The sequence below is a fragment of the Humulus lupulus genome, chromosome 2 (genome assembly GCF_963169125.1).
Source record: "Humulus lupulus chromosome 2, drHumLupu1.1, whole genome shotgun sequence".
Lineage (NCBI taxonomy): Eukaryota > Viridiplantae > Streptophyta > Magnoliopsida > Rosales > Cannabaceae > Humulus > Humulus lupulus.
This window is the reverse complement of record NC_084794.1, coordinates 234,355,612-234,427,700: the sequence shown is the minus strand read 5'-3', so window position 1 is coordinate 234,427,700 and position 72,089 is coordinate 234,355,612.

The window sequence follows — 72,089 nt, the reverse complement described above, 5'->3', positions numbered from 1 at the left end:
ATGTTACTTGTTAGTTCTTGTTGAGAATCTAAATCCAAAACACCAAATAATTAAGGTGGGAGTAAGCTTAAGTACACATTTTATATTCCCGCAAAGTGAAGTTGCCAAGTCTTATGACTTATCCTCTACATTTGATAGTCTTAAAGTTCATTTTAGAGTCCAATATCGGCTCCCTCGCCTTCAAGGGCAGACATCAAATAATTGGGTATTTTTTGTATGTCGTGTATCCAAAAAAATGTGAAGCATAGCAACAAGTTAAATTGTAAAATATAAAATTAAAAATGGTAGCAACAAACCATACTAAGGAAAATTTATTCTATTTAGCAACAACAATGAATTAGCTTTAGATTTTCTCTCCGCCTATACTTTTTAATTACCTACAGAAACATTCAGATCTAAAATCTCACTACATAACCACTGTCTAAATATCTACTTTAAACTCCAAATAAACACCATTACATCTGACCCATAACTACAATTTTTCAACACAGCAATAAATGGGCATTGAAGAATAATTGTGATTATGTGAATGATGATAAGAGAGATGACATCGCAGAAATGATAAGTGACGCACAATTTGAATCAGATTTTGATCTAGTGAAATTTCAATCTATGTTAGAGAATGCTTAGAAACCCATTTACCCTAGTTGTAATATGTTCACCAAACTGTCAACACTTTTGAGGTTGTATAATATAAAAGCTAAACATGGGTTGAGTGATAAGAGCTTTACGGATATAATTTCCTTTCTAGGAGAGTTATTACCTGAAAATAATGAAATGCCATTGTCGTTTTATGAGGCAAAGAAGACTACCACAAGAAGGTTAATATCCCATCGTATGTTTTTGGATACAACACGATTGCTATGCTTTTCAAGGATGATGTGACACAATTTTGCAACATGGACAAGATTGGGCAAACTCCAATGATATTTTATTTGAGGTATATATTCATGTCTTTTATAATTTAAAGTTTAAATTATATGCATGCCTTTTATAGTTAAATATGATTAATTTCTAGGTTGTTGGATGATATACTACATACCAATGGTGTAGTGCACCAAATTTTTTTTTTAGATTATTTAAATTTTTGTGATTTATTTGATCTAAATGTTAAGTGTGATGAATTGTTTTATTTAAGTGTTGTTATTTTATTTGGTTGATTATTTGTTTTATTTGATTGTTTATTATTTTATTTAATTGTTAGAATTGTTTGGTTAATTAATTTAATAAGTGAATAATTGTATAACATGTTATTTTACTATTAGTGTCACATTTTAATTAAGTGTGACAATTGAGGTGATTATGTGAGCTATGGTGGAATGCACTAAGGTGCATGATAGATAGTAATGCACCCTAGTGATTTAGTGTGTGCTAGTGCATGGTAGCATGGTGCACATGTGTAGATTTTCTACACATTTTATATTTCCTTATTTTAGATTTTATTTGAGTTAATTTATTTATTTATAAAAAAAAAGAAAAGAAAGGGAAGAAGAGTGTTTGGGCGTGTGACCTAGTGGGAAATGAATGATTTCTTTTAAGTAATAAAAATAAAAAATTGAAGACAATAGTTATTTTGGGGATAGGCATGATCATTTTTATTCCTTTATATCTATTTAAATAAAGAGAAATTAAGAGAAAATAAATGGAAAAAGGAAACTTACCTTATTGTGTTGGGGAGGCTTTATGAGAGGATTATGATAAAGGGGAAATGAAAGAGGAGAAGAGCCATTTGCTCTTGTGTGGCTGCCGTGACCTAGAGAGAGAGAGAGAGAGAGTGGCGTGTAGAGAGAGAGAGAGAGAGAGGAAGAAAGAAAGAAAGAAAGAAGGAAGGAGAAGGTGAAGAGGAACCCCTCTTAGAGTATGTCCTCTTGTTTTTCTTATTTGTATAATCTCTTTTATTGATAATATGTTATTGACTTGCGTTATTGTTGTGTGTTTGGGTTCTTTCTTCTCCTCATGGTGGTTTTCCAATAAAAACCCTAGGCTTGAACAAGGGTGTGGAGTTTGGGTATTGATCTTATTGTGTTCTTGATTTTACAATCAAGAGAGGTAATGGTCTTTTCTTAGCCTTTATATTGTTTTTGGTGGGTTGTCTATGAGGTTTTGATGATGATGCTAATGGTTGATTTTTGGTAGGATTGGTGTATATGATTTGTATATTGTGAGAGTATGATTTGTGTTAAAAGGGTTGTGATGTTGATTTTGCTATGCATAAAAAAAATTGTGATAATCTATGAATGCATGCATGGAGATTTCGGCCTAGGCATACCTAAGTATGTTCTTGATATTTTTGTGATGTTGAGTGAATTTCAATATAGTAGATCCATGTTTTAGGACCTATGTGATATGGGTAAGATAATAATTGGCAATCTTGATATTTTGATCCATGAAATTTTGATAGATGCATGTTATATTGTGAATAATTAAATTATAAGATGCATGAAAATCATGATAGAAACATGTTAGGTTAATATAAGGTATATGTGAATATGGTGCTTATGAGTTATTATATGTTATTGTCATTGTTAGTGTTTTGTTGGTTTTCAATGGAATAGAAAAAAAAATGGTTTTAAAAGAATTCATGTGAATATGTTAGTGATATTAGAATCATGCATATTATAAGAGTATGATGAGATTTTAAACATGTATGATTTTATGTAATTTTTGGGACAAAAGTTGAGTTTTATGAGGAATTAAGCTTGCTGTTTTTTTGTAAATAATTGCGTAAAAGTTGATAAAAAGATGAGTTGCATGCATAAGTAATGTTCTTGATGTTATGTTAATTTTTATGAAATTAAAAAAGGGGATTTTAAGTCTCATGTTATGATATTTTACTCAATTAATTACCTACAGAATTTTTATTAATTTTTTTTAGAAAATATGAGCTTTTAAATTGAATATGGTGATTTTAATGATAAAAATAGTTGCTGGAATTTTTGTAATAAAATATTGAAGTAAGTTTCACTAAAATGAATTTGGTGAGTTTTTGAAATAAATTATTTTTCCTAAGTTATGGTAATATTGAAAAATGATATTTTTAATGGTATGAATGCATATTTTGATAAGTAATGAGTTTTCATTTATTTTGATTGAGAAAAATATTTGGACTCTATTTATTTGTGATTTTTGAATAAAATAAATGGTGGCTGAAAGTTTGTTTTAAAAAGGTTAAAAATTGTTATTAAATTGTCACATATGGATTTTTGCTACTTAAAAACTAAGTCTTAAATAAATTAAATCAAAATGTATTTTTCCACACTTAAAATATATTTTCTCACCTCATTTAAGTAACGCAATGATAAATTTTTTTTCTTTCTAAAGGGACATATTAAAAATAGGCATTTTAATTAAATCCAAGCTTTTTGGTTAATTCTTGTTAATTAGAAATTAATGGATGAAATTGTCACATATTTTATTTTTGAGCTAAAATAAAATAATTTTATAAAATAAAATAAAGTTTTGAGAAGTTTAATCAACTTAGAAATTTATAAGAAAAATAAAGCATGTAATATGTCTATTGATTTTCAAACAATAAAAGCAAGAAATGTAGAATTATCGTTTTTGAAAACGTCTTTATTACGCAATGTTCCAACGTATGCATGTTACATGCAAATCAACTTTTACGTCCAAAATCATGATTATTATTCAACTATGTGATTTTTATAAAACAATCATGTTAGTAAAATGGGTAGAACGAGCATTATTCTTTTTGGCGATAATTGCATGTTTAGTGTAACTGTTATCATGAGTGCATGGCCCATGCACACATGAGTTGTATGGAAGGGCAAAATAGTAATTTTATGAACCTAAGGAATGTTATTTTGATTATGCTATAGGCTCGTTGAAAGATTGTGAAATTCTTAGCTTGGACCTGAGGTAAGGAAGTTAGATAGATTCTATGATTTTATGCTATGAATGGTAAGGTTGTTATATGAATGAACTGTTATGAAATTATGAATGCCATAATGTGATGATATGTTGAATATGATATGTGTATGGATGTTAGATACATCAAACAGAATACGATGTTAGATACATCAAACAGATTTCGATGTCAGATACATCGAACGAGTTACTAAGGACATTGAGACGTGACTCCTGGGGCGGACGCGCCGAGGTTATTCAAGGACCAGTGATCTCCTGTTTACCTCATAGGGTGACATGGACAACTAGCGTTCCATGCTCATCATGTATGCTGTATGTTTGTGATATGATGATATGTCACATTTATGTTATGATATGATGATATGTTACGTTATGTTAAGATATGATGATATGTTACGTTACGTTATGATATGATGATATGTATGATTATGTTATGATATGATGATATGTACGATTATGTTATGATATGATGATGTTACGATTACGTTATGACGTACCATGATGTATTAGATGAATGTTAGTGTTTGGTTTTGTTGTTTTCTTACTTGCTTATTTGTTTGTACTTCCTTACTGGGCTTTTAGCTCACCCCCCTTACTTTCCTTCCAGGTAGCAAATAGGATTTCTCTATGGCACGCGTGGTGACGTGAGGAGTTCTTTCACCATGGGGTGTATGGCGTGGGGTAATCCTATGGACGATAAAACGATCAACGTAGAACGCCATTTAAATTATGTTTTGTTTTTAAGAGACTTTCCTAAATTATCAGCGGGACTCTGTTATTTAAATTATTTGGTTTTCTTTGAACTTTGCATAAAAACCTATGTTTTATTTTAAACTTGTGGCGCCAACTTGCATGGTTTTAAACAAGTCCCCCTGAGACTTTGATAATGAATGTTATTCTTTTATAAACTATGTTATGCGAATGTTTTGTAAGTATTAGTCTAGGGCGTTCTTTACAAATGGGTTGGATCATTTGTACGCATTTCAGCATCTAGGTGAAGTTAGTGTAGGTCATGAGAATAAAGCATGCCCAACACGTAAAGATCGATTCATTCAAATGGGCAAAAAACAGTTCCTTATTTATTCCTGGAATAACAAGTAAGTTTATATTGAGTTTTGAAATGTTAAGTTCATATAGTCATCTTCTAAATATTTGATTGTTTGTTTTCTAGTGAACATTGGATGTTACTGCTATTTCAACCTAACTCACATTCAGTGGCATTCTTGGATCCCATTAACCATCAATTACGCATTGAGATTAAAATTATAGTTAGGTTGTAAGTTTATATAAGTTTCATTCCTTAAAGTATATTATCTTTTTAATAGTACTTGTTTGCTAATTAAAATATTTTTATTATGTATAGTGCTTTCACGCTATATGATACGGAAAAAGGAAAAAGAGTTGTAAGTCTAAACTATTATAGTCCAAAAGTAAGTAACATTCAACTTTATAAAACATAAGATTTAAAATATAAGTATACTAACAAGTATATGTAATATACTTTTACATTTTTCTATGTTAACAGTGCCGACAACAACCAAAAACCACAGAGTGCGGTATCTACTGCATGAAGTATGGTAGGGATCTCATTTCACAACAAAGAACCAGAGCATATCTATCGAATAATGTAACAATTAAATGTGTTTATCTTTTAACTATAATAAAGTTATATTTTAATTTCATATATATTTGACATGTAACTTATAATTTAAATTATTTGCAGTTCAATTCAGATTTACCATATACTGATGCTGAACTTAATGAGGTTCAAGAAGAGTGGGCAAAATATATTCTACTGCATCTCGCTAAATGATGGGATGCATGCTTAGTACCTATGTGAGGGGATTTAGTCATTTTTTGAACTGTGTATTTCTTTGATGGGAGTATACTCATTTGGTACCCTATGTTTTTGCAAAGTATCATTTTGGTACCCTCTGTATTCAATAATGCTCATATGGTACCCTGTATTTTAAAATCGTACATATTTGGTACCCTAAACTCAGATTTGATAGATAAAATTTTGTCAATTTAATCAAACTGCTGTCAATTATGTAAGTTACAAATTTAAATTTAATTACATAATTACGTATAACTAATGACAGTTTGATCATATTGACAAAAATTTATCTATCAAATCTGAGTTTAGGGTACCAAATATGTACGATTTTAAAATACAGGGTACCATATGAGCATTATTGAAAACAGAGGGTACCAAAATGATACTTTGCAAAAACACAGGGAACCAAATGAGTATTTTCCCTTCTTTTATTAGAAATTGTTAGAACTACTCAAATACAGAATCAATCTAACAAATTATAGGTTGAGTTAATTTAGCTTTTCGAGGTGCATACTGTGCAAAATATTCATTTTATGACAAACTTTTTTGGAACTATGTATTTCTTTTATTTAGAAAGTGTTAGAACTAATTAAATATAAAGTTAATGTTACCAATGTTAATTTAATTGAATTTTTGATGCACATTCTTTTACTGCAATTGTTGCGTTGATTTTGAAACCAGGGGGCAATGACAACATATTTGCAATGTCCTCTGGTGTGGAAACTTTGCGACAGTTTAAAACTGTCACCATAAACAGCCAATCACGACACCTAACAACTGTTGGCGTTGCCAGCAACGGTGACACCTATTAATTGTCGGCGTTGCCAAAAATGGCGACACCTAATAACTATCGGTGTTGCCAGCAACGACAACACCTAATAATTGTTGGCATAGCCAACAATGGCGGCACCTAATAACTGTCAGCGTAACCAGCAACGACGACACCTAATAACTGTCTACGTAGCCAGCAACGACAACACCTAATAACTGTTGGCATAGCCAGCAATGATGACACATAATAACTATCTGCGTAGGTACCTTATGCCGGCATAGGAAAATACGACAGTTAGTCGACTGTCGTCGTTTCTCAATAGCGACAATTAAAAATTGTCATGAAATCCCATTTTCGTAGTAGTGAGAGCACTAACTACATTCTTGTCGATTAACCTTCTAGTAAAATGTTCGAACAGATAACAGTAGCAAAGGTAGAGAGTACAATGCTTCTAGGATGGCTATTGGCACTAACATTGTTGATGCAGTTAGTTTGATAGAGGATTGTGTAGGTAGGAAAACTATGGTGATGGTGGAGGGTGGATAGTCTACCATTTTGAAACCATCAGACATATGGAATTCAAAATGAATGTGGATCAAAATTTTATTGCGTGTAATCTTGGATCAAGTATACATATTACATTATATGTACAAGGGAATTTAATTCATGCAGGAGCTTTTATATTAATTAAGACTATGAGGAAGGTCTATCTTTTGTCTTTGACAGGAAAATCTATCTGGATTGGTACGTGTAGTTGACACATGGATATAGGGGAGTTGTATACTATACAAATTTTATAGGACTAGGGCATGATGAAAGAAAAAACTTTTAATAATCTCCATTAAAATATGGAAGTTCATCATTTGATGGTCATTTGAGACTTGACCTAAATCTTGAAGTGAGTATTTGCAGTCTTACGACTTTTGACTTACTGGGTACAGTCTACAAAAGAAAACATGGACCTAATTCCTGATATCTTGGAGTCATATGAATATGGGTAGCTGGGAACACACTTCATAGATACGGAATCCACTCCTTCCTTGATTGGAAGTAGGTTACTTTTTCATTTTAGTATTGATAGTGACACTTGAACATAGAGCACTCAATTTCTATTGAGAATAGAAAATTCACATGTATATGGCTTATAAAATATTCATTGGAGTATCAATGGCACTAATTGATAAAGATGTAATTAGAGAGGTTAATGGACGATGACCTCGCTCTAATTACGAATAATTAGTGGAGTGTTATAACACATGCAATGACTATATCAATGGACAACTATATGAGTTACAACTTCTAATAATATAAGACTATATGTTTTAAGAGTGAAACTATGAATTTTTAGTGGACAAATCTCATAGTTAATAAATAAATTTATTGAGTCAAGAGTTAGCAAGATAATTGATTTAATCGTGCTTATCAATTTGTCCCTGATCTAGATTGATAACACAAGCAAAGTATTTGATGAATTAAGGAACGGGTAAATAACCATTTGGTACCCTGTGTTTTGTCGAAATACAAACTCGGTTCCCTATGTTTTCAATAAAACTCATCTGGAACATTGTAATTTGAAATCGTACATATTTGGTACCCTAGACTCAAATTTGATTAATAAAATTTACTCAATATGACAAAACTGCCCTCAGTTATTTGAATTAAATTTGAATTTGAAACCCGTATAATTGAGGGAAGTTTGGTCATATTGATAAAATTTTATCGATTATATTTGAGTTCATGGTACCAAATATGTAGGATTTCAAATTACAGGGTACCAGATTAACATTATTGAAAACATAGGGTACTGAGTCTATATTTTGATAAAACACTAGGTACCAAATGAGTATTTACCCTTAAGGAAATAATAAGAGTATTATTTGAGAATAAAAGAAATAAAGTATATTTTTTAATTAAAGAAATAAAAAATTGCTTCTTATTAATGTTTATGAAATAATAAAATAGGGAAATTAAATATAGTGATATTTTATTATAATTAATTTTGTGAAAATTAATTAAATTTATTTTGTAAAAATTAATTATACAATATTTATTTGATAAATAGAGTGGTATAATTAAAAGCCTACATTGGAATCATGTTGGGTGCCTACCTTACACCAAAGTAGTCCAATGGATTGTGATGGGCGGCCAAGCCCAGTCCAAAAGAGAGCTAGGTTTAGATTTTCTCTTTACTTCCAAACTTTATATAAATAAGACCTTATGTGAGGAGGCTCAGACTAATATTTTTTCTTGTTAGAAAAATTGAAAGAAAATGTTTCTTTTCTCTCTGTATACCTTACACCTAAAGCAAGAGAAAAAACAAGCTTTGTGTGTTGATTTCTACAACACCCAATAGCATATGCACTCTCATGAGTTGAGATACCAAAGTATGTATTAAAGAATTCATCATTGACAAAGTATATCACACATCCTCTTTGTATTGTGCAAGACATAGCCTAGAAGAAAAGTGGTTAGAAAGCAAACCTTCAAGAACAAGGAGGTATAGGCCTAGATCTACGCTACAAGAGGCATAGAGTTGCTTATATGTTTTATGTAATTTTTAATAGATCCACTTACGTAAAAAATGTCTCATTCTAGTTATAGTTTGCTAGAATGAAATCTTTCACATGTAAATATATATTGATTATTAATATTTCTACATGAGATGTATATATTCCACTGCACTCACTTACATGTAATAAAAAACCAACAGGGACCTCCAAAGCCAATGCATGGCAAAACCCTCTCATAACAAGGCCAAAGGGCATAAAAAACCCCATGGATAAAGTGACAAACCTTTGAGCCCTAGGAAGAATGAAATTCAATTCAAAAGATCCAAAGGACCTTGCTTTGTGTGTGGCAAGAATGGTCACTTTACAAGGGATTGTAAGTTAAAAAAGAACAACAATAATGAGCCAAAAGTGAATTCAACCGAAGAAGACTTAATAGCTGCACTTTGTGAGGTCAATGCCATCAATGGGAAAATTTAAGGGTGGTGGTATGATACTTGTATTGCCATCCATGTCATTTATGATAGGTCTCTTTAAGATCTTTAAGAACTCAAGTTATGGACATGAAATTCAAATAGGCAATGAGAATAAGTCCACGGTTGAAGGCAATGATACATAGTGATTTATGTGAACTAAATGACTTGTTGACTGAGGAGGAAGTAGATATTTTATTACTTTCATAGATGATTTCTCTAGGTTCACATATGTGTATTTTCTTAAGAACAAAGATGAAGCATTTAATGTGTTTAAAACATATAAAATGAAAGTTGAAAATCAATTAGAAAGGATAATAAAAGTACTTAGAAGTGATAGGGGTGGTGAATATTTTTCAAATGATTTCAACTTGTTTTGCGAAGAGCATGGAATAATATATAAATGTACTGCCCCATATACTCCACAACAAAATGGTATAGTGAAAAAGAAAAATAAAACATTTCTTGAAATGATTAATGATATGCTACTACATTCAAAATTAAATTTTAATTTGTGGGGTGAAGCCTTGTTATCCAAAAGTCATATTTTGAATCGTATTCTCATGAAGAAAAATAATATATCTCTATATGAGTTATGAAAAGGAAGAAACTAAACATTGGTTATCTTAAAGTGTGGGGGTGTCATGCTTATTACAAGAGCATGGACCTAAAAAAATCAAGTTGGGTCCAAGATCTATAAGATATGCATTTGTAGGTTATGACTTGAATAACAAAGCTTATAGATTGTTAGACTTGGGGTCTAATGTTATAATTAAATCAAGAGAGGTTGAGTTCTTTCAGAACATGTTATATGATGACAACAAATCAAAAGATCCTATTCAAATTAGAGAGCCTCAAGAGGAGACTCCTAAAATGGTTTGTGAGCAACCTTTATTGCCTAAAGGAAGCCAAAGGCTTGAAGATTTAGGATCAAGTGAAAATTGCTCTCAAGTAGAGACAATATATCTTGTAGAAGGAAATAATGAGGAAGTTACATGGAAATATCTGATAGTACTTCAATTAGAAGATGACCAAAAAACTTTCAAAGAAGTTATATCCTCAAGCGACTCTGATTTTTGGAAGGAGTTAATAAATGAAGAAAGGGATTCAATTATGTCTAATAATATTTGGGAATTGGTTGACCTTCCACAATTGGGTGCAAATGGGTATTTAGAAGAAAATACCACACCGATGGCATCATACAAACCTTTAAGGCTAGATTAGAAGAAAAGGGATTCAAACAAAATGAGGGAATATATTACTTTGACACATATGCAACGGTAGCAAGGACCACTTTTATTAGATTGTTATTTTCCTTATCATCTATATGTAACCTTTATGTTCACCAAATGGATGTTAAAACGACATTCCTAAATGGAGATCTCGAGGAGGAGGTCTATATGGAACAACCAGAGGGTTTTGTTATTCATGAAAATGAATAAAGTGTGTAGACTTGTCAAATGATTATATGGTATGAAAAAATCTTCAAAACAATTTCATGAGAAGTTTGATAAAGTCATTGTTTCAAATAAGTTTAGACACAACATGCGGACAAGTTCTTATACTCTAAGACTTGTGATGACAATGTCATACTAGTGTGTCTTTATGTAGATGATAAGTTGGTTTTGAGTAACATGAGAGGAATCATAGTATCAAAGAGGTTTCTATATTCTAATGAAAAACCTTGGAGAGGTCGATACCGTTCTAGGTGTCAAAGTTAGAAGAAATAGTGGGGGTTTTGTATTGAGTCAAACTCATGTCGAGAAAGTGCTTGAAAAATTTAGTCATCTCAAAATCAAAGAGGCAAATACACCATTTGATTCAAACATGAAGCTTGAAATGAATGAAGGAAGAGCGGTAGCTCAACTAGAATATGCAAGTACAATAAGGAACCTAATGTATGGTGGTGATTGTACTAGAGCGTACATTGCATATGCAGTTAGTAAACTTAGTATGTTTACAAGCAATCCAAGTATAAAAGAATATAGCCGTAAGTGTACCTTAAGTTCACGAAAAAATATAGCCTTCACTATACAAATTTTCCTATGTACTTGAAGGAGATGTCGATGCTAGTTGGATATTAGGAGTGGGAGACAATCTCTTCACCACCGGTTGGATGTTTACTCTTGGAGGAGGTGCTATTTCTTGGGGTTCCAAGAAACAAACTTGTATGTCTTAATCAACCATGGAAGCGAAGTTTATAGCTCTAGCGGCAACCGAAAAAGAGACTGAGTGGCTTAGGGATCTCATGTTGGACATCCTTTTTATCGTAGATATGGTATCGACGATCTCGATACATTGTGATAGTCCAGCTACTCTTGCTAGAGCATATAATAGTATGTACAATGGGAAGTGTAGACATATAAGTAAAGATGGAATCATATCAATCCCATTTGTTAAGACAAGTGAGAACTTAATGGATCCATTTACAAAATCTTTAATGAGAAGGTTAGTAAGTTCCACTTCAAAATGGATGGGACTAAAACTCCTAGAATAAAAGATTCACCAATGATGACAACCCAACTCCAACCTTGTTAATATCATGAAAAATAGTTCAATGGGTAAGAACAAGTCATTGATAAGTGGTTGTTTTCAACACTAAAACTAATGTGAGTTCCATCCAAGATAATTAGTGTAGGTTGCTACCAAGTGAGGGTTAAACCAAGGGATTTTAATGAAGTTCAGTTGAGTGCCACAAGCATCTATAAAGGTAGCAAAGCCGCTATAAGAACTTCACCTATGTGAACTTAGAGGTGGTGCCGCCTTTCATGGGATTTGGGGTTTCTCCCTGGAAAGTTTGTGAAAGGAAGAGCACATGGCCATATAAGTGCTAAGTGAGAAATGTGGGAAAACAAATGACCAAGTGGAAGTGTGTGGGGTATCAATGATTTTATCATAAGGAATATTTGGTTCAAGATTTTAAGCAACCAATGATTTCGATAAGACTTTGCGATATTTTTACTAAGGTAAAGTTCAAGTCGAAAGACACTTTATTTTAGGCACTAATATTATTTTAAGATAGGAGAAGAACTTTGTATTTAACTAAGTGGGAGAATGTTTGGATTGTTTAAAATACAAAGTCAACTCTTCTTACACAAGCTAGCAGTAAAACACTAAATGGTTTCAGCGTAAGCCAAAATTCCACACTAATTAAAGACCCCAACTCGTGTCCAGAGCCCTTAGATGGTCACGCGAGACTATGTTTCACGTAGGTCTTCGTCTCCATGCAAGGCCATCCTCTCGCATATCACAGCCTCAAGGCCTTCATCTCGTGGAAACAGTCGACATCCTGGTTCCACGTAGGCGAGCTCACGAGATCCTTGCACCTGTGCGCGTCACGATTTAATCACGATTTTTGCACCTAGCTGGACTATTGCACCTAGAAACCTTGCACCCATGGGTGTTGTGAGGCACTTGTGCCTTTGTCCTCAGGGGATCGTTGCACCTAGACGCCTTGTGGGAGCCTAGTGCCTGTGTGCATCGTGAGGCCCTTGTGCATAGGCACCTCGCAGCATTGTTGCACCTCGGCGCCTCGCAGGAACTTTCCGCATGTACAGGCCACATGGCCCTTGCACCTGTGCGCCTTGCGGGACTGTTGCACCTGGGTGTCTCATGGGAACATTATGCTTGTGCACCTCGCCGCACCATTGCACCTATATGCCTTGTGGGAACCTTGTGCCTGTGCGCGTTGTGATCCCTTTTGTCCATGTACGCCTCGCAAGATCATTGCACCTAGACGCCTTGCGGGAACCTTGTGCCTGTGTGCCTCACGAGGCCTTTTGTGCTTGTGTGCCTCGAGGACCGTTGCATCTGGATGCCTTGAGGGAACCTTGCACTTGTGCGCATCGTGACGGCCTTGCATCTATGTGCCTCGCGTGACTGTTGTACCTAGGCACCTTGCGGGAACCTTGTCCCAGTGCACCTTGTTGGATCATTACACCTCGATGCGTCGCGAGAACCTTGCGCTTGTACGTGTAGTGAGGTCATTTGTGCATGTATGCCTTGCAAGACCATTGCACCTAAACGCATCACAGGATCCTTGTGCTTGTACGCCTCCCTAGGCCTTTTTTCCCTGCCTGCCTTGCGGGCCGTTGCACCTGGGCGCGTTGTGGGAACCTTGCACCTATACGCTTCGTGAGGCCTTGTGCCTATGAACCATGTGAGGCCCTTGCGCCTATGTACGCTGTGAGACCCTTACACCCATATGCAATTGGAGGCATGCCTCGATCGTGCATCCTAGATTCCCACGTCTCATGCGATGTCGATGCTTCACTCAAGTTGTAAATCGCACCTTGCACACCTCATGGGCATGTCTCGTATCTTATCTATTGCTTAGTATACCAGATCCTTCCCATTCATATCTGTCACTTGGACACTTGGTGTAAAGCACGATGCCTTTTTGTACTCAGAGATCATCCATACACTTCGTACACACAATGAGTACAAGTGGAAAAATTGTAACCATACTTGCCTAAGGAGAAGTTAGGAAGAGAAAAGAAGTACGATCAAGGTACCTCTAGATAGGTACTTACGAGTCAGTAAGGATGATGGCACGGACCTGACACATGTACCAGACAAGTAGTGGTGGTGAGGGATAGTAAAAAAATTGGGGACATTATCTACAGGCCTCTTATATGTTCTACAACCAACTACTCCCTCTCCAGCACCACTATATCCTTTAGCAAGCAAATGTACCCTTTTGTCCCCTTAGGACCACTGTGTATTAAGAGCCACTAGTGCACAACTATAAAATGGATCTCCTTTCAAAAAGGAAGGGGTTGGAAAGTTCTTGTAACACCAGACTATTCAAAGAGCAATATAAAAGTTTTCTTCCATTCTTGTTCTGCAATTTTTTCTCTAAGTTCATCTAAGTTTATAAGTATCTCACTAAATTCCTTGAGTTTTCCAACCTTAATTCATTGACGAGTTCTTACCATTTTAAGTTTGGTGTTGTTTGTGGGACAGACAAGTACAAGGCTATTATTCTTCCATTGTTTTCGAGAAAGACGGATGCCAAGGCGATCATGAATCCTACGAGAGTTATAGGACGTGGAGGTCCACATGGATGAAGACGAGCTAAGGGCCTCAATAAGAGACCCTCCGTCGCCTCAGAACGAAGTTGCACAAGAGGGACACCCAGCGCTTAGTGGGGAAAGAGAAGTGTAATCCTTACCCATCATTCCTTATGGGGATCCTCTAGCATCGTCAGTCGCCCATGCGGGTGGCCTAGGTACACATCCCTTTCCTCGACCACCAACAACACCACGTTCTGACCAACAAGACCTTGGACCGTCCACATGTAAGCCCGGCAAGAGTCCCTGTGTACACTCGGTGAGCTCAACCTCCCGAATTATGAGAACGAGATATGAGAGTTGCACAAGAAAAATCAAAGGCTAGAGACCACTCTGGAGAGCATACAAGAAATACTGAACGACCTGATGTAAGGGAAGCCAGATATGCCCCTTCCCAAGCGTAAGGTGAAAGAGCAGAGGAGATGGGAAACAACCGTCCCCATGGATGACATGAAGACCCGATATTACACTAGCAACACTCCCCGGTCAAAGCGTCACAAGGGTTCCACGCCGACGATGCAACCTCAGGAGCAAAACCACATGGACGATGCAAACCGGAGGAACAAATTTGAAGTTACATCTAAGGAAGCACCCCCCGAACAAAGTGAGAAGCTCAATAGAAGAAGGTCGGACATGAGGACAACACCTCCCATGGCTCCTCCAAGGGACATAGGTAAAGGGAAAGTCAACCCTATTGACCTTAGGGACTTCTTGAATAAAAGGAGACAAGAACTAGACACTGAAATGAAAAGCCTTTGGAGTAAGATAGTTACTGTGTTTGGGGGCACGTGGGTGATGACGAGTTTGACTATGAGTCACTCTTCACGAGAGAAATTCAGGTCGATCGACTCCATGCCAACTTCAAAGAGCTCACATGACCCCTTACGAGGGCACTACAGACCCTAAGTACCACCTAGACGCCTTCAAAAATTTGATTGAATTGAGATGGGTCAACAGTAGAGCAAGGTGCCATTGTTTCATCGTTATGCTAAAATGGGCTGCCTATAAATGGTTCAAGAGACTAAGGCTAAGAACCATCAGGTCATGGCAGTAATTTTCTAATGAGTTTCTCTAGCAGCACCATGCAGTTCACAACTATGTTATGTCCGGTACCAACCTTGCTATCATAAAGCAAGGAGAAAGTGCAAGCCTAAAAATATATCTATAGGTTCAATATGGAAGCAGCCAAGGTAGAGAGCCTAACTAGAGGAGAACTCAAGATGGCCACACGGCCAAGGTGTGTTCAAGAAGCAAGTTATGGGACAATATGCTCAAGAGAGAGGTCGTGGACCTAAACGAGTTCTATGAGAGAGCAAAAAAGTATATCTGAGTCGAAGATGGTCATGAGAACCTCAAAGCAGGAAGAAGTGAGCCCTTGTCCAAACCCTCTTGCAATGATGGCTCGAACGGTGCAAAGAAGAAAATAGCGTACGAAGGATTGAAAGATGACCAGCAGAGGAAGCACAAACGCGAAGGTGAACCAAGGCATACACCATATACCTTCTATACAGACTCGACGGATACCAGGGAACACATCTTCCTCACGAATGAAAATTAGGTCTCATTTAAGAGAGCTCCACCGATAAGGAAGGATTGATAAAAAAGGGATCCTAGGAAATATTGCCAATACCATAAGGATATAGGCCACACCACGACAGATTGTACCTATTTAAAAGTGGAAATTGAGGAGCTCATATGTTGGGGGCATCTAGGCAAGTATGTCAGAAGTGAACCCAAGACTAGGCCAGCCTCGCCACGAGCTAAAGAACGAGCCCGAAGCTATAAGGGGAAGTTAGGAAAATATTCAAAGGCCTGAGATTTGGAGGAGATTCGAGAAAAGATCGAGAGTGATACACCCAAAAGGCCAGGCGAAGCCCGCCTCCTTGCACGATGAGCTTAGAACAATGTTCCCCCAAAAAGATTTAAAGGGGAAAATGATTCGATAACTTTCACATAGGAAAACGCCCAAGGTGTGCACTTCCCTCATAATGATCCTCTTGTGCTGACCTTCCAGCTAGCCAAGATGAGAGTACATCGGGTCCTAGTGGACAATGGCAGTTCGGCAGATATCTTATATCAACCAACCTTAGAGAAGATTGGCCTAGGCATCAGGAATCTGAAACCATGCAACACCTCCCCATATGGAATCACTAGGGACTCAATACAACCTTTGGGAATGATCGAGTTAGCCATTATCGTGGGGGAGCAACCCAGGCAACCCACTGTTATGTCAAATTTTATTGTAGTCGGTTGTGCCTCAGCTTTCAATGCGGTATTAGGGAGACCTTCACTGAAAGAATTGAAAGAAATGACCTCCATTTATCACCTGTCCATTAAGTTCCCCACACTGAGAAGAGGAGTGACAAGCTTGAAAGGAGAGCAAAGAGAAGCCAGAGAGTGTTACAAAACCTCCCTTAGGACAGCTTCCAAACCACAGGAACCCATGGCAATGGTGATACACGGGGAACCAAAAACAAGAATTAGACCCCTAGGTCATCAAGAAGATTAGAACTTGAACCTATGAGGGGGAGATAGATGGACTACATCTAAAAATATAGAAGTTAGAAGAAACGATGCAAAAAATACTTGAAGTACTCAACTGCATAGTGCAAGAAAAGTTTGACGTACCTTTCATCATGTGCGCAGGGGAGAAACAGGGAAGGAAGGAAACAACCTTTTCCATATATGGTGGAAGGACCCAACTTTCAAGGAGAAAATCCCCATGTTCGGAGCACCATGGAGGTTCCTTGCCAAAGATTCGACCAAGAAATTGGGAGCGAACACATACAGCGAACACCTTCTCCTCCAAGAAGGCACTGATGGATGAGAGAGATGTGTCCCAACAAAAATAAGATGGATTAAAGGGAAAGAAGATCCCCGCAACTTCTTTCACGAACAAGAATAAAACACAAGCTCCACCTACCAACGACCTTCCGAGCTCATTAAATAGGAGGAGGAAGGAGCTAGACACAACAATGAAGGAACTTAGAAGAAGGACAGCGACTCCACAAGGAGGAAAGCTAGGTGGCAATGAGTTTGATGAAGATTCTCCAGTTTCGAGGGAAATCCAAGCAAAACCTTCCCATCCCACTTCAAAGAACCACGCATGACACCTTATGAAGGAGTCTTCCCAAAGGCTAGATGCTAATGTTTTGCAATCACACTAAGAGGAGCCGCCTACAAGTGGTTCAGAAACCTAGGCCTAGAGATAATTTCCTTAAAGAGGCAAATCACTGAGGGATTCCTTCAACAACACCGTGCCTTCCATGGCTACACTGTTGGGATTAGTGCCCTTTAAAAAATTTGTATTGAACAATGTTTTATGAAAAAAATAATTAAAATGAATTTTTTGCATATATTGATTTTTTTTATTATTAGAATAATATTATATAAATATAAAAAAAAATCACAAATTCATTATTGTGACTACAATCTTGTATTGGTACGGGAGGATTAAGAATATAGGGAATGAATTTAAATAGTTTGCAGTAAAACAACGTTATATGGAATTTTTGGATTAGATATTGTAAGAATGGTTCACTAGTATTATGAATACATGTAATCTACATCTGAATTACTGATGTAGTAAGACAGATTAATGGAGGTACTTTGTATAAAGTAGTTATACTTGAACGGGGCCCGAAATGTTATTAATACTTAATAATATCGCTTGCTTTCTAAGTATAAATTAAACATATCAATAAGATGATTATATAAAAATTGATCTTAATCCTGAAGTTATTATGAACTCTTGTTTATGTCATATATGTTCTTTGATTCACTCATCATGGTTTGTCAAAATTATGAGGTTGAATTCTTTTGTTTTGGGAAATTGTTGATGTAAATTGTTTGAGACATAATATAAATATATGGATTCTATACATTTCTGATAGAAATTGAATAATGGTTCTCTTAAGGGTTGGCTTTTTGAACTGAAAGGTTATTGAGCTCAAATTCATAAATGAATTTATGAATTATCCTTCACTAGTAAAGTTAATGGTACTTAAGGAAACAAGATATAATTAAAGAGGTTAAACGATAATTAATTCCTACTTTAATTATGAACCATTAATTGATGATCGAATTGTATAAAGTGATTAAATTGATGGACGTCTTTTATACTTAAAAGTACTAAATAAATTAATGTCTATAATTACAAGAGTTCTGTCTCGAATTTTTAGTGGAATAATATTGATAATAATAAATTAAGATTATTATATTAAAGAGTTTTAATTAATAATCTAAAATTATTGGAGCTTGAAATTATAGGTTCATAGGTCTCCAAGATGGCTCTATCCACACTATTTAAGGTAAGAGTTGAAAGTGGGAAAAATAAGGGAAATGACATATTTGGAAGAAATTTGTTCTTCAGGGTCAAACATGTAATTGAGATAAATTAATTAATTAATATATTAATTTTATAAATTAATATAATATTTGAAAATAATTTTTTTTAAAATAAAATGTGCATTTTCGAAAATGGCATTTAAATAATGTGAAAATATATTTCTAATAATTCAAATTGGATTTGAATTTGAAAGGATATTTGCTCTTTAATTAATCTGATAAGATAAGTTATCAAGTTTAGATATTTTTTAATAAATATTTATTCAAATGAATTTAATTAATTCTTTTATAAATCTATCAAATAGAAATTGTTTCAAGATATCCTTAAGTGAGAGAAATTCTAATTTTTTTACAGAGAGATAAAAATATGTCGTAATATTTTCCTATTCTTGAAAAACTGTCTTAGAACTAATATTCCAAGATCTCATGAGTTGAGTACATCTTGTGAATCATAAAATTTCTCACCATTACTCTAGGTGTCCCCACACGTCTTGAGGTGTAAGGATACATCTAGAAGATCTTGGTCTGAGTATTCATAAAGTTGCTTTGGATTGGATGTATGTTGGAGTTATTAACAAATAGCAAGGATTCTTGATTGTTCTACAACTCTTAAATCCTCATCTTTTTCTTTCTCATTGATTAATGTTTGCATATTAATAGATTCGATTATTTAAAGATTTTTTTAAATTAATTTTTTTGAAATCTCTGGGCCCACCACCCCGTGCTTTTCGCTGTGCAAATGGTAAACCATATACCAACATACATGACACCCACTACGAGCCTCACCTATGTAAAGCAAGGTAAAAAATGAAAGTTTGAGAAAGTACATTCAATGCTTCAACGCAGAGGTAGCTAAAGTGAGAAAGTTATCTGAGGACGAGCTAAAAATGGCCATCCCCACAGCGGTACATCCAAAGAGCAAAATGTGGCATAGTATGATCAAGAGAGAAATAGAGGACATAGGCAACTTCTATGAAAGGGCTTTAAAGTACGTCCAAGTTGAAGATGGCAATGACCACCTGAGGATAGGTAGACCAGAGCTTCGCTTCAAGCCACCCCCCCATGAACACCCATGAACACTCTAGGAAACTAGAGAACGCTACAACATACTGCTACGAAGACTCACCAGGCCTAGAAAGCTCACGATGTCAATGGTTGTGAGGGTGAACAGACCTACAATATAACACAAGTAATTCCCACCAATATACGCACCTAGGAGGGAATATCTAGTAAGGTTTTAGGTTTGGTATGATGAACCAAAGAGGTTACCCTAGTTAGCCTCCTAATGTAGTAGTAAAGAATTCCTATCTAGCTTAGTATGTGTTAAGCCAAAGAGGTCACCTTAGCTGACCTTATGACGAAATAGGTGCATGGTCTCCATACATGTCATGCACTTTACTCATCATCAATGTTGTTGGGTTTTATGCCCTTATAAAACAATGTCGGGCATGTAACATGATGTCATATTGTCAATAAAAGTAGTAGAAATCATTTAATTTGACAATTGTGTTGCTTGCTTGTTTTATTACTTGATTATTGAAATAATACATTCATTTATAAAACACCAAACATATGGATACTTACAATTATAGTGACTAGGTCACAGTGGATTATAGTTGTAATTATATGTTCAAAAAAATGAGTCCTAAGATTAGATCAATGCATTAAATTTTCATTGATTAGGAAATCTATGATATTGTCTACTTTCACATTCGGGCTGTGATGTCTTGTCCAAGGCATTGACCAAGTAGATAAGATCAGATGTATTTGGTTACATCCAAATAGGACTGATATTGATTATTGATTGATAAATAAGTATCGTTGTTATCGAATCTAATCAATGTCACAATGTTGACCATAGGTTAAGTTGATCTTAATTATGAGTGATAATGTTCGTTACCAACTTACCCTACAGTCTAGCCCATACTTACATCTTAGAGATTTAGTAGTGTAATTGAGTGAGAGTATTATTCATAGATATGAAATCTATAACTTCTATATGAAATATGAAAAGTTGATTTCCTTAATTTCTTTGTTCAAAAGGTTAAATGATTGAGATCTCATTTCTGTGATTAAGTTCACGGAAATATCATTTATAAGGAACTTAGTAAGAGTTAAGGATAAAATACTGATGAGGGGTAAAACAGTAATTTGCACCCATCTTGTTAGTAAGTCATCGATAGATGATTGACTGGCTATAATGGTTATAACAATGGATAACATATTTATGGTTTGGAAAATATGTTCTATGAATTCAAGAGTTCAATTCTGAGTCTATAGTGGAGTCATGAGGAATTAATAAGGTAGTGAAATTATTCGTAAATAAATTCACGGTAACTTATTGGAGCTTGATTTCATGGATCCATGGTCCCCACATCACCTTTGAGTAAATCATCTAGAATGTCTCAATTAATTGATTTAATTATCAATTAGGATTTTTAAAGTTGACTATGTCAATTTCAGAAAATTTACAGAGATATGAGATTTGGAGAATAAAAGAAAATCTTTGGGTAAATTTATTAATATTGATAAATTGGTGTCAATGTAAATAAATAATATTAGATCAAGTTTTAAATTATAATCAGTTAATTTGAAAAGGATTTAATTAATTAATTATAAATAAATAAATAATTTTTTTTGAATTTAGGCCCAATTGGGATTTAAATTCAAAACAAAGAGAATGGGTCCAAGTCCATTTGTAGGAGCCCAAGGCTTTTATCTTTTTGTTTATTATTTTAATTAATTTAAACTTAAGTAAAGCCCATTAAGTTGACTATATAAGGAATATGATATCTAGGATTTTCAATAAGTCACTCTCAGTTTATTCATTGGGTAAGTGAAAACCTAGACAGTCTAATCCTTTCTCGACCACTCATTCTTCTTCTTCTTTTCTAGATCTCTATCTCATGTGTTGAGAACTAGCCCACACTAGTTCTAGGTTGATCAAAGGCTTGGTGAGAAAGACTGTGTTGCTGATCTAGTTCAATCTCTTGATAATACTCCACTACAGAAAGGAATCAAGGGTTAGAGAGATTGAAGGAAGGAGTTGTTCCAGTTCCGTTGCGTAATGTAAGTTTTTACTTTACTCTATATCTGTATCAATTTCATAGGAGCATGTTCTAGGAATTTGCATGTTTGTTTGATAATATGTAAATCACATGAAAATAAACAAAGATCCTGTAATATGTATTTCCTACAATTGGTCTCAGAGCCATATGTTGCTAGTTTATTTTCATGAATGAACATGTATGAAATTGACTGATATGTTAGAGTGTTAATTGGATGGTACATGTTATTGGTGTATGTTTATGTTTTGTTATGTAAACTTAGCAAGAATTTGGATATTCTTTGCACGTTTTGGGATTTAAAAGCTGCACATATATTTTTTTAAAAAAAAAAAAATTGGACTGATTGGGCAGTATACGTGCCGGGCACGCATGAAAAAGCCGTTGGGACCCCGGGGCCATACACTGTCCGTACGGATTACGAATCCGTACGGCGGACCCGCAGGAGGTTTTTTTACAAAAAAAAAACAAAAATTAAATTTTTTTTAAATTGGATATTTTGTGCAGTTAAGTTTAAAATATTTAAAATTGAATATCTAATTATTTTAGATATTTTAACTTTTTGAAATACTTTGAATTGATTATCTGATAACAAAGATATTTTAAAATATTTTTTTATTTTGTTATAAATGAAATATTAAAATTAGTTATCTGATTATTCAAGATATTTTTATTGTTTAAAATATTTGGAATTGGTTATCAGATAATTCTATAGTAACATGCTAGGCCCCTCTAATTATTAACATATGAAGCATCATTATTAAGTTATTTTTCGCATTTGGGCTTTACATATAAGTATAATGATGACCCAATTTTTGTGTTTGAAAAATGTGGGAAAACTCAAATAAAACTTTCATAAAATATTAGGTTTTATTTGGGCCCAATTGAACATGTAAAGTTTAAATTCATCTCTTGTGGGTGGTTACACTTGTGAAGGCCCATTTGCTTTGCATTACTAGATTGAGCTTAATCAATTGAATAACAATTAATAAAACGAAGGTTCAAATTCATGTCTTTTTGGGCTTTGTGTGGAAGTTAGGGAGCCTTAGTAGTGGATTTGACATACTGAACCCAACTCTCCTCCATGCAAGCTTGAATTGTTAAGGCCCATTTACCTAAGTTGGACTTAATTGTATTTGTTGACACAGTTTTTCGCCACAAAGTCCAGGACTCTCTTTGAAGTGATGGTTGCCAAAGGCTCGGCCTCTACCCACTTCGTGAAATAATCAATTCCCACCACCGCGTAACGAACTCCTCCCTTTCCCATAGGTAAAGATCCTATTAAGTCAATTCCTCATACTGCAAATGGCCACGAGGATGAGATCATCGTCAGCTCGACTTAAGCAGCTCAAGCAATTGTGGCGAAGCGCTGACATTTGTCGCATTTCTGAACATGGGAGATGGAATCTTTTGTTAAAGTGGGCCAAAAATAACCGTGCCTTAATATTTTTAAGGCTAACTTTTGCCCCACCAACATGATCTCCACAAAAGCCTTCATGCACCTCTTGTAGAATGGTTTTAGCCTCCTCAGGCAGAACACACCGTAGAAGAGGTAGTGAATGACCACGTCGATATAATGTTCCATCCACTATCACATATCTCAGAGCTTGATAGAGTATCTTTCTCGTGTCCTTTCTTTCCTCAGGTAGCCTTCTAGTTGTAAGGTATTCCACTATGGGGGTCATCCAGGTAGGCCTTGTGTCAATCATCTCGACCTCTATCGCTTTTTCTGCCATGCTTGGACTCTCCAAGAATTCTACCAGTACTACGTTCAAAGTCCCAAATTTCTTGGTGGTGGCAAGCCTTGCCAAAGCGTCAGCATTAGTGTTCTGCTCACGAGGGATTTGTTTGACAGTACCGTACTCAAATTCTGATATCTCTCCCTTCACCTTAGCTAGATAAGCTGCCATCTTGGTACCACGCGCTTGATATTCCCTCAACACCAGATTACCCATGAGCTAGGAATCGCTATAACACTGGATGACCCTTGCTTTCAATTCCTTTGCCACTCTAAGCCCAGCTAACAAAGCCTCATACTCGACTTCATTGTTTGATGCTTCGAATCCAAATCTCAGCACTGTCTGGAATCGATGACCCTCTGGAGATATCAATATGATCCCAGCTCCAGATCCATTCTCGTTAGATGAGCTATCCACAAATATTCTCCGCAACTCCTGCAGTGGTTCCTTCAAAAGCTCCTCTTGAAATCCGGTGCATTCAGCCACAAAATCTACAAGGGCCTGGTTCTTGATCGAGGTTCGTGGTACGTACAATATCTCGAACTGGCTGAGTTTTACTGCCCATTTTAAAAGACGTCCCGACACTTCAGGCTTTTGCAATACCTGCCTTAGAGGTTGGTCAGTCATGACGTGGATTGAATGGGACTGGAAGTATGGTCTTAGCTTCCTGGAAGCTAATATTAGGCAGAATGCTATCTTTTCTATCAGTGGATACCGTGATTCAGCCCCGAGAAGTGTTTTGCTTATATAGTATACTGGTTTTTGAGCACGGTCTTCTTCCCGAACTAACACGGCGCTGGCTGCATTTTCTGTCATAGCCAAATAAAGGAACAGGGGCTCTCCAGATACAGGCTTAGACAATACTGGGGGCTCGGCCAAATTCGTCTTTAGGTTGAGGAATGCCTGCTCGCACTCCTCAGTCCATTCAAATTTCTTGTTTCCTCTAAGCAAGTTGTATAATGGCAAACACTTGTCAGTGGATTTTGAAATAAATCGGTTTAGCGCTGCCACCTTTCTAATCAGGCTCTGAACTTCTTTACGCGAGCTGGGCTAAGGCATATCCAATAATGACCTGATTTTATCTGGGTTTGCTCTATCCCCCTTGTATTGACTATGAATCCCAGAAACTATCCCGACGCCACTCAAAAAGTACATTTATGGGGATTCAGCCTCATCTTATATTCCTCAGGATTTCGAAACATTCATTTAGATTGGAAACATGGTTATCAATAGTCTTGGATTTGACTAGCATATCATCCACATACACTTCCATATTTTTCCTGATTTGACCAATGAACATTCTGTTGACTAACTGTTGGTAGGTAGCCCCGACGTTCTTCAGCCCGAAGCGCATAACTTTATAACAATACACATTTTTTGTAGTCATAAAGCTAGTATGCTCATGGTCCACAAGATTCATCATGATCTGGTTATATCCAGAGTACGCATCCATAAAGGACATGAGCTCGTGTCCCGCGGTGGCGTCTACAAAATAATCAATTCTTGGCAATGGGAAGCAATCCTTAGGACAAGCTTTATTTAGGTCAGAGAAATCGATGCAGGTCCGCCACTTTCCATTTGGCTTCTAGACTAGGACAGGATTCGCTATCCAGATCGGATATTTTTCTTCACGAATGAACCCACACATTAATAACCGAGCTACTTCTTCTTCCAATGCCTCAGCTCAGACTGTTCCCAAATGTGTCTGTTTTGGGATTTCGCAAGCACGCTTTTATCCAAGTTTAGGGTGTGCATGATCAAACTCGAGCTTATTCCCACCATGTATTCATGAGACCAGGCGAACACATCTAGATTCCCTTGTAAAAATTTAACCAGCTCCTTTTTCCTATAATCGCCAAGATTTTTCCCATTCTTAACGACTCTTGAGGCGTCTTTGGGATCTATATTTATCACCTCGAGCTCCTCAATAGCTTGGAGATCTTACCTGTCCTTGCCCATTCGTGGGTCGATATCATCACTTGGGGCGACCTGTCTACCCTATGTTTCTTGAGGTTCTTCCGTCCCGGAGGCAACTTCCACTTTCTGGGACTCCTCACCTCCGTCATTTATGGCCATTGCTTGCTGGCCGGGTTGTGTTTTTCCCTTCATGGAAATGTTGTAGCATTCCCTGTCAGTGAGCTGATCGCCTCTGACAGTGCATATTCCCGCAGATGAAGGGAATTTGATTGCTAGGTGGCGGATAGAGGTTATGGCTTGAAACGCCATCAACGCAGGTCGACCCAAAATCGCATTGTATGCGGCTGGAAAATCGATGACCACAAACTCAAGAAGCTTGGAGACAGTTCATGGACCTTCACCCAATGTTACCACTAATTCGATCATTTTGATAGCTGCCGACCCTTCACCAGAAATCCCATAAAGAATCATGGAAGTTTCCTTCAGGTTGGTTACAAACAATCCCATTTTTTCTAAGGTGGACTTAAAGAGTAGATTCAAAGAATTTCCATTATCTACTAATGTACTCCTATCTCTCCGGTTGGCGAGCTGAACGATTATTACCAGAGGATCATTATGTGGGAATTGGACATGGCTGGCATCTTCCTCCGTAAAACTGATTGGTTGTTTTTCTAGTCGTTGCTGCTTTGATAACCGTTGCTCTAGGACAAACTCTATTATGTTATGGGATTTCAGTTCGTTGATATACCTATTCTGTGCACCTCTGCTTGTGCCTGCCAGATGAGGTCCTCCTACAATGGTGGCTATATCTCCTCCTGTTATCGGAGGAGGATTTTCCTGATTCACCTGAGCTCCGGTTTGATTCACTGGAGCTTCCGGAGCTAACGGAGTGTTTCGTCTAGTTGGCTGACTGGAAGTTACTCAATTCCAAGCGTACTGAGCCAAAGGTCCTGCCTTGATGAGAGTCTCGATCTCATCCATCAGGTGTCTGCAGTCATCAGTATTATGATCGATATCATTGTGAAATCAACAGAATTTTGAAGGATCTCTCTTCGTCCTTTGATTCTTTAACAGTTATGGTTTTTTCCATGGAAGGCGAGCATAATTTTCCAAGAAGATGCACTCTCTAGTATCTGTGATATCTGTATATGTTGTGTAAATTGGTTTAAATTTCTCCACAAACTTGTTTTTCTTTGTTACGTTCTAGTTTCCCTCACCATTTCCATTTCTCTTATTATTCCCCCTTGGTTATTTTGGGCAACGATTTAAGCTGTAGCTGCCATATCCATTACTGTTCCAACGGGCTGGACAGGGACTTGGATGGTTCTTGCGATGAAAACTCGCACCTCTTCTAGGTTAACCCACCTTTGAGCTCGGTTCAAGAACTCATCCACATAACTAACTCCTTTCCTCTGTAGCTCTTGCCACAGGTCACCTCCAACAAGGATTCCCGTCCTCATTGCCATGAGCTTAGAACTCTCGTCAGCGTCTCTAGCTCACGCAACAACATTGGCATACCTGCTTAGGTATGCTTTCAACGGTTCATTGGGCTGTTTCTTTACATTTTCTAGAGAGTCAGCTTTAATCCTAGCTGCTTGAGAAGCCCTGAGTGCTCTATTGAAATCAGCAAAAAAAATCTTCCACGAGCTGATTGAATGCCTCTTGTACTGTTTGAACCACTGCCTAGTTGGCCCAATCAGAGTCGAGGGGAATATTAGGCATCTTAGCTTAGGCTCGATGTTGTGGGCCATCATCATGGTGTTCAACACCCCCAAGTGGTCAGATGGATCTCCATCTCCATCAAACTTTGACAAATGTGGTATCTTGAAACCTTGTGGATATGCAGTCGCCGCAAAATTCGGGGTGAAAAGCTCGAGATCATCCTCTGAATCACACTCATCTTTCTCTTTTTTTGATAGGAGCCTTTTCATTATCTCCTCCATCCGAGCTACCCTTTTGAGGGTTTGATCCTTGGTTCCTTGGTTATTTTGGGGCTATTCAACAGCTCCCGTCCTATCGTGCGCATTCGGCGGGTTATTGTCCCTCCAAGTTTGAGCTTGGTTTTGTGGGACATTCCCGTTATCACGTACTTGGGAAGGACCTCTCCCTTGATGAGTGTAACTAACTTCTTCACTTCGGGCTGAATTTATTCTCTTTAAGTTTAGGCAATCTCGAAAATCAGGTTGTGGATCAAATCGAGGACGCTGAGCCGAACTCAGGTGATTTCTCAGATCACCCTCGGACCTGCCACTTCGATGGCTTTCAGTCCAATAACTTCCATTAGCGAAGCTCACTTCTCACGGTTGAGGTTGAGGATCTGGATTATTGACACGTGTTCGTGGGACATAAGTAGGGCAGACAGAGGAGGATTTCTCCTGCTTTCCCCATAAGTAGGAATGTCCCATGCAGACGGAGGAGGATTTCTCCTGCTGTCCCCATAAGCAGGAATGTCCCATGCAGAACAAGGCGGTGTCAGATGTATTATGGGTGATGGGGGATGCCTGACTGGCAAGGAAATTCTTGTTCAATTAGGGCGAACTAAATTAGCCCATGGTCGCTCCGCCCCACCATTTCTAGCTCTTTGCATCTGGCAATCCGATCATGACGCAGGAGGGTTGGTCGGAACATTTTGTCTCTGTGAGCCTGCTCCAGATCCTCCTCATGGGTTGCCGTGTGTATTCCCTGGTGCATGCAACATTAACATGGGGTGGCAGTTCTGACTCACTGACTTGGTTTGGACCGGTTGTTCCTATGGGACTTATGAGACCCATTTTGCCTCTTTCCGACATTAACGTCGGTTGAAAGAGGGGGTAACCGAGCCAGAACCTCCTCGATTTGTTTGTTTGCCTTAGCAAGATGTCTTCTTAATTGCATGTTTTCCAGTTCTACTGCAGTTAAATAATTGGGGTTTGGATTCGGTGGCAATGATGCCAAACTCCCAGTATCACCGTGGCCCACCGGTTGCTTTCCCGCTCGTTGTTGAACTTCAGGGCCATGCTCATGTGAAACAGCGGTATGGTGGGCCCCCTGCCCACCAGGCTGTTCCATCTAATTGTCGTGCATCAAGTGAGTGACCACCATAATGAGATGTGATTGGGATTTTTATGAAAGCACTAATCTCAACTCTCAATGAAAGCACTAAACTGTTGACGCGATTTTTTTCCAATAGTGAATTAAGAAAATAACAAGGTGGAATTAGTGCTTGATGATAAACCGAAGTAAGAAAATAACTCTTAAGAACACTGGTCTTTTTACATGGTTCAGTGGTTATAATCCACCTAGTCCACGAGTCTATATTATTACTGCTTTTCCCTCTCTATTTTGACAGAGTTTCGGTATTACAAAATAATTGTCCATTTTCTTGTCCAATATTCTCAATATTTATAGAGAAATTCCTTGGACAGGTTTGGGTAACCCCGTGAGTCAATCACATATTTACACATTTATTACATTGAATATGAAATATTCCCATTTATACTAGGATATGATCTGATCATGAAATAAATAGTCTCCTAATATCTGGGACATTAAATATCATAGGCTGGCCATAAACGATCGTATAAAGTATCCGGGTCTTTGGGGATCCGCGGACACGCCATATCTCCAAGTTGCCATGAGCTAGATATACCGTCGAGCTCGTACTATGGAGGCCATGCCTTATAAATATTATAAGCTCACGCTTATCAATTTATGCATCCCTAGCTCTTACAACAATCATGAAAACCGTGCTGTCTACGTGGAGAATACATGGGCTCACTGACTATTTCTTCAATGCGTTTATTTGCCAGTTGTACATGATCTGAGTGACAAACTTGTGTTGATATTAGGATACACAGTATTAGGTTATTCTTTTTAGTTGAACCTAATAATTGATTAGAAAAAAATTAATTCTATTTTTTGGATTAATTTTCAATAGTAATTTTAGAATTAATGGGAAAAATATAAACTATGGTTTATTGGTTATTTTAATAATTTTGCAAACATAAGTTAGTTTATCAATTATTTTAATAATTTGGCAAACCTAAGTTGATATTTTTCAAAAAGAATAAAATACTAAAAGATTTAATAGTGAGTTTTAAAAATTTGAATTCGATCTCCACTGTTGATTTAACAAGGTTAGAGTTTAGTGGGGCCTCATGGCGCTTTGATTTCGTCTCCCTACAGAAGGTGTTCACTGGGCTTCTTAACATGGTTAAATTTATTAGGATAGATGGTTATAGATGGACATTCTATAGACTCATCCCTACGGTGACTATAGGAATTAAGTCTATAATAATCGAAACTGTGGGTTAAACTCATAAAGTAAGAAATATTTGCGACTCTCACCTACTGGGACACATGGATTTTCATTACTTTGATCAGATGAAATAGGTAGTTAATAAAAGTCTATGAAGTTTTTTTAATTGATATGCTTCTCTATTTAACTAAGTGAATATTTGTGACTCTTGCCTACCGGGACACATGGGTTCATTACTAGTTAATGTACCTAATAAAGAGAAGATAAGTGTTTTAGTATTTTGCTTATCTCAAAACATTTTGTATGTTATGATATTTCTAAAAATTAATGAATAAATGTCTGTCAAGCAACGCGTTGATTTCTACTTAGTTGATAATCGTAGCTCTAAGCTTCGCACCCCATACTCTCTCTAATATCTAAAAGGTTACTCTATGGTGAGAACCTCACGAAATGTTTGTCCAACATCAAGTTCGTGATAATAAAAGATATTTGTATTTTTCCTATGCAACTATCACCAGATCCTTCAAAGAGGATTGTTGATGGTGGTTCGAGCAAAGGAAATGGTGCTAATACTACTAAACAAGCTTAAGGAGAAGCTGCTTTGAGCTTCTTCTTCAAAGAGCAAATGAGCAAGTGTAATGCCCTGGGTAGCCAAGACTGTTACATTGTGTATTTATAAAGGTGCAAGACTTGCTAATCAAGTCATTTAGTTGAAAACGTGTCACTAGAACCATTAATGAACTAGAGTTAAAAGGTTTTGCTCATAAAAGATACATTTCAAATAATTAAACATTTTGTACAAGGGATCCCAAAAGAAGCAACGTTTGAAAGTTAGTTTACAAAATTTTAAGGTATAAACAATCGCTAGCCACTCTAAGGGCAAAACAGACATTTATGATCCTCTTGTTCCCGTCCCTTTCTCAACTGTGGCAGCCGAGCAGCTAGTCATGTACATTCTACCTTCAGAGCTCTCTGAATCATGGTTGACCAAGCATACCCTTGCCTTTACCTGCACCACGTAGCACCTACGAGCCAAGGCCCAGCAAGAAAACATAACATCATAGCACAAATCATTGATAATAATCATATAACTCTTAAAGCATGTTTATACACTTAGCAGTCCATATTAATCACATAACTCATAGACATAACCATGAATCCATAAGATAATACTCAGCCATTCAGCACGTCATATTCAATAGTTAACAATGACAATCATATTGCACAATAATCAGGGTTGACGCCCTTAGTTCGCACCCTCTATTTACCCCACTGACTCTGGTCTGCTTAAACCGAGCTCAGTGAATATTAAGCTGTCCTCAGCTACCAGTGGCTGTGCCGCACCCTGTGCGCCAATGTAAACTCTGGCACTCTTAGGTCATTGGTTTAATATTCTCATGGCATAATACCAACTTTCATAATGCATACAAGAATAGGGAACCCTTAGTCCCATTATAAACCCACAACTGGGTGCAGTTCTCTTACCTTTAATTTCCAAGTGCTCTGACTACGAGAGATGCCCCTTCAGCACGATCTATTTCCCGAGCCCTAGCTTATAACTAGTCACAACCAAGATAAGGGATTCCATTAATAATTGTAAAAATGTTTCCGGATAAAGTTCTAGCCTCCAAGACATCGAATTCCACCAAACACGGTAGTGGGATTGATCCCGAGCACCCTAGGCTAGGTTCCTATGCCTAAAATCTCCAAAAGGAAAAAAATGCCCTTAAGGACATTGGCCCAAGCTTCCTATGCCGCAGCTTACCCCTGACCAGAGGCCCAACCTCACCAAAAACCAAACACGGGCCATGGCCCAACACTCCCCATGCCACGACCCGCCTTTCCTCCCCAACTCCTATCTGCTTCAAAGAGCCGCAGCACACAAAGAACTAAGCCGCAGCTCGACCCCTTCGAACCCAGAAAATCCACCATTTTTAACACTCTAACCTCAGTCAAATCCACCCAAAACCATCCTGATGATACAATCCAATTATCACAAACATTCTAACATGTTTTCTGCACCATAATCCAGCAAAAACCTAACTCAGAAACTCAACAATATAACACTTTAATCTTTGAAACCCATAAGCTCAAGAACACCAAAACCAGTCAGGAAAACACAGATTTCAGTCACTAAACCATAATTTAGAGATTACCTTCACTAAATAACCAAGCCTCCAAGAGATTGCTTAGCTAACTCCTAAGTCTTCTGCCTTGATTCAACCTTTAATGCCAAAAACCCACAACCACTTAGAACCCAGCCATGTCTACAGAACTTAACAACCAAAGATGTAACTTAACACTTACTTAAACCCTTGATTAGATCCTATAGCTAACCCTGAGCTAATTTCCAAAGCTTCAACTCAATTTCCTGAGTTTCCAGCCATGCTTTTCCTTTGTGTCTGTGGTTTCCCTTGAGAGAGAAAGAAAGAGAGAGAGAGAAAGAAAGAGAGAGAGAGAAGAAAAGGGCCGGTTTGGTTATCTTCCATTGTTTTCTTAGTTTTGTTTAATCTATCCTTAGTTAATTAAGTCAATCCCGAGGCTCGGGGTACCAAAAACGTCCCCGAGGGCAAAATGGTAAAATTTCCCAATATTCCCACCTAGGCTTCCTAACCTCAAATATATCTCCAAGTATTTATTTCCATAACCTGATCACCCAGATAACCATCTAATACCCGAAATACCCCTTGACTGTCCTCGAACCAAGTATTGGGTCCCGTTGTGACTTTCCCGCTAACTAGCTCCTTAGGATCGCCTTAAGTCGCATACTGCAAATATATCCACAACATAATGTGGTCTCCACAATTATAACATATAATCACATTTATGCCCTCAACGAGCTAAATTTACAGATATACCCCTTTAAGCTAAACAGGGCCTACACGCATACTAATACTCTTAGACATGCATTTCATATATCCATATACTCATACAAGCATGCTTATCACAAAATCATGCATTAAACTATTTAATTCACACATAAACCAATCGTGCCCTCCCGACACACTAATCAAGGCCCTTAAGCCTTATTAGTGATTTTTGGGTTGTTACAACTATCCCCTCCTATTGAGAATTTCGTCCTCAAAATTTACCTGAATAGCTCGGGATACTGATCCCGCATCACTGACTCAATCTCCCAGGTCGCTTCCTCGACCCTGCTATTCCTCCACAATACTTTAACTAGCGGAATTGCCTTATTCCGTAGAACCTTGTCCTTTCGATCTAAAATTTTAATCGGTCGTTCCTCATAAGATAAATCTGTCTGCAATTCCAAGTCCTCATACTTCAGTACATGTGTAGAATCTGAGACATACTTCCGCAAAATAGACACATGAAATACGCCATGAACTCTTGACAACAACGGTGGCATGGCCAACCTGTAAGACACTTGTCCAATCCTTTCAAGAATCTCAAAAGGTCCAAAAAATTAAGGGCTCAGCTTGCCCTTTACTCAAATCTCCTCACCCATCGCAATGGTGAAACTCACAGAAACACGTGGTCCCCAACCTGGAACTCCACGTCTCTACGCTTAGGGTCAGCGTAGCTTTTCTGTCTACTCTGCGAAGCAAGCATTCTGGCTTCGATCTTCTCAATGGCTTCATTTTTCTTCTGAACCATGTTTGGCCCCAAATATTTCCTCTCTCCCATCTCATCCCAATGAATGGGCGACCTACACTTCCTCCCATATAACATCTCATATGGAGCCACTCAAATCGTGGACTGATAAATGTTGTTATGTGAAAACTCAATCAATGAGAGATACTTACTCCAAGATCCCTCGAAGTCAATCACACACGCCCTAAGCATGTCCTCCAACACCTGAATCGTCCTCTTAGACTGTCCATTAGTCTGAGGGTGAAAGGTTGTGCTAAACTTTAATTGAGTCCCCATGGCTTCTGCAGAGCACCCCAGAACTTGGAGGTAAAGATAGGGTCTCGATCAGATACAATAGACTTAGGAACCCCATGGAGATGAACTATCTCCCTCACATACAACTCTGGGTACTGTCCACTACCACCCACACCTAGTCATAAAGTCCCACTGTCCTGGGTAGACCTCCCACAAAATCCATAGTAACATCCTCCCATTTCCACTCAGGAATACCCAAGGGCTGAAGCAACCCCACTGGTCGCTGATGTTTAGGTTTCACCTGTTGACAAGTCAAACACCTGGCCACGTACTCCACCACATCCTTCTTCATCTTGGACCACCAATACAATGTCCGTAGATCCTGATACATCTTTGTGGTACCCGGATGAAGTGAGAACGGCGTAGTATGAGACTCATCTAGTATCTCTCATCTGATCCCTACATCCGCTGGAACACAAATCCTCCCTTGATACTGAAGAATACCAACCTCAAAAACAGAATAGTCCTTAGCTACCCCCGCTAAGACATTCTCTCTAGCTTCTTGTAACTGTGCATCCACCAATTGACCCTCCTTAATCCGCTCTAGTAGGGTTGACTGCAAGGTAACATTGGCCAATCGACCCACCACCAGTTCTATCCTTGCCCAAGTCATCTTATCAGCCAATTGTCTGGAAATCTGAATAGAACTAAATAACTTCCTCGAGCCCCTCTAGGTCAATGCATCTGCCACAACATTGGCTTTCCCTGGCTGTTAAAGAATGTTAGGAAAAATAGTTTTGCCTCAATGGAAATGGTAAGATAATTACAACTTTAAACAAAATATTACAGATAAATAATTATTTTTTAAAAAGTGTTACAAATCTATGACAAAAAATACATGTAAATATAGAGAAAGAGGTAGAAGATGATAGAAGTAGAAAATACAACTCTAAGACAAAAAGATACATATAAACTAGAAGTAGTAGAATGAAAGATATAGATGAGATTACAACTCTAAAACAAAAGATACATATAAAAGAGTAAATAGAGAATAATAGAAGGAATGAAAAGCAATAGAATAAAAGAACAAGAACAAGAACAAGAACAATGAACAAAGAAGTCTCACTCACACAACCAAAGTGAAGAGTGTTGGGGATCACCAACTTGAACAAGGTTTGAAACCTTTGTCCAAAAGCTTATTTCCCCCTAACTCAAGCACTAAGGGATCTCTCAAAGATTTTGGAAATGCTTTCTAGAATAATCAAGCCTCAAGGTGTTTCTAGCCAAGTGCTCTAGTGGATAGAAAAGTTGTGTCTTACAAGTGAGCATTAGGCTCCTATTGATAGAGTTTGAGACACCCTTTGAATTTTAAATTCCACCAACCCCCATGGCTGTTACCAATGATTAATTGGATGTTTATGGAATTAAAATTGAGAATTTGGGAGTTATTTGGCTGTTGGAAATGTTCAAAATTAGATAAAACTGAAAGTTGGAAGATGCTATTAGCCACTTGGGCCGCGACCTGACAAACAGGTGCCGCAGCCCTCAGAGTATTTCTGCCACTTGGGCCGTAGCCTGAAACACAGGCATTGCGGCCCTAGACCTTTTCCAGCAACCAATTTTTTCAAAACGTTCCAAATTTATTCCCACTTGATTTTGTAACTTTCATACACAATATGCGAGTTAAAATCACATCTCTATCAGCCATTTCTCATATGGCTTTAAGAAATTCATCTCAATATTGTGTAACAACAAATCTACACAATAATGGGTGATATTTGGAAGTTAGAAATTTGTAACACCAAATATGTTACATATTTGGATATATCTCATATATCTAAATATTGTAACTCTCTATTATATATTACAATATGTGACACACTTTGTTACAATTATTTAATCTAAAACATTTTATTATAATATAATATTACTGTTTACCCAAAAATGGCTCCTGATGACGGGGCCAGAATTTATTGCACGCGGTTGGCATGTGGCACTGTCAAAGTGAAGAGGTGCTATTCGACTACCGACCAACTCCTTATTGCTTCATTAGATCTCACGATTAGATGCGACCAGACTAGTCGCATGCTTCGAGTTATTTCCTTTAAAGATATGTAATCTTGTACTAACTACATTTATTATATTCTTTTTATTACATTAATACACTGATATTAAGGAGAATAAAGGCCCATTGGCCCATGTAACTCCCCTTGAGCCTATAAATATGCATGAGAGGGCTCAAGGAAGAGACTTTTGAACCTTTTTACTGAAGACTAATAGAGAGAGCATAGGTCGATTATCCATCAAAAAGTTATAATTCTCCTAAGGCTTCTGAAACTCAAGAACCCTAGTTCTTTGATCACAGCATTGGGATTCAACATCAATAATATTACTAAGTGGACGTAGGATATTACCACACAGTTGGGGCCGAACCACTATAAATCAATTGTGCCATTTCTTTACCATTTGATTCCATTCTCGATTGCTTTCTTATTTTTTTGTCGTTATTCTGACACCGTGTCGTTGGCCAAATCAAGGGTCAACATTATGATGCTTTCATTGAGAGTTTGATCAAGAAGCTTTAAGAAAATCAAATGGCGAAGACATCCAAGAGAGTTGGATAGACCTCTGGCGCTGCACCATCTTAAGCTTCTCCTCTAAATGTGGCTAAGAATGAACCACATTTGAAATTCGAATAGGAGGAATTAGGTTTGGAGACGCTAAGGGCAACACTGGGGGTGTTGCGGGACGAGTTGGCCAATCTGAAGGCCAATCAGGAGAATGCAGCAGAAACCTTGGCGCTGCAGCAAATGGAGATTGAGCATCAGCGCCAGGAGCTGAATGAGCAGCAGGCAGACATGGACTGTCGGTAGAGGGATGCCACGGCTGCTCTTGAAGCAGCCATTCAATTGGCTCGAGGATAGGCTGCACCGACCTCTCAACCGGATCAGCCATCGAGTGCGCCACCTCAGCGGACTCCCAATCCAAGTCCTCCGCTCCAGCCAGCAAGCCCTCAAAGGCCATAGCAGCCACCTGTGGCTCAGGATGATGTCCCAATTTGGATCCTGAACATCAGCCGCCATCTTAAGATGGTCGTGGTAATCCCCAGCGCCAGAGGCAGAATAGGGTCGGGCTGCCGCCCTACAGCCCTAGACACCCAGGGGACGAAGAGCCAAATCCACCGAGCAAGGGGCAGCGCCCTTCTGCCAACAGAAGGCACAACGAGTCAGGCTTTGCGGTTAGGGGCCCCCCACGGCATAATAATGCATGGGGACCCAACATTAGCAGCCGATCGCGCTATAGTCGGCCACAGTTTAGAGACGGCCATGACTATAATGAGGCCGATTCTGGCAGAGGGAATGCTGGTCGGAGGAATGAAGAAAGAGGTGGAGACAGAAGCCCCCAACCTAGAGAAAAAAGGTCGGCGAGCCATAACGCTGGGGGCCAACCCCAACAACACAACGTCTTTGATCGGTTGGGCGCCAACGAGCAAAGGGGCAGGGATGATGACTTGCGGGACATACTCCATGACCGGCGTGAAAGGCACGACGAGTACGCTCCTCCGGCACCGGCCGCCCCAGCGATCCTAGAAGTGGTTCAGTCTCAAATTTATGCTCTGAACCAGGCAGTACAAAAGCTGGTCGGGGGCTGGACATCCGACATAGAGTACGACCGGAGGAAAGGCACTTTGTTCGTGCAGAGGATTGTTGTGGTAGAAACCCCCAGCAAATTCAAAATGCCTGTACTGCCAAACTTTGATGGGTACGGAGACCCAGTATCTCATGTCAACAAATTCAAGATACAAATGGATATTCAGAAGGTGTCGGACGATGCTCGTTGCAGGATCTTCCCCGCCACACAATCTGACACCGCCCAGGAATGGTTCTTTAAGTTCCCTCCTGCTAGTATAGTATCCTGGGAAATGTTCGCGAACAAATTTTACTGACAATTCTATGCGGGTCGCGTACACCCCACTGAGGCCAACCAGTTAGTGGAAATCCACCAAAAAGAGGGAGAACCCTTAAAGGAGTATGTCCAGTGTTTTATGCGAGTAGCAGCTGGAGCCAAAATAGTAGGGGACGAGGGAAAGATGATGGCCCTAACTGCCAGGGTCAGACACCATTCTCCCATCTGGAATAGCCTAAGAAAAAAAGGGGTAAAGAGTACCTAGGGTTTTTGGATCGAGCTGATCAATACATCAAGCTTGAGGACGCGATTGCCAACGAGGGGAAATCACCTACGAAGGGCAAGGCATCGAAGGAAGATCCTGCCAAGGCCACCAACGGGTCGGATAAACCCAATGGCAACGGTAAAGGCAACGGGAACATAAATGGCAGAAATGGTGGAAAAAGGGCGGGCAATGAGCCTTGAACGTCTGACAATAAATGCCCCAAAGGCAATAGAAATGAGCCGAGATTCACCAACTATACAGCCCTTGTCAAAATTTGAGCAGAGGTCTACCAGGCGACCAACTCTAATGTTCCTTATAAGCAACTCACACCTATAAGGAAGGATATCTCCAAAAGAGATACAACAAAATTCTGTTGTTTTCACAACGACTACGGATATGATACCAATGAGTACAACCAGTTGAAGGACGAAATTGGGTTCCTGATCAAGCAGGGACATCTAAGGAGATATGTGCAAGTCGCAGGAGGGTCTCAGCCAGAGGCTCAAGGTGGAAATGAGCAGGCGCCTGCACGCCAACGCTCGCCACCTTTATAGCCAGCTCCTGTGGCAGGTACGTTACTCACCATCTGTGGTGGTCCACACCTTGCAGGGGACAGTGGGAAGGCAAGGGAGCGATACACTCGAATCCTACGCCATGAACAAGACATCGAGAAGATGAGTGTGGAGGATCGAGCGCCAAAGAAGGCTCGAACAAAGGAGGAATTGACAACCTTCTCTGAGGACGATACCCAGAACGTACGATTCCCACACTCTGATCTGCTTGTCATTGACGTTCAAATCGCCAACATGATGGTTAAAAGGGTGTTGGTTGACACAGGAAGCTTAGTCAACATCTTATACAAGTCTTCACTGGAAAGAATAAAATTTTCCGTCAAGGACCTGGAGCCATGCAACCAAACCATTTATGGTTTTTCTGGCGAAGGGCTCGCCCCAACTGGGTCGATTAGGCTCCCAGTTACAGCAGGAACTGCACCAGCAAACAGGACATTACTCACTACTTTCATAGTAGTTGATTGTCCTTCAGCATATAATGCTGTAATTGGGAGGCCTATTTTGATCGACCAACGAGCCGTTACCTTGATATGGCACCTTGCCATGAAATTCCCAACCGGCACAGGAGTAGTGTAGTGCACCAAATTTTTTTTTAGATTATTTAAATTTTTGTGATTTATTTTAATTAATTGTTAAGTATGATGAATTGTTTTATTTAAGTGTTGTTATTTTATTTAGTTGATGTTTGTTTTATTTGATTTTTTATTATTTTATTTAATTGTTAGAATTATTTGGTATAATCTTTTGAATTTAAAATTTGTTAATTGTTTGTTTGGTTAATTAATTTAATAAGTGAATACTTGTGTAACATGTTTATTTTACTATTAGTGTTACATTTTAAATAAGTGTGACAATTGAGGTAATTATGTGAGTTATGGTTGAATGCTCTAAGGTGCATGGTAGATAGTGATGCACTCTAGTGTTTTAGTGTGTGCTAGTACATGGTAATAAGGTGCACATGTGTGGATTTTCTACACATTTTATAATTTCCTTTTATTTGATATTTTTGTGTAGTTTTATTTAATTGTTAGAAAAATAAATAAAATGGAATAAAAGGGCAAGTAGGTGCCGTGAAGGATATTAGGGGATTGATTGATATTTTTCCATTTTTCTTTTAAGAGAATAAAGTTAAATTGGAAGAGGATAGCTATTATGGGTAAGAGAATTTTGACATTTTATTCAATTAAAATACTCTTTATTGTAAGGGATTTGTAGGCTGAATTAGGTGAGTGGATTGGGAAACTTACCATTTATTTTGGTGAGGCTTTATGAGGGAATTATGATTAAAAGGAAAGAAAATAAGGAAGAGAGGCCATTTTGCAAGCTTGTGCCATGACCTAGAGAGAGAATAGAGAGAGAGAGGGTGGCGAGCTAGAGAGAGAGAAAGGAAGGGCTGTCATATTTTTCTAGAGAAGAAGAAGAAGAAAAGAAAGAGAAGGAGAAGAAGAAGAGGGTTTCGAACCCTAGGTAAGAATCTATCAACTAGTGTTTCACATATGTGCATTTGGATCTTCCCCTCTTCTCTAATCTAAGGTTGATTTTGTGGTTTCTTTCTTTGGGTGTATGGTGTTTGGAAATCATCTATAGGTGACAAGAGGTTTTCTTGCTATTGTGTTCTTGATTTTACAATCAAGAGAGGTAATGGTCCTTCTTAGCCCATATATTGGTTTTGATGGGTTTATCTTTGAGGTTTTTGATGGTGATGCTAATGGTTGATTATTGTAGGATTGATGATTATGATTTGTATTTCTAAGAGAATATGATTTGTTTAAAAAGGGTTCATGGGTATGATTGAGGGAATGGATTTGATAGGGTTTATAATGAGGATATATGTTATGTTTATATTGCCATGGTTATCTTTTTAATCTTTGATTTATGTAAAATGGTAAATGATGATAAGAAATATGTTAGGATTGTTATAAGGCATGTTCATGAGATATGGTGTTATGAATTTATGTATGTTATTGCCATTGTTATTGTTGTTGGATTTCATGTGTAGATTCAATAGAATAGAAAATTTTGTTTTATAAGATTTCATGTGAATATGTTAGTAATATTCTTAGAATTGTGTATATAATAAGAGTATGATGAGATTTTGGACATGTATGATTTTATGTGAAATTTTGGGATAAAAGATGAATCTCTTGAGAAATTAAGCTTGCTGATTTTTTTAAATAATTGGGTAAAAGTTTGATAAAAAGATGATTTGCATGCATAAGTAATGTCCTTGATGTTATGTTAATTTTATGAAATTAAAAAGAGGATTTTAAGTCCCATTAAAATGATATTTTACTCAAATAATTACCTACAGAATTTTTATTGAATTTTTGAGAAAATATGAGCTTTTAAATTGAATATGGTGATTCTTAATGATAAAAATAGTTGCTGGAATTTTTGTAAGAAAATATGAAGTGAGTTTCACTAAGATGAATTTGATGAGTTTTGGAACAAATTATTTTTCCTAAGTTATGGTAATATTGAAAAATGGTATTTTTAGTGGTATGAATGCATATTTTGATAAGTTATGATTTTTCCTTTGTTTTGATTGAGAAAAATATTTAGATTCTATTTATTTGTGATTTTTGAAGAAAATAAATGATGGCTGAAAGTTTGTTTTAAAAAGGTTAAAAATTGTTATTTAATTGTCACATATGGATTTTTGTTACATAAAACTAAGTCTTAAATAATTTAAATAAAAATATATTTTCCACACTTAAAAATATATATATTTTTTCACATTATTTATGTAACACAATGATAAAATTTATTTTTCTAAAGAAACATATTAAAAATAGGTATTTTAATTAAATCCAAGCTTTTTGGTTAATTCTTTGTAATTTGAGATTTATAAATGAAATTGTCACATATTTTATTTTTAAGCTAAAATAAAATAATTTTATAAAATAAAATAATGTTTTGAGAAATTTAATCAACTTAGAAATTTTAAGAAAAATAAAGCATGTTATATGTCTATTGATTTTAAAATAATAAAAGTAAGAAATGTAGAATTATCGTTTTTGAAAACGTCACAATTACGTAATGTTCCCACGTATGCATGTTACATGCAACTCCACTTTTACGTCCAAAATTATGTTTATTATTCAACTATGTGGTTTTTATAAAACGATCATGCATGTAAAATGGGTAAAACAAGCATTATTCTTTTATGGCTTTATGAGTAGTTAAGAATAATTGCATGTTTTGTGTAACTGTTATTATGTGTGCATGGCCCATGCACACATGAGTTGTATGGAAGGGCAAAATAGTAATTTTATGAAGCTAAGAAATGTTATTTTGATTATGATATAGGTTTGTTGAAAGATTGTGAAATTTCTTAGCTTGGACCTGAGGTAGGGAAGTTAGATAGATTCTATGATTTTATGCTATGAATGGTAAGACTGTTGTATGAATGAATTGTTATGAATTATGAATGCCATAACGTGATGATATGTTGAATGTGATATGTGTATGGATGTTAGATACATCAAATCAGTTAGAATGTTAGATACATCAAACCAGAATACGATGTTAGATACATCAAGCAGATTACGATATTAGATACATCAAACCAGTTACGATGTTAGATACATCAAACCAGAATACGATGTTAGATACATCAAGCAGATTACGATGTTAGATACATCGAACGAGTTACTAAGGACATTGAGAAGTAACTCCTAGGGCGGACGCGCAGAGGTTATTCAAGGACCAGAGATCTCCTGTTTGCCTCATAGGGTGACATGGACAACTAGCGGTCCATGCTCATCATGTATGCTGTATGTTTGTGAAATGATGATATGTTATGATTATGTTATGATATGATGATATGTTACAATTGTGTGATGCAATGATGATATGTTACGATTATGTTTTGATATGCCATGATGTTGTAAATGAACGTTAGTGTTTGTATTTGTTGTATTCTTACTTGCTTATTTGTTTGTACTTCCTTACTGGACTTTTAGCTCACCCCCTTACTTTCCTTCCAGGTAGCAAATAGGATTTCTGTATGGCACGCTTGGTGACGTGAGGAGTTCTTTCATCATGGGGTGTATGGCGTGGGGTAATCCTATGGACGGAAAAACGATCATCGTAGAACGCCATTTGAATTATGTTTTGTTTAAGAGATTTTCCTAAATTATCAGTGGGACTCAGTTATTTTATTTTCTTTCTTTTAAACTTTGCATAAAAATTTATGTTTTCTTTTAAAACTAATGGCGCCAACTTGCATGGTTTTAAGCAAGTCCCCATGAGACTTTGATAATGAGTGGTATTCTTTTACAAACTATGTTATGCGAATGTTTTATAAGTATTAGCTTAGGGCGTTCTTTACAGGTAAGATGCGTGTTGGGAAATCAGCGGGAAGCGAGGGAGGGCTACAATGCCTCGATATCTAAGGAGAAGAAAGGTGTATCGAGGGAAGTTGCTGGAAAAGAGTTGCAAATGGAAATTGATGTACAAACCCAATCAGGTGATGATGTCACCAAATAGGGCATTGCCCAAAGTGAGGATAGAGATTTAGATCATCGCTTTGGGGATTTTGATGAAGAGATAGGACCCATCGAGGACCTCGAGGAGGTCCAACTCGATGAGGAAGATCTGACCAAGGTTGTGAAAGTCGGTAAAAACTTAGAGACAACAATGAAGCAAGCACTAGTGGAATTTTTGAGAAAAAACCAGGAAGTCTTTGCCTGGTCGCATAAAGACATGGTTGGAATAGACCCTGTGGTTATTAGCCATGTCCTGAATATAGACAAGAGTTTTCCACCAGTACAACAGAAAAAGGAGGCTGCTCGACAAAGATAGATCTAAAGATCTAAAGGAAGAAGTCGAGAAGATAAAGGAGAATGGATTCATCTGGGTAGTGTTTCATCCATCATGTGTCTCTAATCCCGTGCTTGTTCCCAAGCCGAATGGCAAGTGGCAAACATGCGTGGATTTCACAGACCTTAATAAAGCCTGCCCTAAAGATTGTTTCCCACTCCCTAGAATCGACCAGCTGGTCGATGCCACTGCAGGGCACGAGATTCTCTCATTCATGGATGCATACTGCGGATACAATCAGATTAGTATGCATCCCCCTGATGAGGATCACACTAGCTTTCAGACTGATACAGGGCTTCACTGTTACAAAGTAATTCCTTTCGATTTGACAAACGCTGGTACGCCTTACCAGCGACTGGTCAACCACATGTTCAAGGAGCTGATCGGCATAAACATGGAAGTATATGTCGATGACATGATGGTTAAGTCGAAGAAGGCAGAAGGACATATAGGGGACTTGCAAGAATGCTTCAACATCTTGAACAAATATCAAATGAAGTTGAATCCTCTCAAGTGCTCCTTGGGAGTTGGATCAGGGAAATTCTTGGGATTTATAGTAAACTCGTGAGGAATTGAGGCCAATACCGAGAAGATCAAGGCCCTGGTCGATATGAAATTGCCAATGAAGATCAAGGATGTTCAAAGCTTGACCAGAAGAATTGCTGCTCTCGGTAGATTTATTTCCAAATCGATGGACAAATGCGTCCCATTTTTTAATCTACTCAGAGGCAACAAGAAATTTGAATGGATGGAGGAGTGCGAACAGGATTTTCAAGCTTTTAAGACGCACATTCGCAACCATCGATTCTATCAAAGCCGCTTGATAAAGAAACTTTGTTCATCTACTTGGCGATCACAGAATACGCTGCTAGTGCTGTCCTAGTAAGAGAAGAAGGAGGCGTGCAAAAGGCTGTTTATTTTGTAAGCAAAAGGCTAATAGGAGTGGAGCTGCGGTATCCACCTATTGAAAAATTAGCCTATTGCTTGATCTTAGCCTCTAGGAAGCTGCGTCCCTACTTCCAAGCTCACCCAATCACAGTTTTGACCGACCGGCCTCTACGACAAGTTCTGCAGAAGCCAGAAGTCGCATGTAGATTGTTGAAATGGGCAGTTTGATATTTCTTACTTGCCACGAGCAGCGATAAAAGGACAGGCTCTGGCCGATTTCATCGCAGAACTCACTGGTCGTCCAGATAGCAAGCAAGAAGAAGCGCCTGAAGAGCCTGAGCCTCAAATCCAAACTCCCTCATGGAAGTTGTTCACAGATGGTTCTTCTAATGAGCACCACACAAGAGCATGAGTGATTTTGATAACGCCTGAGGGGCATCAATTTCACTGCGTAATCAGATTTGACTTCACTGCTTCTAACAACGAAGCTGAGTATGAGGCACTACTCATAGGATTACGGTTAGCCAGAAGCATGCACATAAAGTCACTTGAAATCTATAGTGACTCTCAGTTAGTAGTCAATCAGATCATTGGAGAGTACCAGGCCCGAGGTTTAAAAATGGTCACTTACTTGATAAGTACACTCTCCAGCAAGTACCTCGTGACCAAAATTCAACGCTGACGCTTTGGCCAAACTGGAAAGTGCCAAGGATGCTGACACTCTGAACATAGTGCCAGTTGAACGACTAACTGCACCAAGCATCCAAGCAGAGGAGACCTCTTTGGTGATCCAGGCGGCGGATACATAAATGGCACTTTACATAGAGTACTTGATGCAAGGCGTGTTATCGACGGATAGAAACAAAGCTAGGACCCTTCAGCGACAGGCTGCTAGGTATATCCTGGTCGATGGAATCTTGTACCGAAGGGGATACTCAATGCCACTCCTCAGGTGTATTTCGAAAGAGAAGGCCAAAAAATTGATGAAAGAGGTCCACGAAGCCTTTTGTGGGGACCATGCTCGGGGGCAGAGTTTATCAAAAAAGATCCTAAGGCAAGGATACTTCTGGCCATCAATAAATGAAGACTCTATGGATTTTTTGAGGAGGTGTGACAAATGCCAAAGGTTTTCCCAAATTCCACGAGCAGCCCCTAATGAGCTAAAACAGATGCAAAGTCCGTGGCCGTTCGCAGTCTGGGGTATAGATCTAATTGGATCTCTTCCCATAGGAAAGGGCGACGTCAAGTAGGCCGTAGTGGCCATCGATTACTTCACTCAATGGGCCGAAGCTGAGCCACTCGCAACCATAACGACCAAGAAAGTGCTAGATTTCATAGTAAAAAACATCGTGTGTCGCTATGGATTGCCAAGAAAAATTGTCTCAGACAACGACACCCAGTTTGATAGTAATATTTTCATAGATTTTTATGAGCGATATGGAATTATCAAGAGCTTTTATTCATTCGCTCATCCTCAAGCAAACAAACAAGTCGAAGCATTCAATAAAATGCTAAAGGATACTCTGAAGAAAAGACTTGAGGAAGAGAAGGGGGCATGGCCAGAGCAATTGCCTAAAGTCCTTTGGTCGTATAGAATTTCCCATCGAACAGAATCAGGCCATACTCCATTTTCCTTGGCCTATGGATATGAGGCTATGTTGCCTGTTGAGTTAGATCCACCGTCGCATCGAAGAATAACATACGATCAAGGCTCTAATAGCCAGCTGTTGATGGAATCTCTAGATTTGGTCGATGAAAAGTGTGAGCAAGCCTAACTCCGAGTAGTAGCGTACCAGCAAAAGGTCGCCCGGTACTTCAATTCTAAAGTACGTGAAAGGAAATTAAATATCGGGGACCTAGTACTTAGAAGGGTTTTTCTCAACACCCGTAATCCGGCCGCTAGAGTACTCAGACCTAATTGGGAAGGACCGTACCAAATTGAAGAAGTCCTTCAACCAAGCACCTATAAACTTGCTCACTTAAATGGAGATCTCATTCCTCGCTATTGGAATGGAGAACACCTGTGCAAGTACTATCAATAAACAATTGGCTTGTATTAATTTTACTTTTTACAAGTTATGAAAAAGGGTTGGTCATTTATGTGACTGATCGCTTATAAGTGTAAGATCATTTTGTTGATCACTCGTACAAACATGTTTTGTCCATTCATTATGAGAAATAAAAGGGACTGTGCGCAACCAATCATTCTTGCCAACTATTGTATTTATTACAAGTATTTGCTCATTACGTGTGTTATTTTGCTGTATTGTCATTTTTACAAGTCTTTATTCCAAGCAAAAATGTTCGAACATGTTTCGGTCAAGGCAAGTGACCGAGGACCTACAGCTCCTCAATCACTTGGGGGGCATATAAGGCATCTAGTAGGCAAAGCATATCGAAAGGTATGTAAACACATGAGCAAAATAAGTGAAAGCATGCTACGGTACTTAGAGTATTTTTCAACATTTTGTATTTTGTTAAATCAATCCAAAGTACTATGCTAAGTTTGGTCATGCGAACAGATGTTATAATAAAGTGAAAATATATTATAATATCAAAAAATAATCCTTTTACATCACGAGTAGTTACAGCTTGGATGTAATTGTCTGATTAAAAGGAAAAAAGCTGCCCATGCAGCAATAAAAATTAAAAAAGAAATCGTCTTTACATCACGACCTGTAGGCCGTGTATTTAAAAGATAATAAAGTAAAAGAAAAAGAAAATAGACTAATGAGGTAGCCGAAGGATCCTGCGGTGATTCTTGTTGCTGCTGGTCGACAGTAACTCCAGCCTCTTCTCGAACGCCCTCAATGCCAGTTGCTAAAGAGATCTCTGGAGACTTTTCTTCTTCTAGGAAAGCAACACACCTCACTAGCTCTGCCTCCCTGATATGATCTGGAAGATAGGAAAAATTGGTGCTGGGGTTGCTTTTCCAGAACATGTAGAAGCATTCAAACGCCGCCCCTTCGTAGTCTTCAAGGTTCCAGGCATTCGCCTCCTCCAAAGCAGTAACCTCTTTGCGGCTTATCTCCATCTCTTCTTGGATCTTATGGGCTTCCCGGTAGTTCATGAGTGAGACCCCCTTGTACTACTCCTTAGAAGAAGTGATCTTGGCAATGCTCACTTCCTTCTTCTTCTTCAGCTCCTCTTCGAGAGAGTCGAGTTTGGCCTCAGCCATTTACAGCGCCTCAGTGTGCTTCGCCTGGACCCCCTTGAGAGCCTCAATATGCTTTGCCTTAACTTCCTTTAGTTGATCGGCATGAATGGCTTCAGTCGCCTTGAGCTTCTCGGCATATTGGGACTCAACAGTGCTAAGCTGATCGCTAAGTTTCTTCTCGAAATGAGCGGTCAGTGTCCTCGATCTCCGCCAGCCAGAGGTCATGGTAAGAACTCCCTGCAATCAGAAAGAGATAAAGTTGTTAGCAGGGACAAATTGACGAAGAAAGTGGTAAATTATGATAAAAACAGCAACTTACAGCGAGCACTTCATTCAATGCGTGGTTGAAGACTTGATTAACCACCATGGAACCAGTCTCTTGAATCGCCTCTCGGCTGCGACGGTGCTTTGTTATTCTGGATAACCTGTCCTTGGCTTAATTGGGCACCATGCCTGTGAGATCTTCTCTCGAGGCTTCTTCTCGGCGACCAGCAGGCTGCTGGTCGGTGGAAGCTGGAGGCGTGAGGTCGACGGGAGCTAGTGGAGGAGTCTGTTCGACCAGAGTTGGTTGTTCTTGATTCGTTGGAATTGGCGGGGATGTCTCTTTGGTGGGAGCTGGTGGAGGAGTAGTCTCCTTTGTGGGAGTACGCACAGGAGGGTCCTCTATTCAAGACCTCTTCACAGAGGGATTGCTGCAGCCTTCCCTAGACTGGCACTTGCTGGACATTTTCTTACTCGCCGATTTGGCATACAAGTAGAAGGCTCAGTAAGTAGGCATGTCTGCAAGGGAGAGGCAAGCGAACAACCAGGAAATATAATATAAGGAGCTTGCTAAGATAAGAAAACAAGGGCAGAGAAATTAAAAGTATAATACCCGAGCTATAATTACTGGTCGCTACACTATTTACTTTACTAGTGCTACACTCACTCTTTGCCCTGAAGAAGTCTGAATTTAAAGTAGGTGTGTATTTAAAGTTGCCGTCCCCTTCAAATAGGTGACAAGGAATAGGCAGACTATCTAAAAGCGAAAAATCAGTACCGCTCTGTCCGATGATTCAAAAATAGGCTCGGAGGCCTTCTTCTTGCCCTTCCCTAGGGGGACCGAAGCAGCGGCAGGTCGTGGGGTGCCGTATGGGTCATTAATGGTCACACCTATTGCCCTTCTCATCGGGGGTTGTGACATATCTTGTTGTTGTTCGGGGATATCGCTGCCAGTGCCACTCCCCGCTATGGATTCCCTCACATCTTGGTGAGGTGCCAGAAGGACGACCAGCCTCAGATTGGCCTCTGTAACCAGTTGTTTGACACTTTTCTCTACGTTGGTCATGATGGACAAATGGGCCGCTCGAATCTCCATCTCTGGAGTGGGGGTTGGTCGTAACCATGGACCTGAACGACATAAAGGATATAATAAATGCGTGGGAATGCTAAATGGTATTTAAGCAATCAGTGAAGTAGAAAATATACCTCCTTCGGTGAAGGCCAGGTTGTTGGCGACCAGGTCTGTGGTTAAAAAGTACTCCTGGAAATACTTTCATACATTGGACTTGTAGGTAGTCTTGCTCAGGAAGACATGAGGCGTTTCCTTGTGGCAAAAATGAAAAAACCCTGTATTTTCTTAGTTGGGGTTGGATTTGAGGTCGAACAGGTAATTGACCTCGTGTGGCTTAGGAACATGAAATTTTTTATGACTGTAAAGGATATAGAGTGCAGAGAGCATCCTATACCCATTTGGGGTTATTTGAAAAGGAGATACCCCAAAATAGTTAGCCACTCCTTGGAAAAAAGGATGGAGAGGCAGGATCGCTCCTGCCTCAATATGATACCTCGACTAGGCGCTGAAGGCTCCTCCAGGCAGTTTTGCCCACTGGCCTCTGGTGGGTTGGACTAAGGTTACCCCAGGAAGTCCGTACTTCCTGATATAATTGGCTATCATCCTAACCGAGATTCGGCTAGGGGGTGCAACATACCATTCGACGTCTAGTCGAAGGATATCTCAGAGTTTGGCCTGTGTTTGGATTCCTAGCTCGGGAGTATTTTCAGCTCTACTGCTGGTCGAGGGAATTTTAGCTCGAGGAGCAGGATGATTTTTAGAAGGTTTAGATGGTTTCTTTTTCTGGGCAGTGGATTTTACTCTACCCATATTTGGTGAATTTGAGTGAGATTTGTTGGGTGGAATTCAAGAAAAAGGGATATCTAGGATAAGTAGGGATGGCTGTTCTTCGTCCACGAGCAACTGAGTGAGCAGGTCGTCGTCAATTGGCCTCTCACCTCCCCACAGATCTTGCATGAAAATCTGTAAACAGAGAAAGGAAGATGAGAATCTACGGCCTAAAAACTTGTGTTGGGAGTTGGAGTAACATTGCTCGCGTATAAAAGTTAAGCTTTTATACGACCAACAACATTCTAGCAAAAACACTATGTTTCATACGAGCAGTTTGGAAAACGGATCAAAAAGCAGAAGTAAAAAGTTTTTCAGGAAAATTTTTTTCAACTTTGCAGGGGCGGGAAAAACATAGTTTTTCTACAAGCTTAAAAATCAAAATTTTACTTCGATTTTGCACCCAAAATTCATGATCCTAAATACCAAGCTAGTCCTTAACCCCTACCAAATTTTATTTCAAGCTTAAGTCTGCGTGCCCGTTTACCCCGAAACAAATTTGTGCAAAAACAGTCAAGAATATTCAAGAACTCAGAAACTCAGAGTAAAATATGGAGGTGAAATGAATATTGCATGGCATATCAACAACTGAAAAGTTTGAGGAAATTACTTGTATAAAAGATGGAGTAGATTTTTGAGACGCTAAGTCGAGTTGGCTGGGCAGGAACTTCATAGATCACCAAGAACCGTCTGAGTTTCTGGAAGCTGTGCACCTTGTTCTTCAGTTTTCTTGAAAGTAGAAGTAAAATGTAAAAAGTGAAAATGGCTTCTAAAGGATTATTTATTTTGGGTAAATTTTCGAGGCATGGGGAAACTCAATAGCCATCAGACAGCTTTTGGGAAACTGGTAAGACGTGATTGGTTGCCTTTTTCGAGAAGGCATGGATACCTCTGATAGATTTGGTGGGGTATTCGAAGGGTCGGACTCCTAAGTTTACTTTATGCTGGTCGTAGTAAAATAAACATGGGGGGCAAATGTTTACCCAAAAATGGCTCCTGATGACGTGGCCAGAATTTATTGCATGCGGTTGGCACATGGCAGCGTCAAAGTGAAGAGGTGTTGTTTGACTACCGACCAGCTCCTTATTGCTTCATCAAATCTCGCGATTAGATGCGACCAAACTGGTCGCATGCTTCAGGTTATTTCCTTTAAATATATGTAATCTTGTACTAACTACATTTATTATATTCTTTTTATTGCCTTAATACACTGATATTAAGGAGAATTATGGCCCATTGGCCCATGTAACTCCCCTTGAGCCTATAAATATGCATGAGAGGGCTCAAGGAAGGGACTTTTGAACCTTTTTACGGAAAATTGATAGAGAGAGCATAGGGCAATTATCCACCGAAAAGTTGTAATTCTCCTAAGGCTTGTGAAACTCAAGAACCCTAGTTCTTTGATCACGACATTGGGATTCAACATCAATAATATTACTAAGTGGACGTAGGTTATTACTACACAGTTGGGGCTGGACCACTATAAATCATTTGTGCCATTTCTTTACCATTTGATTCCATTCTCGATTGCTTTCTTATTTCATTGTCGTTATTCTGACTCTGTGTCGTTGGCCAAATTAAGGGTAAACAATTACATTATATTATAAAATAATATAACAAAGAATGTCACAGTCATAGTCCTTTACCAACTCCAACCAACGCCTTTGCCTCATGTTTAGATCCTTCTGGGTGAAGAAATACTTCAAACTCTTGTGGTTAGTGTATATCTCGCACTTCTCCCCATACAGGTAATGTCGCCACACTTTCAGTGCGAATACCACTGCTGCCAATTCCAGATCATGGGTAGGATACCACTGCTCATACTCCTTCAGCTACCGTGATGCATAAGTTATAACTTTCTCATTCTGCATCAACACACAACTTAAACCCATCCTTGACGCATCACAATATACCACAAACTTTCTTTCCTCCAAAGGAAGACTTGGCACAGGTGCAGTAATAAGCCATCGTTTCAATTCTTGGAAACTGTTCTCACAATTCTCTGACCAAGAAAACTTCTTATTCTTCTGTGTCAACTCTGTCATCGGTGTAGCAATATTCAAGAATTCGTCTACAAACCGTCTGTAATAACCTGCTAAACCGAGGAAACTCCGAACCTCCAAGGCATTCCTTGGCCTCGGCCAATCTCTCACTGCCTCCACCTTGGACGGATCCACCTTAATCCCCTCTGCGCCAACTATATGCCCAAGAAAAGTCACCTCTGGCAACCAAAACTCACATTTCTTAAACTTGGCATATAAACGATGTTCCCTTAACCTCTGCAAGACCTGTCAAAGATGTTGCTCGTGCTCTTCTTCTGAAATAGAGTACACTAAGATGTCGTCGATGAAGACAATGACGAACTGATCCAAGAAGTCTTTGAACACCCTGTTCATTAGATCCATGAAAGTTGCCGGGGCATTGGTCAAACCAAAATACATGACCAAAAACTCATAGTGCCCATACCTCGTTCGGAAGGCCGTCTTCGATATGTCCTCATCCTTGATCCTCACCTGGTGATAACCAGATCGAAGATCAATCTTTGAGAACACCGTCTTTCCCTACAACTGATCAAACAAGTCATCGATCCTTGGTAAAGGGTACTTATTCTTGATGGTCAACTTGTTCAATTCCCTATAGTCAATACATATCCTCAGAGTCCTGTCCTTCTTCTTCACAAACAAAAATAGAGCGCCCCATGGCGAGTAGCTTGGCCTGATGAACCCCAAATCCAGAAGCTCCCGTAACTGTATCTTAAATTCCTTCAACTCTGCTGGTGCCATCCTATATGGTGCTCTTGATACTAGTTCTGTCCCCGGTGTTAACTCAGTAACAAACTGAATCTCCCTGCATGGCGGCAATCCCGGTAGATCCTTAGGAAATACATCCAAGAACTCATAAACTAATCTGGTCTCTCCCAACAATGTTGGCAAAACCCTAGTAGTGTCCACCACACTAGCCAGAAAACCTATACATCCTCCATGTAACAAGTCTCTGGCTCCATGTAACGCGGGGTCCACATACCGCACCCACGAAAATGAAAGGATCCTCGCCCTCAGGCTCAAAAGTCACCATCTTCTTCCTGCAGTCAATAGTAGCCCCATATCTGACCAGCCAATCCATCCCTAGAATCATATCAAAATCATCCATGTCCAGCTCAATCAAATCTACTGAAAGCTCCCTACCATCAACTATCACTGGCAGTGCTCTAATCCACCTTTTGGAAACTATACCAGTTCCCTAGTAGGCAGTATAGTCCCAAACCCCGCAGTACGGTACTCACTAGGTCTACACAATCTATCATTCACCTTACTAGAAATAAATGAATGTGTAGTACTAGAGTCAATTAATACTGTAAAAGGAAAGCCAACAATAGAAAGCTAACTTGTCACCACCGAGGGACTAGCCTTAGCCTCTGTCTGTGTCAGGGTGAACACTCGAGCTGGAGTCAAGCTAACCACCTTTCCTGCTTCCCCTTTCTTCACCGTTGGGCAATCCTTCTTGAGGTGTCCCACTGTTCCACACACAAAGCAGGCCTTGGCCCGACACTCACCCTGATGGCGTCTTCTGCACTTCGTGCACTCAGGATAACTCCTCCATGCCTCACCGCCTCCCTGACGGCCACCCTGGGCACACCGACCCCTCCTATCAGGACCAGCAGCGGTTGAGGTGTCAGGAGTCTTCCTCTTCACATCACTGGGGCCTCTGCTCCTAGCAGACCCAAAATATGGAGGCACCACTTAGCGATCCTCTCACCTTGCAGCATTTTCCTTCCAAATCTTGTTCTCCGCTTCTTCAACGGTTAGAGCCTTCTCAACAGCCTGAGCATAAGTCGTCCCCCTAGGTACCGTTGTGATCCTCTCATCCCGAGCTATCATAGCATTAAGCCCTCTAATAAATCTATCTTGCCTAGCTACATCTGTAGGCACAAGATCTAGTGAAAATTTTGCAAGTCTATCAAACTTTAAGGCATACTCAGTGACTGTCATGTTGCCCTGCACCAACCCCACAAACTCATTAACCTTCGCTGCCCTGATGGAAACATTAATTGTAGTATTTCAGGCTGAAAAATCCTTGAATCCATCCTAACTCAGAGTTGTGACATCCCTGGTCTATGATGCCACTTCTCACCAGATGCGGGCATCCTCTCTCAGCATATACGTGGCATAGGCCACTCTATCATATCCTTCTACCCTCATAAAATCTAGGATAGTAGTAGTCATAGTCATCCACTGTTCGACCTCCAGTGGATCAGGTCCTCCCTCAAAAGTTGGGGGATGCTGCTTCTGGAACCGCTCATACAATGGCTCCTACCTATTCCCAACTTCCACTGGCTGAATAACTGGTGCCACTACCGGTGGCACAATGGGTGAAACACTCCCTGGCGGAGCCTCCTGTCGTAGAAGATGAATATGTTCATTTTGTCTCTGAAGCCACACTTGCATCTATGCCATAATTTGTTGCCAGTTCTCAGGGACTGGCAGAGGGATCTGTCCCTGGTCATCATCTCTAGTCTCAAATCTAGTGTCGGCTAGTCGTGTAGATTTTCTTGGAGGCATAACTATCTAAGTTAATCTGCAATCAACGACTCGGTAATCAGATCATGATAACAGGGTAAAAGCATTTCCAAAATCCACCAATGGAATATAATCAATCACAAGCAACCAAGATATAGGCATTTATCCACATGCACTAGCATTGCTAATAAGCATGCCCCAACATCACTACTCAACAGTTAAGATTCAGACATCCATCCATACATTCACCCACCCATATATACGCAATATGCGGTTAATCATTCAGATATTCATTTACATGCATAGCAATGCTAATAAGCACGCCTCAATATTGTCACACAGTAGTCAAGAGCCAGGCTCTATCAGTATCTCATGCTTCCTATTAATCCAACAGATACCAACAATCATAATTCTTTCAAATTACTTAAGCATATAAGCACATATACACATTACTAAACCCTGAATCAAGCTTGTCTCTAGCAGCAAATGTACATGTCCAGCTAGTCTTCAGGAACCCTTAAACCTAGGACGCTCTGATACCAAGTTGTAACGCCCTGGGTAGCCAAGATCGGTAAACTGTGTATTTATAAAGGAGCAGGATTTGCTAATCAAGTCATTTAGTTAAAAACGTGTCACTAGAACCATTAATGAACTAAGGTTAAAAGGTTTTGGTCATAAAAGGTACATTTCATATAATTAAACATTTTTTACAAGGGATCCCAAAAGAAATAATGCTTGAAAGATAGTTTACAAAATTTTAAGGTATAAATAACCGCTAGCCACTCTAAGGGCAAAATAGACATTTATGATCCTCCTGTTCCTGTCCCTTTCTCAACCGTGGCGGCTGAGCAGCTAGTCATCTATATTCCGCCTTCAGAGCTCTCCGAATTAGGGTTGACCAAGCTTACCATTGCCTTTACCTGCACCACGTAGCACCTGTGAGCCAAGGCCCAACAAGAAAACATAACATCATAACATAAGCATTGATAATAATAATAGAACTCTTAAAGCATGTTTATACACTTATCAGTCCATATAAATCACATAACTCATAGACATAACCATGCATCCACAAGCTAATACTCAGCCATTCAACACGTCATATTCAATAGTTTACAATGACAATCAGATCACATAATAATCAGGGTCGATGCCCTTAGGTTGCACCCTCTATTTACCCCACTGACCCCGGTCCGCTTAAACCGAGCTCAATGAATACTAAGCTGTCCTCAGCTCCTAGTGGCTGAGCCATGCCCTGTGCGTCAATGTAAACTCCGACACTCTTACGCCGTTGGTTTAACATTTTCATGGCATAATACCAGCTTTCATAACGCATACAAGAATAAGGAACTCTTAGTCCCATTATAAGCCCACTACTGGGTGCAATTTTCTTACCTTTAATTTCCAAGTGCTCTTACTATGAGATATGCCCCTTGAGAACGACCCATTTCCCGAGCCCTAGCTTATACCTAGTCACAACCAAGATAAGGGATTCCATTAACAATTGTAAAAAGGTTTCCGGATATAGTTCTAGCCTCCGGGACATCGAATTCCACCAAACACGGTAGTGGGATCAATCCCAAGCACCCTAGGGTAGGTTCCTGCACCTAAATCTCCAAAAGGCCAAAAACGCCCTTAAGGGTCGTGACCCAAGCTTCCTATGCCAGAGCTTGCCCTTGACCAGAGGCCTAGCCTCACAAAAACCAGACACGGGCCACGGCCCAGCACTCCTCATGTCGTGACCCGCCCTTCCTCCCCAGCTCCTATCTGCTTTAAAGGGCCATGACACACCAAGAACTGAGCCGCGGCCTGACCCCTTCAAACCAAGAAAATCCACCATTTTTAACACTCTCTCCTCACTCAAATCCACCCAAAACCATCCTAACATGTTTTAAGCCGCATAATCCAGCAAAAACCTAACTTAGAAACTCACCAATATAACACTTTAATCTTTGAAACCCATATGCTCAAGAACACCAAAACCAGCCAGGAAAACATAGAATTCAGACACTAAACCATAAATTAGAGCTTACCTCCACTGAAGAACCAATCCTCCAAGAGATTGCTGAGCTAACTCCTAAGTCTTCTTCCTTGATTCAACCTTTAATGTCAAAAACCCATAAACACTTAGAACCTATCCATATCTATAGAATTTAACAACCAAAGATGTAATTCAACACTTACCCCAACCCTTAATTAGATCCTCTAGCTAGCCCTGAGCTAATTTCCAAAGCTTCAATTCAATTTCCTGAGTTTCCATCCAAGATTTTCCTTTGTTTCTGTGGTTTCTCTTGAGAAAGAAGAAAAGGGTTGGTTTGGGTATCTTCCACTATTTTCTTAGTTTTGTTTAATCTATCCTTAATTAATTAAGTCAATCCCGAGGCACGGGGTACCAAAAACGTCCCCGAGGGCAAAATGGTAAAATTCCCAAGTAATCCCACCTAGGCTTCATAACCTCAAATATATCTCCAAGTATTTATTTCCATAATCCGATAACCCAGATAACCACCTAATACCCGAAATACCCCTTGACTCGCCCCGAACCAAGTATTGGGTCCCGTTGTGACTTTCTCGCTAACTAGCTCCCTAGGATTGCCTCAAGTTGCATACTGCAAATATATCCAAATAATAATGTGGTCTCCACAATTATAACATATAATCACATTTATGCCCTCAACGGGCTAAATTTATAGATATACCCCTTTAAGCTAAACAGGGCCTATACGCATACTAATACTCTTAGACATGCATTTCATATATCCATATACTCATACAAGCATGCTTATCACAGAATCATCCATTAAAATATTTAATTCACACATAAACCAATCGTGCCCTCCCGGCACACTAATCAAGGCCATTAAGCCTTATTAGTGATTTTAGGGTCGTTACAGCAAGAAATTCAAACAAAAGGAATAAGAAGTCCACTAGCAAGGCACCAAATGCTGCAAAGTATCTTGGAGCAGGGCCTGATTGTAAGTACGCAAAAAAAGAGGAGTGTTTTCAACTGCAAGGAGACTGGGAATTGGAACAAGATTTCCCATAACTTATTGCATATGTAACCCATGATAACAAAATTTGTCTTGGATGCATGTGATACTTCGTTTTTGGATCGCTGAATCAAAATCTACTAAACATGCATGTGCCTTTTTACAACTTTTTAGCACTAGGAAAACCATGAAGGATAAAAAGCCACGACTTGGAATCCATCAAGGGTTGTTCGTATCAAACAAGGCAAAAGGATAAGTTTGAATGAATTTTGGAAATAAATATATTGTTTTAAGACAATGTTTATTTTATTTCAATTTTCAATGAAATTTTTTAATTTCAGTTTCTCTTATTACATCAACAACAATTTGAAGTTACTTTCACAAGTAATAAAATCTTATTTATTTCAATGGATGTGAATCGTGGGTGGATGTATGAAAAACAGGATATACCTATTGCAACTACACAGACCCTATGCTCTAAATAATGAGTTGTTTAAGATAGATAAATCTAGGGCAGTTAAATGACAAAAGGTCAATAACGTTAGAAATAACATACCTTTGGCATCTTCTCTTTGGTCATATTCGCTATGATAGGATTCCAAGACTAACAAAGGCTGGGCTTCTGAGGGAATTCACGTAGGGTGACCTACCTGTCTGTGAATCTAGTCTTGAGGGCAGAATGACAAAGCGTCCATTCCCTGTGATAGGAGAAAGGGCCAAAGAACCACTTGGGCTAGTATGTTCAAATGTTTGGGGACAAATGAATGTTCAAGCAATGGGTGGTTATGAGTATTTTGACACCTTCATCGACGATTTCTCTAGAGACTCATGTAAGTACCTAGAGCATAGGAATTCTGAGAACTTGTTAAGAAGTTCAAAGAATTCATTGCTATGGCTTTAAAACAAAATTAGATAAAATGTTAAAGATCTTGCAATCTGGTAGGGGTGGAGGATATTTGGATAATCAGAACCAAGATCATTTAATTAAACTTGAAGAATTCTCTAAAGCAGTTGCCCCAAGGACTCCGCAACAGAATGGTGTTGTTGAGCGATGTGAATCACGCATTTATGAAAATGTGTGCTCTATGATAAGCTATTCAACTTTACCAACTTCTTACCCAAATATTTTCTGGAGACATACTACCTAGACCGCATGTGACGTTTTTTAAATGTTGTGCAGTCTTAAAGCTGTTTCCAAGACACCACTAGAATTATGGAATTGTCGTGAACCTAGTTTACGTCATTGTGGAATTCAGGGGTGTCTTGTTTATGTCCTGAGGAAAAAGGTAGAAAAGCTAGAACAACAAACTGAGGTTTTCTTGTTTGTTGGCTATCCTACAGCTACTCAGGGTGGTTTGTTTTATAATCCAGTACACAAGAAAGAGTTTGGCTCTAAAAATGCTACTTTTCTGGATAACAACTACATAATGCCTTTCAAGCTTCATAGTGAAATAATATTAGATGGGAAAACAATAAACTATTGTTCCATCCTCTCCGACCTAAGTCGATGAAAACAAGGTAGATTTAGAAACCGCTAATCCAAGTCAGAAAGTTACAGTGTCTCGTCATAGTGGGAGGGTTTCTCGAAACCCAACACCTATGAAATGGATAGTGAAACTCACAAGCTGGTTGGGGACACAAGTAACAATGATCTGTTGGCCTTTAAACAGACAATGGGTAAGTCTGAAAGGGATCTTTGACTCGAAGACAAGTACTAGGAATAGAGTCTAAGTACTCTTAATTATTCTGAGATCTTCTAGATGTGCCACTGGACTTTAGGCCCAAGGGGTGCAAGTGGATCTATAAGAAGAAGAGAGGAGGTGATGGAAAGGTTGAGACATTTAAGGATGGACTCGTGGCAGAGAGAGAGAGTTGACTTAGAGAAAACTTTTTCTTCAGCAGCCATGTTAAAATTCATTTAGTATACTCTTATCCATAGCCATAACTCTTGATTAAGAGATAAGGCAAACAGACATCAAATAAGAATTTTTAATGGCTATCTTGATGAGACCATTTACATGGATCAATCAGAAGGATTTAAAGTAGTTGGACAAGAATGTTGGCAAGCAAAGTAGGTCAATCTATGGACTTAAACAAGCTTCACTCTCATAAAATTAAGGTTAAATGGAAACATTAAGACCTGTGGTTTTGAACAAAATGTAGTTAACCCTTATGCTTAACTACTTAGGAAAAAAGACATTGTGGTGTTCTTCATCCTTTATGTAGATGATATATTACTCATTGAAAATAATGTCAAGAAATTATCAGACATAAAGAACTAGCTGGAAACGAAATTCCAAATTTCATTGTAGCAAGTCGTGTTCTTGGTAGCAGAACATCAAGGATAAAAATAACTGAATTTTTACTCTAACTCAAGCGACATACTTAGGTGAGGTGCTTGGCCGTTACTCTGTAACAAATTATGAGAAAAGATGTTTAGCGTCTTGACATATAATTTATTTTTCTAAGCAGCAGTCTCCACAGACTCCTTAAGATAAAGAAAAGATTTAACGAATTCCTTGTGCATTTGCAATTAGAAATCCAATGCATGCTATGTTGTATGTTGTGACCAAAGATCTGCTATGTAGTGGGAATGGTGAGCAAGGGTTAGTAAAACTTTGGAAATGAACAATAGATGGGGGTCGGTATCTTTGATGGACTAGAGACTATACGTTAGTCTTTTCAAGTGAAGCTTTGAACCTGTTAGGCTAAATAGATTCAATTTTTAGACTGATGTTGATGACAGGAAGTCTACTTCTGAAAAATGTGTTTACTCTTGGGGGTGGAGCTATGATTTGGAGAAGCGATAGGTTGTCTGTCATCACAGTAGCTATGATTTGGGGAAGCGTTAGGTTATCTGCCATTTTAGAATCCACCTTCGAGGCTGAATACATAGCTGCGTCCATGGCGGCTAAGGAAATAGTCTTGCTGAGGAAGTTCTATATGGATCTCGATGTTATTCCAGAAATGGATAAACCACTCATTTTTTCTAGTAATAGTAATGAGGCAATAGCAAATTTGAAAGAACCTCGAAGCTACAAAAGAGCAAAGCATATAGAGAAAAAGTACCACATTATCGAGGATGTGTGGCAAAGGCGTGATGTGAAGGCGATGAAGATAGCATTGGAATACAATCTTTCATATCCCTTTACAAAGATAGAAGCAGAGAGCATAATTGTGAAACATGTAGAATGCATGGTTTTGAAAGGGCTAGTGGGATTTTGTTGGGTTTTATGCCCTTATAAAACCATGTCGGACATGCAACACGATTTCATATTGTCAATAAAAGTAGTAGAAATCATTTAGTTTGACAACCGTGTTTCTTGCTTTTTTATTACATGATTATTGAAATAATACAAACATTTATAAAATCCCAAACATATGGATAGTTAAAATTATAGTGATTAGGTCACAGTGGATTATAGTTGTAATTATATGTTCCAAAGAACGTGTACTAAGATTAGATCAGTGCATTGGATTTTCACTGATTAGGCAATCTACGATAGGATCTACTTAGACATTCAGGGTGTGATGTCTTGTCCAAGGCATTGACCAAATAGATAAGATTGGATGTATTTGGTTACATCAGACTAGGACCGATATTGATTATTGATTGATAAATAAGTATCGCTGTTATCGAATCTAATCAATGTCACAACATTGACCATAGGTGAAGTTGATCTTAATTTTGAGCGATAATATTTTTCTAATTATATTATTCAAATCTTTTGACTTGTTAGTTACCAGCTTACCCTACGGTCTAACCCATACTTACATCTTGAAGATTTAGTAGTGTAATTGAGTGGAAGTATTATACATAGATATGAAATCTATAACTTCTGTATGAGAAGTGAAAAAATGATTTCTTTAGTTGCCTTGTTCAAAAGGTTAAATGATTGAGATCTCCTTTCTGTGATTAAGTTCACGGAAATATAATTTATAAGGAACTTAGTGGGAGTTAAGGATAAAATACTGATGAGGAGTAAAACGGTAATTTACACCCATCTCGTTAGTAAGTCTCGATAAAGGATTGATTGACTGTAATATTTATAACATTGGATAACATATTTATGGTTTAAAAAATACGTTATATGAATTCAAGAGTGCAATTCCCAGTCTATAGTGGAGTCAGGAGGAATTAATAAGGTAGTGAAATTATTCGTAAATAAATTCACAGTAATTATTGGATCTTGATTTCATGGATCCATGGTTCCCACATCACCTTTGAATAAATAATCTAAAATGTCTCAATAAATCGATTTAATTATTAATTAGGATTTTTAACTATGTCAATTTTGGAAAATTTAAAGAGATATGAGATTTAGAGAATAAAAGAGAATCTTTGGGTAAATTTATTAATATTTATAAATTGGTGTCAATGTAAATAAATAATATTAGATCAAGTTTTAAATTATAATCAATTAATTTGAATAAGGATTTAATTAATTAATAAAATTAAATAAATAAAAAGTTTTGAATTCAGGCTCAATTGTGATTTAAATTAAAGAGATTGGGCCCAAGTCCATTTGTGGGAACCCAAGGCTTTTATCTTTTTGTTTATTATTTTAATTAATTTAAATTTAAAATAAAGCCCATTAAGTTGACTATATAAGGAATATGATATCTAAGGTTTTCAATAAGTCACTCTCAGTTGATTCATTGGGTAGGTGAAAACATTGATAGTCTAATCCTTTCTTGGCCACTCATTCTTCTTCTTCTCTTCTAAATCTCTATCTCATGTGTTGAGAACTAGCTCACACTAGTTCTAGGTTGATCAAAGGCTAGGCGAGGAAGACTGTGTTGCTGATCTAGTTCAATCTCTTGATAATACTCTGTTACAGAAAGGAATCAAGTGTTAGAGAGATTGAAGGAAGGAGTTGTTCCAGTTCCGCTGTGTAATATAAGTTTTTTACTTTACTTTGTATTTGTATCAATTTCATAGGAGCATGTTCTATGAATTTGCATGTTTGGTTGATAATATGTAAATTACATGAAAATAAACAAAGATCCTGTAATATGTATTTCCTACAAATGTAACGTCATGCATCTATCTAATTAATTATGTTTTATGCATTCAAATCATTTAGTTCTCTCATACGCAGTCATTGTTGATTGAAATTGCCCAAAATGCACATGAGAGCAGAATAATGAAAGTGCTTGACGAGATGAATCCCATCAACCACTCAAGGGGGGGGGGGGGGGGGGCATAGCGCCAATAAAAAAAAATAAAGAGAGCCCATGGCGTTTATAAGGATTAGCTACCCTCATTGGAGTCATAAGGGTGAAAAAAGTTTCAAAAGTAGCACATCCAAGGGTACTCACCCTAAAGGATGACCACCTCACACAATGTCCCAACCTCATGACCCTTGGCTTCGTGAGATACACCTTGACTGTATAGTCCTTGGCTCCATGAGATATGCCTCGGTCCCATAGGCCACATATCCTTTGTCTAAATAAATCAGAGGAACCCCAAGAATAGTCCTTAATATAAGTCTAGATCGAGTTGAGTCGACTAGCCAAAAAGGGTTTCAAAGAAGACGCTTTCAAAAATAGTATTATGCCTAATAATGAGAAGGACACTTCTCGAACAAAAATAACAAGCGCGCGCAAAAGTTATAAAAGGATGGAAAATACCCAAAGGGTTAACATGTCCTTATAAAAACAATCAGGGCACACCAATAAGACTATCACTACCATGTCTACAGAGGATCTGCAGAAAGTCCTCACAGAAAAGGACTTCTCAAAGTCCCATAGTAAAGAAAAAAAAAGAACTTCTAAAAGTCTCATGCTAGTGTGATAAAGGGAAAAAGATTTACACTTCCCTTATACTTGGATTATAAGAAACCACACAGTACTACTACTAGAGCGTAGTAAGTGTGGCATCACAATAAGTCTACAAGAACACTTAAAAGTCTCATTCTAGACTGGGAGGTAGGCAAGTGCGAACAAACAAAAATTGTTGTAAGTAAGGACAAAAATAACCCAAAAGGTTGATATGTCTTAACAGCAACAACCCACATAACATAAAATGACCCAAAACAGGTACTTATGGAATAAAAAGGTGCTTAAAAGAAGTCCACATGGATAAAAGGACATGGAAGTGTTCCTTCAAAAGATAAACATAAAACATAGAAGGACTTGCCAAAGTTCCTAACGAAAAGTAAAAGACCTGGAGAAACCTCTCAGGTAAAATAAAATAAGTAGTAGTACAACCAAATCAAAAAATAAGATAGCGGTTAAGTAAAAGCCTCACATGCATGGGGGAAAAATATTATCCCTCTCTGAGTGCTCCACTTGACAGCCTTGGCAACCGCATGCTCACCAAATAAGGTAAAATCGAAACTACGGTCCTGCCTCCATAACCTATACAGAGTGCGCTCCACCGACTTGTATTTAGCCACTACTAAATCTAATTCAAGAGAATTTCCTCTTGCAAAGGCAGGACCTTTGCTTCCAATCTATTCTTACCCTTGGAGGAAGACGATGCCTTCAGGAAGGTTTCCTCCTTCTTATGCCTAGTCTCAGCAAGCTGGCTCTCTAGCTCCTGCATCCTAGCGCTGAGTCGATCATTCTCTGCCCCAGCCAAGGATAGTTCTTTTGTCGAAGTTACCAGACATTGAGCGACAAGAGAAGTCTTCAAAAACATCAAAGACACAAAATAATAAGAGGTCATAACATGAGAAAATTCATGTTTAAGGACTCACTCCATACACGCACACATGAAACATATGGAACTTACCCAAGTAGCTGAATATAAAAGCATATCTCCAAGCTTTGAAGACCTCTCCACTCGACCTCTACCATCCCCTCGGCAGTTTAAATATACCCCTCCACAAAAGGGGCTGCTGCAGAACGAACCCACGGAGCCTCACTAGCCCCTAGGACCCCAGGATAAGCAAGAATGAAGGAGTCGTTGGTCGAATGAGGTGGAAGACTAGATAGGTTTCTGGGAGAAACATCGAATTCATTGTAGGTGGGAAAAACAAAGAGCCCTAGGATAGAAGGAGGTGCTCATGAGTGAGATGAAGTGTCTGGACCCACGGAAGCAGGTGGCACTCATCCCCTAGAAGTAGGAGACACACAAGTAGATCACTTTGCCTCGAGAGAAGGCTTGTTCTGAATCCGATCACCGTCATCGTCGAAAGAATCTTGTCCATCAGAACATCCTTTTTCATTCACTTCGTAATATGCCACAACAAGTCGAGGTCAAAGATGTTAAAAAGACCATATGCGTTGAGGTTTGCCACGGTGAAAGGACAGACAACCATCTTCTCCGTGACATCCGCGTCAATCAAGGCATCAACACAATTCAGCTGCGGATCAAGTAGGTCAGGGATGTCGAGGTACTCTGAACCATTAACTCAATTGTTAGCTTAACAACAATTATATTGGAAAAAAAAAGAAATAAAGAAAAGGATGCTTACTCGGAGAGGTGCAAAAATGTTCATGAATTGATGGAAGGCCTTTGAGAAAAAAGAACTCATGTTTCCATGATCCGGAGTTGGAGACAAACCCTTCGATCAACGGGACCTAAGCATTAGCCTTTTACAGAAAATAAAAGCACTTCAACTTAGGATTCGACACGAGTTTATACATGAACTTCACCTCTTTCGCAATTGGGGCATGACCCGCGCACATCATAAACGCCATGTATAGACATCTGATAGTCAACAAGCTATTTGGCACAAACTGAAGTAAAGCAGGGCCAAAATACTTAAGTACTAACATGAAAAATGGGTGGAGTCTAAACATCATAGTCCTAGGAGGTGGCCCATGAGCACAAAACTTGTTAGTAGGAACACATCATTGACATTCGCTGTCAATCTGATAATTTTCCACTTATTCAATCAACTTATTTTTTCAATACGTGGGAAACGAAGGAGGCAGCTAGCAAATGACTAGGGTCCTATTTCTTGGGGGCTACATTCAACCGACCTCTCTTTGACATATCTGCAAGATCGAAAGTAAAGGGAGACGTCAATACAGGACATTTTACCTTACATTTTTTCTACACTGCTTTCTACACGTGAGAGTTGTTCACCTAGATGCTCAAGGTGGAAGCATCAAACACGGGTGCACTATAGACAACGACTGAGGAGTAGCAGGGTGAATGTCAAAACTTCCATAAGATTCCTCCTCATCATGAGGAGGACCTGAGGGTTAAGGCTCAGGAAGAAGATTTTCCTCCATATACGCGAGCTCCACTTGTAAATCAAGAAGAGCCACTCTAAGGATGGCTACATAAGCATCATGATCGCAGGAGGAGGATACCCTTTCACCCCTCAAGAAAGAATCTATCTCACCTTTGACAACCCATACCTTCTGCCAAAGGTCAGCTAACTGCTCCAGGTGATACATACGGGCCCTTTTTAAAGTCTCGTACATATGATACAGGTATTCTATTGATGGCTCCAAATCTTATGAGGCTAACTCTATGGGTTCAACACCAGGAGGTATACTAGATGACCCGTCGAATTCCATGTAACGACGTCTCATGATAAACATAGGTACGGACGTGTGTGGAAAATGTAGTGTGCTACAAGATGCAAAGGAGTGGATTTATACCCTTATGCACATTCACATAATGGGATGCAAAACGGAACATATATGCTACCATGCAATCATAACTCATGACAAGTGAGAGTGCTGACATGGGTGATGGATGCAACCATCTATGAGGTGCAACAATGTGTACCACCTTAAGAGCGAAGCTGTACATGAGGGTATACAAAGGCTTCAACAATACTACCTCCAATTAGTATAAAATTCTAAATGAATGACTAAGGGAATACCTCGAATAGATAAGGGAGCTCTGTTGGAAGCTCATGGTCACTAGGAATGCCCATCACCGTCGCTACCTAAGTACCTCACACCAAACAGTTACATGCACCGCCGCTACCTTGGAACCATACACTACACGCCAACACACATAAAAAAATGAGGGAGAAGAAATAAACAATGATTAGTACCTCATTGGATATGTGTGTATCTATATGAATATATATTTAAAAAAAACAAAAACAACAAGAAAATTAAATAAAATGATCTTGTGGAGGATGGAACCACCCACCTTTGGGAATTCTAAAAGAATAAAGTTCCACCAAACAAAGAAGAATGACACTGTAAAAGAGGATTTCAAAGAGAAGGACTATTTAGAAGATCTAAACCTGTCCTAGCCCTTGGATTCAACATTTGATCCATGGTCAAAAAATAAGTCTTACACTCACCTTGGAATCTGCGATGAGGGGTGAGAGGCTCACATTCATTCTCAAGTAGTCATGATGATCACCACATACAAAGTGTGTTTCTTCACACTACCAAAACAACGAAACACACTAACACCATGTGTGACTTGAAGACACCATATCGTGAAGTCTACCATTGCACCTAAAGGCCATCTCCTAGACTAGGGGGCAAGTGTGGATGCAAAAATTCCACACCAATTCACGAGTCCTACTCATGTCCAAAGCCCCTAGATGGTCACGCGAGACAATGTTTCATGGAGGTCTTCATTTCCACGCACGGTCATCCTTTCGCATATCTCGACCCCAAGGCCATCATCTCGCGCAAACAGCCTACATCCTTGTCCCATGCGGACGGGATCGCGAGATCCTTGCAGCTGTGTGCGTCGCAAAGCACTTGCACTTGTGCACCTAGCAGGATTGTTCCACCTGGGTGACTCATAGGAACCTTGCTCCTGTGCATATTGCGAGCCACTTGCGCATATGCGCCTCATGGGACCGTTGCATATGGGCACCTCGTGGGAACCTTGCGCTTGTACACCTCTTGCGACCTTTGTGCCTATGTATGCCGCGAGACCCTTGCACCCATATGTAATGACCCAATTAATACTAAGACCTTGGACCATTAAAAACTACTAGTCTTAGCTACTATTTTTGAGAAAGCATACATAAGAAATATTCACAAATTTATTAAAAACTCCAAAGTAAATATTGAAATACATAAATGAGTGGTATGGGATCCCATTGTTTTAAAATAAAACATAACTTTAAACTAAAGGAAATTGTTTACAAAACTAAATGCGGAAAATACATAAAAACATAATTTAAAGAGACTAAAAATAACGTCATCCTCGAATCGTTCACGCAACCCATCGAATCCCTTCATCCTTAATACACAAACCAAGCTACCAAGAATCCTTCCGCCACCATAACTATTTTCCTACATACATAAAAATAAAGGAATGAGCCTAATTCCCAGCAAGGAAAAGTCTACTAACACATCTAAGCATACACATAGAACTATATCATAAATATGTATTACAAAATATATATTCTATAAACTACAATGGCCATCATACCTCTTGGGGCTTGTTAACTAAGCAAGTCATATGCCCATAGATTTGTGGGGCTTGCTAGCCAAGCAAGTCATATGCCCATAAATTATTGGGGCTTGCTAGCTAGACAAGTCATATGCCCAAGGACTATATACTATACATAATGTAAACATAAGATAAGATAACATAACATTATCATAACATATCATATACAAATATAAAATTCTATCCTATTTTCCTTACCAATACCGGGGTTTTTGAGAACAAGGACGGATTTGGAACACTCCTAAAACCAACAATAAGAATGTGAGTATTTCTAAAGAAATAGATTATAAAGAAATGAACTAAACCACCAAGAAGAAACTTACCGAAAAGAAACCTTAAGTTCAAAGAACTTAAATACCCAACCAAGAATGGAAAACAACAAGTTAGGATTTGAGTAAAGAAAACTAAGGAAAACTAAAGATCCATACAGAAATGCACTTAAGATTAGCAATACCTTTGAATGTACTAGAACCGAAATACACCTTGATATTGAAAACACACCATTTATCTCACTTCTCAAGTGTTTATAAAGCTTAAGATGAAAAAGCTTTTATCCCAACCCAAGTGGTTATCACTCTATAGTAATCCTAGCAGCTTGAAGGCTCTGAACACAGCTTAAAGAATGAGAAAAATGGCTGGGTACTAGGTCCTATTTATAGAGTTCAAGGAGTGAAACTATCTCCTTTTAGCTTGAATAAAAATAATGAGTATTAATTGAAAAATATTTGCATATTCGTTCAATAGGTGCTGAAGACTTAGTCAAAACGTTCAGAGGCTAGTCAAGAGGTTAAGGAATGAATCAAGCTCGGTTTCAACAATGTTTGAAAATATGGACCTAGGGCCGATATATCGCCCATCATAGGAGATATATCGCCTAGCCCTATGTCTCGAGTGCTCGTTGTTTCATTTGTGCAAAGTTGACGTGTTTTTTGTGTTCCCCGTGTGGCGATACATCGGCTCCTATGCTACAATATATCGGCATACGTGAATATATTAAGCACGCAATATCGATATTTCAACACAATTTGAATTGACTAATCATGTTTGACTGAGTAATACGAGATTCTAGCAAGTTCTGGAAGGGTCTAGAGCTTCTAAAAACTTCTATTTTGGAATTATCCACTTAAAAGGCTTAAATCCTCAAATAAACAAGATTGTGACAAGTGTCATGCTCTTAATGGTCTTGGAAGATTCTAGAGCTTTCTTGAACTATCATACTATAACTACTACTACTACTACTACATGTCCGTGGATATCTATAAGAAATCATATGAAAGAAAAGAGATGTATACTCTTTCATATATATAGCGCAACCCTATCTTGTTTTTTCAAGTTTCTAATCTCGTATCCTTTATTTTTGAATCAAATTCATCAATTGCTTAGAGCTAAACAAAAATAATAACATCTCTTTTCTTTCATATGATTTCTTATCCATCAACACACTAAAAGTGTTATACGATATATCCGGCGTGGAAGTAGGCCATCATTTTTATTGGCAAATAGGAGGTTTTCAAGTCCATGCCCAAGTACTTATTACTTCTTGGGTTGTAATTGCTGTCTTATTAGGTTTGGCCATTCTAGCTGTTCGTAATCCACGAACCCATTCTTCTACCCTTTCCCGGTAGTCGATGACTATTCATAGCTATTACCTTGACACCAAAGAAGAGTTCGACCCAATTCTTTTTTTTCTATCATAGTTGATCCTGATTCGACATTAGAAGTATATTGATTTTTCAGCAATAACCGAATACTTTTGTCTGTAACTACGAAATATTTGATTCCATCCATAAATTTTATTCCCTATGAGTTCACAGACTTTTTATGACTTATCCTATTTGTCACAAGCATATGTCTTTTATAAATTATCACAACCCCCCTTTTTTCACTTTTTTAATTTATATAATTCAAAATTAAGATCTGTCTTTCAATATAAGGGAATATCTTTTTTGCTTAAGAATGAAATAAAGGATTATTTTGTTGGAACGCAGGAAATATTTAATCCCGAATTAAGACATACCCCCCCCACAATTATGGAATAAATCAATGGAAAAATTGGTTAAAGGGTTATTATCAATATGATTTATCTCAGTCTAAATTAGTACCCCCAAAATCGAGAAATATAGTCAATAAAAACTCTATAGTTCAAAATAAACATTTCAAGAAATTTGATTCAAACGAAAAAAACCTATTAATTAACTCCGAAAAACAAAAAACAATGTAAAAAAACAAAATAAATATGATCTTTTATCATATAATTTTATTAATTATGAAGATAAGAAGACCCCATCTATTTATGAATTTCCATTACAAGAAAATCATCCGTGAACGTATTGAACAATATAATAGAGAAGTAAAGATTTTAAATACCGGTACCGTAATTCAAGTAGGCGTCTTCTCCTTGGCAAAGAGAAATTTTACCATTCAACTATATCCGCACTTGTTTTTGTTTGTGATACCCAAGTATGGATCATATTTTGGCAGAGCGAAGCCAAATACTCTCTATTTCTTATTTATAAATATTTTATTTGTATGTACAACTTTAGTTTAGTACATTTTTTTATTCCATTTCAACTGAAGTTGAAGAAGGGAGAGGTTCTCGAATGAGGGAAAAGATCCAATGAATTCAAAAGAATTGAACGAGGAGGTACTCTATAAAGTTTGCTCTATGAAGATAGAGATTAATTTAATATATATTAATTTAATATAATGTATTATAATACATAATTCATATTTATTACATATAAAAATATAAATTTTGAATTTGCAAAATTTTACAAAATAAAGACACAAATCAAATAAGTTTGACCGCCTCCATTAATCTAGGAACTTTTGCTTGCATTGTATCATTTGGTCTACGTACCAGAACTGATACCCTAGTTAGGTTTAAGTCTGATGAGAATAATATTCGACAACAAGCAATTCATTTATTTTCAAACCGACCCATTTACTATCTATTATTTGATTGACCGATCCTTGATATTGGAATGGGTGAAGAGTCAAATGTTTTGGCAATTCCTCACGGACAGATGAATCAAGATAATTTTGAACCAGAGACTTAGATTTTTTTTGTTCATCTCTCACTGTAATAATATCTCGGGGTTTGCAGCGATAACTTGGTATATCTACCATACGATTATTAACTAAAATATGTCTATGGTTAAACAATTGGCATTCTAATCTAGTTCATGGCCTATTAGAAGTAGAAGGCACTCTGGTGTCCGAATAACATTACCTACTGCGGTTTGAGCCGCAAATACTAGTGATACTTTCGGCTACTGGACTCTCACCATCTAGGGTGCAGCACTCCACTGCTTCACCTAGCAGTTCAATTGTCTGAAATGAATTTCTAGATCCATAGATTTTCAATACCAAGATCTAAAAAGAACTCCGATTTTTGTTGACTAATAGACCGAGGGATAAGTAATTCGACTCATTCACATCCAGATCATGAATGTTTGGAATCCATATTATGCAAGGAGACATTGCTTTTGCTAATTCGAATTGAAGGGTGATATAAAACCGGTCTATTTCCGGCATCATATCCATAGTTAGCGCATTCATCATAGTTAGAAGCTCCAGCTCCGTATCAAAGTCACAGTCGATATCGTAAATTCTTTTTTGAACAATTGAAGAAAACGTTAAGTTGAACAATGGTTTTTTTTTTCGTGTTGTCAAAGAGTGGGACTACTTCTACTACTATGCTATGATGAAGGAAGAAAAAGGCTTAAGCCATCTGACTACTATCAAGGCATACAAGAACAACACAAACCCTCAGAGCAGCAATGGGGGCAACAATAAAAGGAGGAGTACCTTAAGGGCCGAGCAAGGTGAAGAAAAGAAGGCTAAGTCAACACCAACAAAAAAATAGCCTAAGCATCAGCCCTACTAACCCAGGTTCACCAATTATACTATCCTAACGACATCAAGGAGGTACCACACCGAAAGCCACCACCCATGTAATCAGAAGGAAAGAAGGACAAGAATACGTTTTGTTGTTTCCATAATGATTATGGGCATGACACACATCAGTGCAAACAGTTGAAGGATGAGATAGAGTTTCTCCTTGGATTAAGAAAACTCTTGAGGTACAGAGTCAAGACCGAGACCCCAAGCAGGAATCCAGAGTTTTGAAGGCAGAGGAGTCCACCATTGGATCTAGCGGTCGTAGACTTCGCATTGGATACCATATGTTGAGGTCCCCACATAGCAGGCAACAATAACAATGCTTGTGAGCAATATGCAAGGACCCTAAGACATGAGGTAGGGGAGCTTTCCCAGTGCATGGCAATCGAGGAGTAGTCTCTAAAAAATCTGAAGTATGAAAATGAAACTCTCACTTTTTTACGGAGGATGATGCCAGGAACGTGAGGTACCCCCACAATGACCCTCTGGTCCTTACCATTCAAATTGCCAATGCCCAGGACGTCTTTGCCTGGTCACATAAGGACCAGGACGGTTGGTAGAATTTTTGAAAAAGAACCAGGACGTCTTTGCCTGGTCACATAAGGACATGGTTGGAATTTTTCCATTCGTAATAAGCCATGTCCTCAATGTGCACAAAAACTACCCACCAGTGCAACAAAAAAGGAGACTGCTTGACGAAGACCAATCTCAAGCCCTGAAGGAGGAGGTTAAGCGGCTCAAGGAAAACAATTTGATATGGGAGGCCTACTACCCAGATTGGCTATCAAACCCCGTGCTGGTCCCAAAACTAAACGGGAAGTGGAGGACATGCGTGGACTTCATAGATCTGAGTAAGGCTTTCCC